Source organism: Mytilus californianus, unplaced genomic scaffold, assembly GCF_021869535.1.
Source record: "Mytilus californianus isolate M0D057914Y unplaced genomic scaffold, xbMytCali1.0.p SCAF_4, whole genome shotgun sequence".
NCBI classification, from domain to species: Eukaryota; Metazoa; Mollusca; class Bivalvia; order Mytilida; family Mytilidae; genus Mytilus; species Mytilus californianus.
The window spans coordinates 96,298,256-96,370,344 of NW_026262690.1; the positions used below are offsets into that span (position 1 = coordinate 96,298,256).

General features: G+C 31.4%; 1 protein-coding gene across 1 annotated transcript; it reads left to right on the forward strand.

Annotated features, from left to right (window-relative positions):
- Window positions 1–30,490: 30,490 nt before the first annotated feature.
- On the forward strand, window positions 30,491–49,836 carry LOC127698973 (melatonin receptor type 1A-like). Its single transcript, XM_052202760.1, has 2 exons — window positions 30,491–30,606; window positions 46,203–49,836. The coding sequence occupies exon 2, from the start codon at window positions 46,694–46,696 to the stop codon at window positions 47,789–47,791; it is 1,098 nt and encodes a 365-aa protein (XP_052058720.1). The 5' UTR covers window positions 30,491–30,606; window positions 46,203–46,693; the 3' UTR covers window positions 47,792–49,836.
- The last annotated feature ends 22,253 nt before the right edge of the window (window positions 49,837–72,089 follow it).

Below are 72,089 nucleotides of genomic sequence, written 5' to 3' on the forward strand. Positions count from 1 at the left end.
AAATTTACGAGTTTTTAAATTTGATATATTACTGCTACCGCTTATAGTCACTAAAACATGAAATCTCAAAGAAATCGGAGTAAAAAGAGATCCTACAAGTGTCTTTGGTTTAGAAAAAAAAAGGTAATTTCTGAGTAATGAAATATCTTTGTCATAGATCACTTGAAGTCGGAATCTCGGCCTATTTACTTATTAATGACATTGCCGAATGAGACTCAATTGATTTTTGTTTTACCCGAAACAAGTATATATGATGGGTGCTACTAGAGGAACAGGAACTGATTACTATTCCGGAGAACCCGTGGGTCATGTTATATCTTATTTTTTGTGTGACATGGTGTTATGTGACTAGACCTAGGAATTCAAGTCGTTTGATCTTGAGACATTTGGCATTGAACCTTAACATAACCTCATTATCATCATTATCAACCTGAATAACATAATGCTTTGGTTGATCGATATTGAGTATCTATGTCACAGATAACCACGGATATGTTCCATGTGCAGCCACAATACCGTTCTCTGTACTCGTTTATGACATCATCGAATGCGACCCATATTCATTTTAGTCATTCTTCCTTATATCCCTGCTGGATCTGTTCTACATTACAAAATAAAATTTCTCAATATAATATTAAAGTGTTAAATGTCCAATAATTCATCATTGTTTAGCTATATAAAACCATGAACTTCACTTCATTTTTTTTGTCATTCGTGTATTCCTACAGTATGATGTTAAAAGGACTCATTATCAGAGATGTTCAAAAAATTAACTTTTTAAATCTTATTCAATCTATAAACAATAACATATACAAGAACTAATTAATTTGTATGCATGATATGACTTGAATTTTTAGGGATTTGTATTAAACATAACAACTAAGGCAGTTGTAGCGATGAGGGTAAGCAAGTTCCGTCTTGAGTTAACAAAAGACATTCGAAAAAACTATTATAGGATCATTTTGAATATATTCTAAAAACTCGCATAATAGAAACCGACAGATTTCTGACTCCATACAACATTTTATATAGCAAATTACGATAACACGCTGTGACTTTCATTTGAAAATCGCAGACGACTTTTAAAGATGTCTATCATATGTCATAATTGATGTGCACGAAGAATACATTGTAAATGTCATTTGCATTCTATATGATTGTTACAATGAAAACTAATCTTGCATACTACCCGTACAGTCGTATAAAAAAGAACTTTCCCTGATCAAATTAGGATTTCTACAAATCAATGTTAAAGTAATATGTTTTTTCTATAAAACTCTAACACAATATTTAAAGTTTATTAATGATTTGATCATTGTTCATTTCCATATGACAAAATTATTAGAGCACACATGACTTAGCGGCAAGACTTTTTAGACCCCATCCCCATTTCGTCATCATAGGGGTTTCAAAAGGAAGTCTTCCTGACACCTTGATAAATGTGTTTCTGTTCTTTGGTCATGATTTACTATCATAAGAAGTATGTAAATATGCGAAAAAAAAAAGAATCAAGAGTTAGAGCATCTGATGTCCAACGGAAAGTTCGGTGTACCAAAATCGCCAAGCTACCAAAATCATCTACTTAAGGAAAATACACATATGATTGATTGAGTGTTGGTTGCTTAACGTCCAGTGACAAATGTTTCATTATCTACACAAATGAATTAAAGCGTTACTAATCAGATCAATTAAATTCTTTGTTGCAATTATTTGTTTATTAGTTTATTAGTTTATTGTTTATAAGTCTTGTTTACAGAAGGTTAGTGCCAAATAATATGCATGTTAATATTTGGTCATCCTCTGCAATAAGGCACAACTACGTTCCGATTTGCATATTAAACAACATGATGACAACGAATAAACAGTAAATTTCGGATGTTTAGATTCAAACAATTAGACTGTGCTAAACCGCATACTGTAAATTCAGAAATTATTGCTGCATTCATTATTGCGATTTTGTCATTTTAGACTAAAATGCGATTTTAATATTTGCGATATTGAGAAAAATCCTGTTTTATTCATATAAAAAATTTCAAAATGCGAGTTTTAATCATTGCGATAATAACCCTGTCGCATTTTTCGCAATAATAAAAACATCGCAATAATTTCTGAATTTACAGTATATAGTTTGATATTTGGTAAGCAATGTCATGTGTGAAACTAAAATAAATATTTTTATTCGTATGTCCGATTACAAACACGCACCGGTTTACCTTTTAATGTATATAACTGTATTCTGGGGCGTGGGGGGTGGGAGGTTAGCTTAATGATAGCTGCTGTATACGATGTAAATTTCCTAAATTTGAGTTCCCCCTTTTTTTTTAATTGAAACACTTTGTTTCAAATCTAAGTTCATTGATCATTTTGCTTCTTTGTGCTTTGAAACGTTTGAGTTAGGCATGCTTAAAATTGAGCACTTTTTGAAACAACAGCACCTTTGTAACTTTGAATTTACACCACACAATAAACTATTAAAAGGAGGTGAATGGAAATGGTTAATTGTGGTTAAAAATAGAAAACAAAACCCCCAAAAAGCATCAGTTCCATCCTAAGCTTTAAAATATTCGGCTTTGAGCGTTAAATTTGAAGGTAAATCCAGAAAAGCACTCGAACACATAAAATTTATAAAATCAAAATCACAAGTCGAAAACAAAGTGACAACGCCATGGTAAAAAAAGACTAAAAGACAAACAAAGTTTAAAGTATAAAGTGTTGTTTTCATTTTTACAGCATTGGGTCCTATGATATCTTGATGCAAGTCCCCGGGGGTATCACCAGCTCAGTAGTCAGTACTTCGGTACTGTCGTGATTTAGAACAAACAATTTATAAATTGTCCGTTAATAAATTAATAAATTATAAAGGAAATAAGTTTCGGACGCAAGAAATTATAAATGTTGTTTTGCATTTTTCCCAAATTGAAGTCAATGTGAAGATTATAAGCATAATTCCCAACACTGGTACACTGGATTCAATACGAATGCTATATTCAGTTTATTTCATTGCTTTACATTCAACTACCATCCTAACTACTCCGATCATCAATTAATTCAACACTTTGGTAAATGCATTCATTTCCCGCCATCGTTATTGGTAGATCTGTATGGTTAATCTAATTTATTAAATGTTAGTTATGAAATGTATGTTTCCGAATTTTAAACGTTCAACAACAGCACGCACACAAGTATTTTAAGTAATACATGAACGGAAAATGTTTCATTGATAACATGACCATTCCCCTTTACGTCATTGACACTCTAAAATAGTATTTGAAATTATAAATGGGAGATAATTGTTGTCACTAACCTCAATTAGTAAATGTTCACCCCATCATCCCTACAATAAAGGAAACCACGTCCAAATTCCTACCTCAACCCACAAAAAAAATAAATGTATTAATTTCAACTATATTAAATTTCCTCTTTAGTTAATATGAGTAGCAATCAGTCGCATTATAAAAGAGTCAGAATCTAAAGTATAAAATGTTGATAAATGAAGAGAAAAAAAATAATGAATTTCGTGCTTCCAAAGCGCTTTTCTGGACAAATCAATCTTTAATACGAAATTCTAAATGTATTTTGAGTATAAAGAATATTTAGAATTATGATAAAAATAACATTGTATAACACAAAAATTATACTTTTTAGATATCGTGCGTCAGAAGCGCTTTGTTGGATGTACCTTCATCATTAACGTCCAAATTTGAAAATCTGAAAACAAGGATGTAACTTTTATAGCTATATGACCAAAACAAGTTGCTTTCTTTAAAAAAAGAAAAGCAATACGTGAACACGAGACCGCTGACTGGTCAGCAAATATTTTTTTCTGAATTTATTTTTGCTTTTGATTTGATATAATTGACTGTTAATAGAATGAGGTAATGAATATATTAAAACACCTGTATTGAAAATATGTTATTGTGTTTAGATTCTTGAACAAGTCAATTAAAAGCTCTGTTGGATTTTGGTTGTAAATAGAAAATGTGCTACAATTTGAAGTTATATGTTAAGGCTTGACTATTTTATTTATTACTTGGGAGTGTACATCATTTTTTCTCCGTGTTTTATGTACAAAGACCTAATCCTATTGCAATTCTCAATTTCTGCAAACCGGATGTCTAAAGCAAATTGCACAGACCGATTAAGATATAAAGTTCAGCACTCAGTTTGCTTCATAACCTGGATGCGTTTATTTTATTTTTCATATCTTCATATTTTGTTTCCTGGATGCTTTAAATTATTCTTATACTCATTGAAGCTGTCTGTACTCATGGAAGAGGTTGTATAGAGAAATCGAAAGTCAAATTTCCATGTGAAGTGTGACAAAAATTTTAAGAATGTTTCGTATTTTGTTCTTGAGAGTAACACACCAGCTTTATTAGGACCTTGAATATACTGACAATTATTTGGTCAGATAAAACATTTCAAATTTTAAGGATTTCCTGAAGTAACTTCAATCTATTCAATAATCCGACAGGAAGACTTAGTTTTGAAAAATATCTTGTTTTCATAAGTCTTGTGAATACCCGAACATGCACTCAAAAGAACCAATTTATGTTTGGTAAAAGTCAATAAACTCATCATGGACACGTGGTCAGGATTAAAGTTGTGTACGCCAGACGCGTGTTACGACTACAAAACATTAGAATAGGCCAAATATAGAACAAAGTTTAGGAGCATTGAAGACCCAAATTCCGAAAGATTTTGCCAAATACAGACAAGGAAATCTATCCTTCGGGTTATCCTTAGTATTTCGAAAATTTCACAAAGTTTATAATAGGACAGTCACTCAAAAAGAAAAGAAAAAATTAGAAAAACAACTAGATGTTGGAGTACCTCAATGATGAGCATGCTTCAAAATCACGCCAAGCTCTTACTGCCGTATACTAGATTTAGATAACAAATGCAAAAAAAACCTACCACGAGTGAAATCAATGTTTACGCATGCACGTAGTTTTCATGCGCAAGAAATAGTAAATGGCAAGCATACGCACTGATATTCTGGATAAGAATATGCATTTGCGTCATCACGTATATTTATTCTAGGTTAAAATCTAATGTTAGTTGAATTCGGGTACCTCAAGTGGTTTGACTCCGGATTCTTTGCCATTAAATCCGGAATTTGTGTCAACGCAAACCAATATTGTTGTCAAAACAGATTTTAAATCCGATTTTATTGTGTCGTGTGAATAGGGTGTAATAATAAGTAATATTATGTAAATAAACGGCAAGACGTTTGTAGGTTAGCTGATCAACACAATGCATACAATTTTCAAAATCGCACAATCATTGCAAAGATTTAGATGCTATAAGTTTGAACTATCAAAAATAAAAAAAAGAATTAGAATTCCATTAACATACATTCTTAGCTGTTAATAAATCTTTTCCAGAAATTTCAAATATACTATCAATAAACACAAACGTCAAGTATTTACTAATGACAATTTTTTATCAAATCAATCTCTGCTTAATTCTAACTTTGTTTTTTATTTCTATACAAAATATAAGCAGAGACTTATCAAACCATACGTTAACGGTATAAAATTTGTAACGTATACGTAGTAATTATGATTATTGTAAAATATTAATTACGTTTATTGTGAAATGCAAGGATTCAAAATTCTTGTGAATTATAACCATGCACCTATTTTTTTTTCATTCCCTACAGTTTAAACATTAGATATTTATTTATTTGTGTTCATTCCTGATAATTGGTACTCATATGTTGCATATGATTTTCATAAATGTATTCATTGTTAAAACCCGCGGGATGATAATATAACATTAGTTATATTCTATTAATGATAAATTTAGTTTCATGTTACACTTTAATTATTCTAATGAATGTTCCCTTGGACTGTTAGTATCTATTAATGAAAATAACTATTTTAGACACAATACCGTTTTGTTTAATTATCTTTCTGCTTTCCGACATTTGCTCAGGCTATGTTGGAATTACAAATATGGCGTGTTAAACGTTCAGAAATAATCAGTTTATTCTTGGACATAATTTAATGTCAGTATATTATTCCCATGTGTATTGTCACAATGGACAATATCACGTTGTAATACTACACAAACAATGTGTACAGGGACCGTCTCAAAACAAGAATTATATACACTTTCAAATAAAAACGCATATGCAGTCAAAAGCAAATAGCATGTAATATGTAAATGGCTTTCTAACTGCGATCTATTCTTTATTTTTTTATTTTCCGATCTACAAATGAACTTTAATTTGGTTTAACGTGGTAACATATCAATAGAGGGATCGTATAAAAGACATAGATAACTTGTACCTGTGTAAATGATCGAAAATTTTCGAGACGTTCCGAGAATCTTGTTTCCGAGGATATCGAATGGCCCATAGAAGCTTCCTAAACTCGCCAATATATAAGCGTGAACCCCTCAGGGGGTTCACGCAATGAACCTTAAAAGAATGACAAAAATGTTCAACTTTGCATGAAAAAAGTAAAATAACAAAAATATCGAACTCCAAAAAAAACTCAAAAGGGAAAGTCCCTTATCAAATGACAAGGGAGTTGTAACGCTATAAAGACATGCAATGTATTATTCCTTTACCTTAATACACATGACAGTACAAAAAGAAGCTTTTGGCAATGAAATAAAAACTTTTATAAAAAGGGGCTTCTAGGGTTGTGAAAATATGTGTGCATTTACCTCAGCAATATTCAAATACCGTCCTCACTATCCCGGTCATCAATAAAAGGGGAAAAGAGTATTGGATTATCTGGGTATTAGGTTTGCATTGTGTGTACCCTACTCAAGTGAAGGAAATCAACATTTGATTGTTGTTAATGGATGATTGATAAATTGATAAATAACTCCAGTATGTACATTTATGTGTAAATTTTCAAACACATGCAAATACCTTTTTGCGAATAACTTGAAAAGGCTTCTTTCTGAATATACCGAAATTTAAGGTAAATCGACAGTTGCTTTAATTAAGCTCAATAGGAAGATGGTCATTCCACAAATTGACTTCAATCCAATTACGAATTGACACTCTAAAATAGTGTAAGAGGTCATTGATAGAAGATAATTGATGTCACAGACCTCTAGTAGTAAACCCCAAGATCAATCAACAACACATCAAATGATCATAACAATAAAATAAATCAAAAATAACCTTTCCCCCTCCAATAAACAAAAATACTAAAAAAAGACAAAAATGTAAATAATTAATGAAAAGAATCAAAGTTTTTTTTTCAACTATTTGAAATTTCCTCTTTATTTAAGATTATGAGTTATAATCGTTATATATGTATTATAAACAAATGCAGTTTTATATTCTTGTTTTCTCTAAATATAATTCAAAGTACACAAAACGGCTTTTTGCAGTGAAAAATACACAATTTTATAACCAAACAATTAGAAAAAGGTGCGTTTTAGATAAACATTTCCTCTTCGACTTAATCTAGGATTGTAAAATAGTACTAGTACATGATGCATGGTAGCATGTAGATAGAATACTTTGTATATTAGTTTGTTCGTCTTTAAAGGATGAAAACACTAACCTTGCAGTCACATAAATTACCTTTTTACCTTTATCGTCTTAATATGTTAATATACTAGTAGTGTAATTTTTGTGATTTAAAAATATATATTTTAAATGGAGATGAGATTGTTTTCGAGATTTTTTTGTAACTTTAAATATTTCAAAAACAAGTATATTTGTCGATAAGATAGCGAACTTGATTTTATTAAAAATCTGTGATAAAAGAGAGGCGAAAAATACCAAAGGGGACATTCAACCTTATAGTCGAAAATAAACTGACAAAAAAATGTGCATTAGGAAAAAAAGAAATAACATGGCAACACCCTTGTTTCATTTCAAAACTTGTTTGAATTTTCGTATTGTATGACAAAACATGTTGATTCGTAAACTGTTTGTTATAAATTAGGCCATTAGTTTCTCAATTGAATTGTTTCATATTTTTCATGTCAGAGCCTTTTATAGCCGACCGTACGGCATGGGTTTTTCTCATTGTTGAAGGCCGTACGGTTGCCTATAATTGCTTACATCCACTTCATTTGAACTTTGGTGGATAGTTGTCTCATTGGCAATCATACCACATCTCCTCAGTTTTATAACATGGGGAATTTGCCGATTTTCGTTGAGCATTTTTACAATATTCCATTATCTTTAAAAGAGTTGACTTTCATCGCGCATTTTAAAATAAATAATACAGGAAACTTCTAAAAATTTCACACCAAACTGTGTTTCCGAATCTGTTGTCTCACATTTTGAAAAAAAATACTACATTTAATTTTCGGTAAAATAGCTAATAGCACTGCAAAAAGGGTTCAGGCAAAAACAGACATTTCTGTGACGTTTATAAACCACAAAGGAAATTCCTGTGTTTATCATTCGTATGATAATTTTGCACAGTGTTTTATATTTGAGATTTTTAGTCTTGTGATTCGATTATTATACATAAAATAAAACATAAAACTATTAACAAATGGGAAAACAAACAGTCAATGTCGCGTTAACATGTAACTGTTCTGAAACTGAAATATGTTCTTTGTGATTTCTTACCCATTTGCAATAGAACTTTCTGGCATTTTTCTATATAGCACTCCTAACATCCATTTTATTGTGTTCTGTATATAAGGTCTTGCATTTTAAACTTTTTAGTAATGACAATAATTATTTAGCCGTTTTCTAATGTTGAACTAGCTCAAACGTCATAATTTGAACACAAGCTGTTATCTACATTAAATTAAGCAAGTTAAAATTCTCTTAAAATATTACGGTTGCTTTTCATCTTTTGTAAAAGCAATGTGTTGTGTGAATTATTTAGCCAGCAAAGTGGTTTAAAATAGGAAATCAGTATATATTAAGATATATAAAATGAATACACAAAAAACAAAATATCATCAGAATACGATGCTCCAGTATAAAGGCACAGTAAGATGTTATTGGATTTCCATTTTATCGTTTTCATGTAAGCATCATCACAATACCGTTTTTATTTTAATGCATATCAAGTGTCCTAGGATTTTCTAATGTCTTGGCGAAAAAAAATAAACCTGACATCTTATCTTCTTTCTTCATTTTGGGAGCTTTATAAAAGGATAAACAAACTTTTTCGCGGTCTTATATCTAAAGGATCTAAAATTGTATGTCCTATTTTAGATTGTGACATTTTGACTGAATGAAGATTCGTATGGCTGTCGATACAAGCATAGCAGAAGACTTTACCCTGTCGGTGGACTGGCTTATTTTGGAGTTCATGCGATTCCCTCAGTTTTAGTTTGTTTCCAGGATTTGTCTTTTCTTACTTGATTTACGAGATTTGAACATGGGTATACTACAGTTGCCCAAATTTATTACATGGTCAAAGAATCTTTAGTGTAGTATTTATCAAAATGAAGAATTATCGAGAACATTTTACACTCAATTACGCATAAATCCCATAAAATTCAAATCGATTTTTGGATTTACCGCAATCAGGAACGCCCACAGCCGAATATTTGAAAGCGAAGGATGTATAAGAACCAAAACAGTTGAAGGGCTATATGACAAAAGAGGACCTAAAAATATAGCCAAATCCATCTAAGGTCATATTGCCGGAGGCAGTTGAAAACTTATTTCCTTTACAATTTCTTAATTTATAAACGGACAATTTATAAATTGTTTGTTCTAAATCACGGCAGTACCGAAATACTGACTACTGAGCTGGTGATACCCACGGGGACTTGCATCAAGATATCATAGGATACCATCGTATCAAGGATGTCCTTACCACTTTCCTAAGTGTTGACATAAAATAAAAAAGAAATTAGAAATGAAGAATATATAAAACTGCATCGAATTTAACCAGTAATGATAATTTAAGATAAAATAATTAGAATTATTATAAGTATTATTATACAGAAAATAAATAATATCTATTTAATGATAGTACATTTAAACTTTAGGAAACAAAAAACAAAATCAAAATATAACTACGTTTTATAAAAAAAATTATTTGTAAAAGTGGCAACTAAATATAATCGGTAAAAATCACTACACATTTTTGGGTGAGTTTAATTGGAAGTGCCACGGTTTTATACCTAATGGAGTTCAAAGGATAATCTGGTGCATCTTTCAAATAAATATGGGTTATTTCAACTATTTTATTACGAACATGATAATCTGTTCTTACGCTTTAAAAACGTCCAGTTGATTATTATTGTCTCTTAGCAGTATATTTCTACGAACATTATTTGTCCATCTTCTTAAAATAAACGTGTAAAGGCGGTCGTCGTATTTGTTACAAATTAACCATCATAAAACATGTTCTAAAGTTAGGACCATCTTAAGACCGCTAAAAGACTCCTAAATTTGTGTCTTAAACTTTGTACAGTTCCAATGTCATTTCTTAAGTAACGACCTGTTGGATAAACTCACAGTTGACAAAGATATGTAATAAGATGGTATTAGGACATGTCCTAGTCCAAAGACCGCTTCGATAAGCAGTCATTTTGATAGCCTCTTGTTTATCTTGATTCGTATATTCTTGTGGGATTACGAGATTTGAACATCGGTAAACTACTTATTTACTAAGTAATGATTAATTGACACTTTACGCATGTGTTTTAGTTGTATATTGTACTAAAATATAAGGACCACTCAGTTTAAAAACTTACCAGTATATATGTTATTTTAATATTTGATGTGATTAATGTACTATTTTCGGGTTATGTATTTGACATTTTAGTATCATGCCTATTTTACATTTGTTGAATTGATATTCAATATTTATCATCATAACTGTTTCAATCACCAGCCCAGTAGTCAGCACGTCTGTGTTGACATAAATTATCATTGATATACTAAGATTAATTAAATAACTTGGTAATGTTAGAAATACAAAGGATAAGGATTTTCTTTCCCAGGAATTCATAACTTTAGCTGTATTTGGCAAAACTTTTCATAAATTTGGTCCTCAATGCTCTTCATCTTCACACTTTTTTGGCCTTTACACTTTTTTGATTCGAGAGTTACTGATGGGTCTTTTGTAGACGAAACGCGCATCTGGCGTACAAAATTATGCCTGATATCTTAAATGTTTTTTTTTTAAATCGGGAATTAATATCGCTATACATCTGCGGTGTATAAGTTGCGTTGCGTTTAAAGTGAGAATACAGTTTCATTCATACTAAATTTTATCTATCTCAAAGTTCAGTGTACAAATAACCGACTCATAAATAGACTCAATTGTTGAAGAGTATTCTAATGTTTGATACCTATATAACTGTCAATTTGATAAGACAGAGATAAATGTTAGCCATTACTTTTTTTAATTGAAAAAATATATTTTGAATTGTATATATATATTTTAGTGTTTGAACATTGGATTATATTATTACATTAGAAATAAACCAGATGTTCCTCTTATAGATAAATCAGATGTCAAACTAAGAAGAAAATTGTGCAAAAGCTATGGGATTTATAGACGACACAGCTTTGTATATTGCTTGAAATTAAAAAAAAAAATGTTGTTCTGCAGCTTACTGCTTCAAAAGTTTATCTTAAATATAAATTGTAGTAAGTGTTGATGAAAAGAATCCCTTCAGTCGTCTCGTCATTCCATGCCGAACTCGACAGTAGGGTGTTAACGGCATCACGGCATTTAGAAGTAAGAACAAAGACTAGTTGGCTAAGAATCAACAGAATATTTCTGGATTTACAAAATTGGTTAGCGTGCGTAATAAAGCAAAGTCAATGCTAAAGGCAAACAAACGGATATCAATAAGATACTTTGTTATTGTTAGTTGTATGCAACACTGCAGTCGTTGTGTCAAATGCATCTTTTATGAAAACATGTTTGATTGCAAATTCAGATGAGGAAAAATAAAATTGTCATCATTCTTGCATGTTAATTATTCATAAATCCAATTGCAATATTATTTTTAGTATGTTTTGGCTATTTGAATAGATGGCTATATGAATATAAACAAGAAATTGAGAAATGTACCATGAATGCAATCAATGCCAAAAATTCAATTTAAGACTGCCCCTTAGACCAAATCAGAGAGAAAGACGAAAAGACGAAAATCCGTCCACGAAACGCTTCATAGTGGATTTTAAAATACATGTACCAGCAAGATTCTATTATGATTCAAAAATACCACCAAATTGTGTATACTCAATTTGCCTTGAACATGAACATCGATAAACCTGCAGTTTATGAATCACTTTTAAATAACCGATTAAACATCGAACTGTTACGTATTGCTCTTGAATGCGAGAATGAGCTTTTTCGCGGTTTCTATGGTACACGAATGAACAGTTACGCATTAATCGAGGGTACGCAGATAAACTCTTATGTATGTCAACTAACACCTACACGTTACTCAGATGAACGTGTCAAATAATTGCACTGTGACCCGAGAGGTCACTTACTGAGGAGTAGCTTAATTTGATGAACAAATGTCTGGGTGTTTAGGGTGATTATAACGATTAAACATTCATTAATTTTTTTTATGCTTCGTTGTAATAGTACAAGAAGGAAACAAATTTTCCATTTTTAGATATTTCAATGGTCCATCAAAGTTAAACTACTCTGTTTATGTGATGATGCGACATTTGACCATTCTTATGATTTCTAAACCATTAACCAAATGGCGGTAAAAATATTCAAATCTGCCAAATTGAATACTAGTAGATGAATAATGTTTTCAAAGGTTTCCAACGTCATGATGTCTGCTTTGAATACAAATTGTCATTCTTGTCTGTTTAAAGCAGAACATTGTCAATGGTGGTGCGCAAACCATAATAGACTATTTTAAGGTCAATTAATCTTAATCGAACAGAAGAAGTAAAACTTTCGAAGGAAAGAGACGCTTCCAGATTCATCATAGAAAATGTAAGACAAGAAAAGAAATCTGTATGGAAAAAATAGTACAAATAACAAATACCTAAAATATAAGTTCTGTAAATTCGGCACTTTATGCGTGCATTTATAAATACGATTGTCGGACAACGGATACAAAAGTGAGATTGATTCTTGCGATTTCAGTAAATGCTAAATTTAAACAATGCTATCTACATTTAAATTGCGAGTTTTTATTTTTACGACAACCATCACTTCGAATTTTCCACAATAGTAAAAACATGGCAAAAATTCTGATTTTTCGGATTTATGTTTATCAACATAAAGTTGTGGCAAAAAAAAACCTAATCAGCCAAGGTTTTGTGACGTCTCGTCCACTTAATTTAGTCATCCGCAAAAGGTATCTATACCGTATGCTAAAGTAGCATGTTTTTTTCCATTACATATTACTGGTTGGTTATTTCGTGAAAAGGGTGTTACTACTACTTTTTTTCAATAAAGTGTTATATTGTCTGATGTCTAGAGGTTATATGATAAGATTTTATTCAGTACTTTGAAATTATGATATACAAATATTGGCACCGTTAAACACCAATTTTTAGAATGTAAATGTAAGTTACCTATTTCAGTAATCATAAAAAAGGAAAACAAATTGCATGCGTCCGAAGCGCTTTTCTGGATTTACCTTCATCATGAACGCTCAAAGCCGAATATTTGAAAGCCAATGATGTATAAGAACCGTAACAGTTGAAGAGCCATATAACACGTGTTTTTGACATAACCTTTATTAGACAGGGTCGTGACTTAAAGTTTCGGAAGTCAAATACATAAAACTTTTTTTGATCATATAATATTAAAAGGAGAAAAACAGAATATCAAAATCCGCCTGATATTTACCTTCCCTGACGGATGTTTGAATCTTAGTTTTTGAGCAATTCAAATGACATGAATATGACCATCGATTACCACTTGTTCAATAGACTCTTCTGTTGCATTTCCAGCTTTTGTCCGTTTAATGAGAATTTGAAGTACCTAAACAAATCTGGTAAGATTTGTTATTTCCTTTCAAAAGCTTCCTTATATTTAATAAACTGCTTGTTATCAGTTCACATGTTTTAGCTGTTATTGGAGTCGGTTTTAGTGACGACGAACACTTTTTCTATACATTGACACGCATGTATGTTCAAAATGTCGTAACTACAATCCCGTCTTCCTTTCCCCGAATGTGACCTACCAATTTAGACGTTTTACCGAGTTTATACTAACACGAGCAACACGACGGGTGCTACATGTGGAGCAGGATCTGCTTATCCTTCCGGAGCATCTGAGATCACCCCCAGTTTTTAGTGGGGTTCGTGTTGCTCAGTCTTTAGTTTTCTATGTTGTGTTTTATGTACTATTTTTTGTCTGTTGGTCTTTTTTCTTTTTATCTATGGCGTTGTCAGTTTATTTTCAACTTGAGAGTTTGAATGTCCCTTTGGTATCTTTCACCTCTCTTTTAATATCATAAAAACAAATTGGTTTATATAAGACCTAGACCAGTAGGACAATCTCACCAAGACTATTATTATATAACAAAAAAAATTACTATATGGAATAAAGATATACAGTATAGGAAATCAAAGTTGTCAAATTTCTGATTATCTCTTACTTATTTGCGACTAAAACGTATTCTTATAATTTGAATAATCCACAGAGGTAATAAAGTTATCACCGGAATGTATGTGATGATATTAATTTTAAAGAGCAGTTTGCTGTTTAATTGCCAGACTTTGGTCCAAGTATGATTGCCAATGCGACAAATATCAAACAGTGTCTAAATACAGCAATACTGTTAATTGCATGTAATTGGAAATATGCTCATTAACATATTCCTCTAATTACTTTCAAATTTGTAATTAATTTCATGTAATTACAATTAAATCTTATTGACCACAGGTCTGCTCTGTCCAATGACTCAAGTTTAATATCTTACGAAAATATCATTTCGTCGTACAAACCACTGTATATAAAGTTATATTGATGCTTTACATAAATATGTATTTAGTAAAATAATAATAATCCTGGAAAAACCGTTTTTTTTTTCGTCCGTCTTTTTATTTTCAAATTTAATTTCACAACTTGTTTACAGTAGATCGTTTTTAATGTGATTTTATGTTGGTATCTTCAAGTGTGCCAATATTGATGACACAATGATTTTAAGTGGAATTTTGATTTAAAAAAGCATGCTTAGTCAAAGTTTAATGATGTAAGTGTTCCGAAATGGCATGATTTATTGGAAATAATTTCATTTTGCTTTTCATAGTATTTTGTCCTGTCGTAGGTTATTCAAGAAAGAAGTGTCACGCAAACTGAAAGAGATTGGTGTCATATACTTATATCATGTGTACACTTATGAAGTTTTTCTTTCGAATGCAATACAAAAAATACATGGAGACCTATTATGATTGCACTATGAAAAACAAAAAAAACAAGGATGTGAAAACAACTATGGGTCACCGTACTGACTTCAACCTAGAACAAAACCAATACCGTATAGTTAGCTATAAAAACCCCGGGGAAATAAAATGTGAAATAATTAAGAAAATAACAGAACTGAATTAAGCTAATAACATTACACGAAAACATTTGTGGTAGAAGCCAAAAAATCAAGAAACCACTGGATTACAGGTTCCTGTCTGAGGACATTCACATAAAGAATATGACGGTGCTGGTGGTTGGTGGTAATCAGGTTGGTGCGTGCTCAACCCTCCCTTTATCCCCGACAGTGGTGTAAACGCAAATGTTATAGAAATCGTAGAAAGTATGTTGAAAAGTGATGTTTTTGTTATCAACTATATTTTTGGTCTGCTTGTTACTTGTCGGGTTTACTCATGTTTTCTCCTTAGCAGGTCAACTAATAAAAGAATATGAATAAAGGTATAAACTTAAACAAGATAATAAACTTCCTACATAGATAACAAAAGATATATAGAGGTCTTCAACAAAAGATAAGTGACTAGATTTTATCATATAAAATTCATTACAAAGGTCAATCGCAATTTCCCTTGAATTTATGAATGTAATGCATTTTTTATCTATCATATGGATACGAATTTTACTTTTTTCAGTATCTTAATATATACCTGTCTTGGAGATTTATTCCTATTTTCATTGAAAATTGAGAAATTAATTTATTTTTGCAGCCAAAGGGTTATTGTTTATTTGTATATAATTTGAAAGAATGTAGTTTTGTTGGGCTTGCCATGTCTTTTTTTTTTTGGCGAATAACAATACTTTTAAATTATAAAAAAACTGTCAAGTATAGACAGTTGTCTATAGTTGAAGACATGTGTTGACAATTTTTTATGTTGGATTTAATTATTTCTAACATGACAATTTCTACCTTTTGATTAAAAATAAAGGGAAAACACTAGTACGTTTTTCAATTGAAAATATCGATGCAAAAGTTTGATTGCTCTATTTTTGGCAAACGTCTTCATTTCTTGGAAAAGTGTGGCATTCATTAGGCATCTGTCGACTGTCCATACTATTGATTTATCACTTTTATGCTTCCATTACTTATAAGCATATCGCTCAGTAAGACAATGAGTTCAGGTGGCCATTATCACTCAATTCATACAGTTAATCGTAGATTGGATAAAAACATAAACATTAGATATTTTACAACGAAGATGATAATGTGTTTGTGAAAATCATTGATTTGCATATTGTCCTTATGCTTATTGCTTGAAAACATTAAGTTATTAGAATTTTATCTTGAAGGCATCCATCAGCAACACATCTAAGGTTGTTAGATTATTTACCGGAAAGACCGTTTTGGCCTCTTCCTTTCTTAATAAAATTATATCCATGTAAATGTCTATAATCCTCTCCAAATTTTGAGTCGTATGTTAACATACACCAATACAGTGCAGATCTCCACTCCCGCACATATAAAGTGCCTTCACAACCTTCTGTTTTTAACTTTTTAATGACCTTTGTATTTGGACTAGGAGGAGGCAATGACCAATTTGCCATTTCAGAATCTAATGCATTCTGGGTAATATTTTCAAAAGTGTACACCAAAACGCTGCGATTGGCTCATAACGTCCCAAACAATGTAAATTCAACCAATGACGTGACGTTGTTTTCATTTTGGGGTACGAACAATGAAATTACCCACGATCCTTTTGATTCTGAAACGGCGAATTATTTTCTTTTGTCCAATTCGGTTTGAAAGATTTATACTTGCAAATCCGTCACATGTGAATATCCACAAAAAAAAAACATTGAAATATTCAAAACAATTTGAACTGGGGAGTCATCACAATCTGGTTGTTTACCCAACGGTTTTGATTTAGTGTTTGATTCCCTAAGGATCCAGATTAACGACATGTACATTAAATCTTTACTACGTGTAGAGTGTACATAAATAGGTTTTTTTTTGGCTTCCGACTTTAATTATTAGTGTGGTACAAGGCAGTGCATTTTAACTGATTTCCCCTTTATCATTAACAGAGTTCTTCAAAACTGCTTCTACTTCTCTGAGTTAAAATCTGTTTCATTTCAGTATTTGACCACATACCAAAACACATTTGCCTCGTCTAAATCATCTATTGGATATAAAGTCATATGAAAATCGTACCCACATCCGGGACATCACAAAACATTTGTATATCTTCAGATGTAACATCTGTCGACTGAATCAGTTTTAATTTGCCTGTCTATATCTTAAGCCGAAATTTGAAATCACCAACTGCTTATCTGTTAAAGACACCAAAGAATTTCAATTTTCGTTGTTTTAAATGCAATCGTAAGAAACCCTAGTTCTCAAACAAACTGCATATCCCGAAACAACTTGCTGTACCAAATGCGCATTTCGACACTTGATGTCGCTTCAGTGATGCACGAGGCTGAGCTACTTGAAAATCCCAGACCTAATAAAACCGATGAAGAGCTTATCAAACCATTAAGATCTAGAGTATAGCCAAATCCTGACAAGGAATCAGAACTTTGTGAGTGGGAGATATATTTCTTAATTCAAAATGATTTTCAAAGTTTTATAAAAGCAAATTTCAATCAAACAATATCAGTATTTTCATACTAGTACCGAAGAAATTAACATATATTCTTCTCGTATAATTTATGATGGCATGATACTAAACCCCTGACGATAGGGATTGTGGTTGAATTTCATATGATGACGACATAATCTTTCAATCAGTTTAATTGAGATCTGGAGCTGGCATGTCAATAACTGCTAGTAGTCCTTTGTTAATTCGTGTTTATTTGTTAAAACCTCTAGCATTTGTTAGTTTTGTGTGTGTGTGTTTTTTTTAATTATGATTCATTTGTATGTTTCGGAGTTTACTAAGACGTCTATTTCGCTGAACTAATATACTTTGTTGTTTAGTGGGCAGCTGAAGCCTGCCGCCGGTCGTGGGATTTTCTCACTGCGTTGAAGACCCATTGGTGGCCTTGGACTGTTTTCTGCTCTTGGGTCGAGTTGTAGTCTCTTTGACACATTCCCCGTTTCAATTCTCTATTCTATACAATCTCTCTCGTGACTTCAGAAAGATGTACCCACTAGAAGAAATTTCAGATGGTAAAAAAATTATTACCCATTTTAAACCTAAATGAATGGTGTCAGTAAATTCCAACATAATGATAAGCACTCTTCAAATCATAAGAAAAGTAAAAAACCACTTTACTTCTATATTGTCTCTTTGTGTTAGCATCTTCATATTTATATTAAAATTTGAAAAGATGAGCCTCAATATATGTCTTGCACAAAAAACTTTTTTTTTAAATCTATGATATATAATTGGTGCCTGTTTATAACCATTTCGTGTGTTCTTAATACCTGCTGGGGATATAATATTTAGAACTGAACCCATGTCAATATCATTGTTTAGTTGTACAAGTTCCTCATAAAGTCTCAAAACATTTGTTTATCTGTTTCTACTATTACTATTTCTAAACAGAAAAATAGTACTAATCTTATCACTTTGTCGATTCTGACTTGAATCTCTTGTCACTTCTGGACATTTTCTTCTCCAGTGTCCCGTTTTAATATGAGTTGTACTTATGGGAATAGTGTATGCTCTATGGTCTAGGAGATGGTTTTCTTTTTGCTTTATCTTTCTTGACCTTCGTTTCAGTTCTAGTTTGTGCTTTATGAATCCGTTATTTGCCCAGAATCTGCCACAACTCTATAACCTGCTTATAACGAGTCCGCGTCTATATTTAATTATCTCCTCGCCTTTGGTAGGTTCATCCTTGACCGAATAGATTTTATCTTTTGTGAGATTTTTCTTGTCCAGCTAACTGTTCGCTTCCCTGAAATTCCCAAAATTTTGTTGTTTTGGATGTGTTGTTCTTAGTTCCCCGTTTTCTTGAACGAATAGTTATCGTGCAGTGTCTGGTCTATGTTTGCCATCTGGGACTCCGCCAACTATTTAAATAAACTGAAATGTCTTGTTAAACACGCATGACGGCTATCTAAATGTGCAGTCATACGTTTCAACAATGTTGTATACGAATTTCTAAATACAAGTTGAACTTTATTACTAAAGTTTAGTTTAAGTAGGTGTTCACTACTTGCACGACAGTTATAAAATGGCCCTATACTATATTACCAGAAAAAATACGCCTATTGGTCACGATAAGTGAACCTATGTTATCTTCATACGACCCGTACCCGTCAAGACAATATTTTCCGCTATACTTTTAGCGACAATAATATATTCACGGATATCGACAGTTGGAATACGTTTGTATCACAATGACTGGGACAGTACTGCTCTTTGTTGACAGTCAACCCTAATGTATCATTTTGTCCAGTACTAAATGAATCAGTATTTACAAGATTTATAAAGGTACTTTTGACGTTTAATTTAATTTTTACATATTCTGTAATAGAGGACAAAAAAATATCATCGAAATGAATTTGCTTATTTCAAACGTTGATGACAGCAAATTGCTTTCGTTTTACTCCCATCTTAATAATTAACTTTTCCATTAGCTGGAACGTTGTGGACAAAACAAATCGCACCACCCAACACTGGTATCAAGTTATTAGAAATTAACATGATTAATAGTACCAAGCACAATTAAACAAGTACGTGGATCAGGTCAAAGATTGCAGTTGTAAAATACAGTTATAACTGTCAAGAAATGTTCTGTACGTACATAAACCATAGACATCTGTATAATTTCAGATGTAAGAACTTAAGTTATGGATATACCAAAGTTTAAAGGAAAAAAAACCTTTGTAAAAATCGAAACAAACTCAACAATAAGATATGAAGACAGACATTGGTGAAATATTTAGATCTAAAAAGTTGAATCAACAATTAATTAATGTTGTTGACAGAAAATAAAATACAAATGTTCAGATTAAAACGGACAGAACTAAATAGTTAAACAGTTTATTTGTTTTATCCGAGCGAAGACACACAAAAAAGACAAAGGAAACAAGTGTTATCTTAGTCTTATTTAAATAGAAACTTTATATAGTATTTTAAATCCCGACGAAATACAAATGAACAGAGGTAGTATGATTTGTGTTATATATTTTTTTTTTTCAACCACGTGCATGTCACGATTTCCAGTGTGTTCGATAACTTTGTCGGTAAACTAATTAAGTAGGTTGTTAATTTGTATGACACTTTGGGTATTATGTTTTTCTGTCTGTGTGTCCATCCATTCATTTGCCTGTCCCGTATAAGATTTAAATTTAGTTTTAAGGTAGTTTATCGTGAAGTTATGGAATATTTGAAACTTAGTACAAATGTTCACTTTTATGGGACATTTTTGAAATATATGCCAAATTAGGGTAATGACCCAAATTAAGTTGTTCACTGACCATGGAAATATGATAGTATGAGCGGGTCATAGTGTCCAATGAGACTATGGTCTTGTTCGTAAATATGTATTTTACTTCGATAATCAGGTCTTACCAATAACTTTAAAATTTAAAATCATAGATTTAGATATGTTTCAAATTGTTGGAAAAAATCTTGGAATGAAATTCATTTTCCTTTTTTATTATTATATTATTTTTTTTTATTTTACGTTCCCTTGTATGCGCTATCTTTCATTCGATTTAGAAAGAGGAGGTGAAGAAGGTAGTTACAGAATCAAGTCATGTCATCCTTTGAATAACACAAAAACTATAAGATGTTTTTCTTTTTCTTTTATGTATCTCGTGAAGTGTGAGTCTGAGATAGTTTGTGATATTAGAATTTGTCATTCCTAATTATTTAGATTTATTTCAGTGACATACGTGGTGAAGATTATTAAGTCCTGGTGAGATCAATTTGAAAAATCAGACAATAACATATGAACATTTTGTGCTCGGGGAATATTTTTCATTCTGTGTAAGATCAAATTTCGTCGTTAGACAGCTTCGGTAATTTTTTGAAGCTTTAGATATATCCTTTAAGGCTTTCATTTTATTACTTTGATGGAGCTAATTTATCTAAAGGTTAATTTTCATACGAAGCAATTATAACTTTATATATATATTTACATTTTTATATCATATAGCTGCTGGGATCCTACATAAACTTTTTGTATAAATATAACAGATAGAAAATAACAAACTAATCATATAAACAGAAGGGGGTTCAAATTTAAAATTCCGTATGATACAAATAAAAGCTTCTAAAAGCCTCGAGACAGGTGCTTAGTTCAACATGAAAATCGTGAACGATACGAATATTTCAAATTTGACACAAATCCAGGAGTGAAGTCACGTGCTCCGGACAGGTAAGCATATCTTGATTAGCATGTGAAACCATAGATCCAGAATACTTTTATCACAACTATGAGTGGTAACACATGCTCCGGACAGGTAGCATATCTTGCTTCGCGTGTGAACAAAGGGTTGATTAAATGGAAATTAACAAAAGAATAGGCCTGACTTTTTGCTTTTTTAAAACTAAACGATAGCTTACGATTAAAGGTAGATATAAAGTTTCCAAAAAATAATACCAGATTCAATACTCCACGATATTCATTTATAGGTAGAAGTTAAAATAAAAAAAGTGTGTTTAAGAAAATTTAAACTCCATCTGCAGTTACTGCTTGAATGTGACTAGGTAAAAAGGTAAAAAATACCGGTATAATGAGAAATTAAAGTAATCTTTCTGTATCCGTCTACTTTTACTGTCAACCTTAAATCCTGGCTTTATTTTTTATATCATTTATTTCAAGTTAAATAGGACAGATGCGATCATCGTAGTCTTTCAATTTAAATTATTCAATAAAAGAAAGTCATTATACTGCAGACAAAAAGAGTTATGGTATAATGCTAGCTTCTTTCCACTCTTTACAGAAGTCTGTCTACGGTACAAGAATAAAGGACGATGTTGTCGTAGAGAACAATCGAGTGGGTTTGACCGTCAATATTTACATTAAAACAATGTTTCCGAAATAATTTGTAATTTATAACTTTCAATAAATACATGTACTTGTTAACTGGCAGCTGCAATACAATGATCATAAAATTGAGAATGGAAACGGGGATTGTGTCAGAGAGACAAAAACCCGACCAATCTCCTGTAATGGTATTAATATTGAATCCAAAACTTTTGTAAAATATTTGGGAATAATAATTGATCAGTTTTTAACTGGTGATTTTATTGTCAACTCTATAGTGAAAAAAGTCAATCAAAGGGTTAAATTTTTATATAGAAACAAAGAGTGTCTAAATTTTCAAACTAGGAAAACATTGTGCACTTCCCTAATTCAATGTCATTTTGACTATGCATGTGCATGCTGGTATGAAGGTTTATCAAAACAAATGAAGAATAAACTTCAAGTGGCACAAAATAAGATTGTGAGATTTATTCTGCAATTACATCCCAGAAAGAGTGTGACATATATTGAATTTAAGAAATTCGGCTTTTTAAATATTAGTAATAGAGTCAAACAACTAAGACTCAATCATGTTTTCAACATTTTTCACAATATATGCCCAAATTATTTACATACTAATTTTGTTAAAAATGAAACATCTTTCAATACAAGATCTAGTAGTAAAAACTTTTATATACCAGGAATTAAAGGGTGTGAATCCACCACTTTCTTTTATAATGGAATAAAAGACTGGAATTCGTTACTAGACATGATTAAAAGTTGCTCTAAAAAATATAATTTTAAAGTACAAGTGAAAAAGTTTTTGATGGATAAATTTAAATCCATCTTTAATAGTGAATTTATGTTTTATTAATTATACTGGGGCTTTGACCATATATCTGTGATAAATTCTAAATGATTTGTGCTTGTATTTTCTATGTGTCAACCCTTGGTGTAAACTGGAAGTCTCGTTATAAAAGGACCCCACTGAAAATAAGTTTTAATAACTTTTGTGAGTCATCCTAAGATATTAGGCTACAGTGAAAATCTAGTCAATTTAAATTTCACTCATTATTTAATCTAGTCAATTCATAGTATCAAAATATCATGAAAATTTTCATAATCTTATTTTTTAAATTAAAATTTTTAGTAAACATTTATATCATTTTAGTGTCTATAAACTATGTCTAGTGCTATATCTGTGTCTTTGTAATATTTTGTATCTGTCAAATTCATTCCTTTTTATCTTGAATAAATATATATATATAAGGAGCAGAAAACAGCCCAAGGCCACCAATGGGTATTCAACACCACGAGAAAATCCCGCACCTGGAGGCGGGCTTCAGCTGGCCTCGAAACTATAATTTATACTTGTCGTAATGTATACATGTAAATGTATACACTTCACCCGAACCCTGGCCTACGGTCTAATGAATAAAAATTTATTGCCGTTACTACTCAGCATGATGGTGTATATTTGTTTACTAATAGAAGTCCCAAAATCTCGGTAAAGGCGGATTTGACTTTCAAATTATTTGATACGATGGCGTATTTTTTCTAAACAATTTCCAAAGATTTGATGACGGGTTGCCATTGAATTTATTTTGCTGTATATCAAGCATTTGAAGGTTCTTTTCACAAATCCGTATATCACACGAAAAATTTATATTTGAGTTATACAGTGAAACGTCATTTTTCCAATAACATCGTTTAATGTTTAAAGGTTCGGTATCAATTTTACTGAACCAGATGTGTATTTCGACAAACAGTGTGTGTTAATATATTTTCATTTTGAATTTGTAAGACTTTTTTTTCGGAGGAGTCGGGTGTTGATGATGAAGATTTGGTCTGTTGTATTTTTGTTAATTCATGTTATCATTTTATGCATTATGTTAGTGTTGTATTTTTGCTAATTCCTGTTATCATTTTATGCATTATGTTAGATTATGAAATCTTGAATTTACACTGTTTTCTAAAAAAAAAATGAACAATGTAATGTTTCCAATGATTTCCACGCTTTTATATTACCATTCCTGGACCGATATATATGACACGAAATACATCAAATAAAGATATAACAAAGCCGAAGATATCGTTTTCTACATTTCTATGTCTTATCAGGCTGTGTTCGTCTCGTGTTTTACCGATTAGTTCATTTAATTACGGTAAATAAAGGATATATTAGAATCATATAAAGAAACATATGACAGTATAACCACGGGTTTCTTTTTTATCCTAATTGGAATATTAGTTATAAAGGAAACCATACTGGGATTTATAATGGAACATTTCTATAATTGTAGATGTCTCGAATGTTTTAATTGGTGTCAGAAGAAAATGAACATTCTGAATACGTATCTAATAGATCATATTCTCATTTTTTGAAACAGTGTAAAAAGGGTCATTCAGAGGCGAAACAAAAAATCTTGAAATAGTTGATTTCAAACAGGATGACGTAAAATTGATTGATATCTTTCAGTTAACGGGTGAAATTATTACAATGTATATTTATTCATGTTACAAAGTATAGTGTGTGTAACATGAAGGTAAGACATGTTGGTTTGTTTTCATTTGCCTATCATGCCATCTATTCCTTTTATCTTTTGAATATGTTTACTCCATTATTTTCATTATATCGTGATAAGATGAATTTCACCACAAATTTTCTAATTACGTGTCACTGGTGAACCAAGGTCGATACAAAAAAATTAACACCACTTAACACAAGTCAAGCTCTTTTTGTGATATTAAGAGCATAAGTAAAACAATAGTAGAGTTAGTTGGTATTTTAAATTCCGCATAAGATATTCGTTTCGCTGTCCGGCGATGTAATCCACTACGAGAACAGCTATGCATTATGCGAATTTCTGCGCATATGTATCGTTCTCAAGTTGGAATGGCACTATAGACTCTTACCCTTAGCAATATACCAACTATTGAAGGGCTTTGAAAAATAAAAAAAATAAAATAATAATTGAATTCTTGAAAAGAGATAGGATCATTATCAATTGACGAATTTTGCTTTAACGAGCAGTAATTTATGTGTGGCCTGAATCTTGAATCTCAGTTGATATGTTGTGTCCATTTTTGGAGAACATTTTTTTGTTATGACAGGTAGTCGTTGTATTTTGTTTTGTTTGTCTACTGGTTGGTTCTTTTCTTTGTTCTTTATTTTTGTTATAGCATAAAGTCTCCCACAAGGACTTCTGACTGTAAGATTTAAGAGTCTGCTTCCATCTCTGTATCTGGATTTTAACAATCAAAAGCATGTCATTTTTTTTTCTTTTATCCAGATTTTACCGTACGCATATCTTGCAGAATTATTTGAAAGTGATAACGGACAGAACAATTATATTTTCTGCAATGATATTGTCAGACTCTTCTCTTTCTATTTAAAGCCGTATTCTCTTTTTCTCATTTCACATGTCATTGAGAATATCCTGTTAAAACTGTATGACACCTGTACTACAAATATGTTCACTTACAACAAACAAAATGTCTGAAATTTGAAGTCTTGTTGTCGGATTTATTCCATCGTAAATGTAAAAAGTATAATTTGTTAAGTTTGGTGTAAACAATTTGAAGAAAAAAATGTGTAAACATTGAGCTCTTTAAAAAGTCTCGAAGGTGAAAATGTTAAAAGAAACACTTTATAGTTAATGCAGTCAAGAAACAACTTTGCCAATAAAGAATAATTACATTATAATCCAGGGTGAACTATACATCAAAGTTTAGCTATCAGCTTTTTTGTTAAAGCAATTACATAGACAAAGTATGAATGATGCAAGTTTTTTATAGCGTTAATGTAGTTCTGAAACACTTTATCTAATTTTTGTAGCAACAATGACGTCTTTCATGCGCTCAAAGAGTCTCATCATGCCTATCAGAAAGTCATTGTGATTTTGTTTCCCGCAAAACAACCTTCATTAATGAAAAGTTTATCTGAAAATATTTTCTGAAAATCGGAGTGTTGTCAACTATCAATCAGTGGGTTCTTCAGATGCATAATTATATTCTTACCAGTATAAGCAATCAAATGCAGAGTAGCATACCAAGAAAGGAACTTGAAAACGTTGTCATCGAGAAAGGAGAGAGTCAGAATTTTTTTTATTTTCGTTTAATGTGCATTTTGCTTGGTGTTTTATAATGCATTTAATCATAAAGTCGCTACTGTTTTTAATCTCCACATTTTGTTAAAAACTTGCTCTTAAATTTGCTGTACCATCGGTACAGTAGAATGAAAGATATACACACACAAACAAATATATATATAATACCAAAAACTTCTTTCGCAGGATTTCCATTTTTGGCCAAAACATCATCAGAAATTAACACCCTCCCAAATCCTTGGGCTTTGAGCATGATAAAAATGAAACTTTTACTAATATGGTTCCCCGTGGATCTACCTTGCAGACCCTCCCTAATTGTTGATTTTTTCTCGTCCTGAATATGCATGATATAACTGCAACTGGACGATAATCAAGCAGCAATCGATCATTCTATAAATAGTTATCACAAATCCATCATAAAAACTCTACACTGAACTAGGATTAACACATTTCTTATACGAGCCTCGTACATGGAATGTAGCTCACATTCAGAATTTGTAAGCACAAAATAAGACAAGTATTATTTTTTTTTACGCAACTATAAAAAACAGAAATATAACCTTCATTTTTGCGCAAATGAAATACAGCATTTTTTTGGCTCTTTGCATTCAACTTGTGCTATTCTTCATTTTTACGTTATGAAATATACAATATGTCATACGGAGTGAAGAACAAAATGTATTCGTACACGTGAGAGGAAAAGCAAATGAAGGTACAAAACATCAAGATAAATAAAACTTTAACTGATTAGAAGTACAAAACATGTATGATTTTTTCAGTATAAAATGGGGTAATAAAGTTCAATGCACTTTCGCTTGTTTACGTAAAGATTTAAGTTCTATAAATCATCAATATCTTATATGGTTTCCGTTTGATGGAATTATATCTCCATGCGATGCATAGATATCGCTAATATTAATTGCAATAAGATCTATTGCAATGTTAATCGGTTAAAGTAGGGTTAAGTGTTAGATTTTCCCACTGATTGTAGTTATCAATTGAACGATCGGTGATAAAGTACTAGACGTTATTTAACATGCAGCTCTATGGTATTTCTTGGATTAATGTCTCATCATCCATGTCATGTCACTGTACACGTTTCTTTTATAACCCATCATTCGATTGATTGCTATTCAGTGTTTTCCTATACTTGAATGAAATGTAAATGACTATGAATTTTGTTTGGTATAACATTTACTTTTTCTTTGAGCGTAACACATTCAAACACTCAGATAACCAAAATCAATAAAATTTTCGCCATGGAGCAGTTTGTTATTATTTGCCGTTTTTGACATTTTACTATTAGCACTGTAGATTTACATGCAGTTCATCTTATAATACTATATTAAATCGTTTCTTAAAAGATGGACAAGAGATGCTGCGCGTAATTAAATGTTGTTCAAACAGTCTTTTTACATTTTAAAATCACCTACATTTGTAATCATATTAATCACAAAAAACTGTTTTTAGTCAAATAAATGTATTGTTTTCGAACTTAATTTCTTTGGCATTTCAGCAAATCCTACAAAGAAAAAAAAACAATTTAACAAATATCTCTTTCTTGCTTTTAAACTGAATGAGAGTCGGGAAAAGTCTTGTATTGTACATTCAAATATTTCATTCAATTAAAGAACAATCATAAATCTAGAATACAAGGTTAGCAAGGGTATATTGTGTTTCATTTGAAGAACAATGAAGTAACGAAGAAATAACAAGCTGTGGAAACCTAAATACTGACTTGAATATTAATTTAGTGTCCAAGGTTTGATACATATGTTTGATTATAATTTGTCAAATATATGTTGACAGTTACGAATGATAAAATTTCAAACTTTATATTCTCCGTTAACCAAAGACTTGGTATATCCAAACCCTTTTATTGTGACGCATTCCTCTTATCATAATAAGTAATTTACTGATGTCGTTAATTTAAATTATGATAATATCAGATTTTATATATATTTTTTTTTAAATTCTGTACCTCGTACAATTAGGCTTAGTGCATGGATGTTAAGTATAAAACAAGACAATATTATTGGCAATCACTTTTTCTTAGAACATACTTAATGTTACTGGTCAAATTCACGAGTCCGTTTGTCTTACAGTTGTTATCTTCATGTTTCGTCTGTTTTTCGTTACATTGGTGGTATTTTTTTTAACAGGAGAACAATCAAAGTAAGTTAATGCCGGGAACAACTAACATCACCATGGGCAAAAACAAAACGACAAACAGTATAATAACATTCCACCAAACACTACACAGAAAACTAAAGATTAAGCTACACGATCCCCTAAAAAAACCTGGGAATGCAGGTGCACTAGATGTCAAGCAGTTAAATTGTTGTTTTAAAATTTGGTTTCCCCATATGAATTGTATGTGCTTTTTTACAGTATGAGTCTTTGCCTTTTTGCCTAGGCTATATTCATAGTGACCTGTAGGTGTATAGTTATTTAATGTCTCGTCCTTGTGGGCTTTTGTGGATATGTCTCCTTTATCATACGGCAAAGAAAACAAACAAAAAGGCTAATAACTTGTCCTTAATTTTCAATGTCATATGGAAGAAAGAATGTAATTACCGGTTTAAACTATACTCGAATAGCATCTGTAGCATTGTTCTTATTTTATTTACAATTTAAGGAAAGAAGCTCCTATATTGAATATGAAGGGATGTCTTTCTAATGGGAATTTTATGATTGCAAACTAGTTATCGGAAAACAATTCTTATCAAGATAATCAATAATTGAAGGTAAAGTAATTAAATCTTTTGTGTATTGATGAGTGAAATCTTAAAACGTTTCTCTACATGTAACTTCTGATGATTTTGGGGATAGCAGGATTACGATTACTTGCCATTAAGCAATATTCTTACACACATATCAAGCTGCGCCATTTTAATTCTTGTAACTATTGACAGATTCTCGGTTTAATAGGAATATTTCGACATTTAAAAATTAGAACATTAGGAATTAAATCTCGCTATCGTTTTAGATTTGATTTGAGGAAGATAGAATCCAATTTCAAACGCACTAAATCGTGATCAGAAATTGAACACAGGAATGTTATAAGATAGTATCGTGATTGGAGAATATATATATTTTTTTAATTTACTAAATAATTGGTCTAAGGAAAACGTTCACACATTCAAACAGTCACGAAATAAAAGTGCAATTCTGTTAAGTATAATGAGCAATGGTATTTGGTTATCTTTTTGTACTGGCAATAGCATATATGTGAAAACTTTTCGTACATTCAATCAAGTCATATAAAAGTGGAAATTTCGATTTTCATCAAGTTCCATATGTTATTATTAAATACTGTTTAATATGGTTCCGATAAACCACTTTTAATAGCTGAACATTTGAATAAATAAACCAAATTATAGCAACTTCATTTTGCAAAACAAAGACAAAACAATAAGAAAGCACAAAGTATCAATTTAAGAACTACATGACACCGAAGTCACTGCAAAAGATAAAAAAAATAATACATAATATACACTTTTAGGGGAGCATCATACTCAAGCATTTTAGGTTCTGTATTCTGATAATATAATGTCAACGAGGTTCTGTATTCTGATAATAAATGTCAACGAGGTTCTGTATTCTGATAATATAATGTCAACGAGGTTCTGTATTCTGATAATATAATGTCAACGAGGTTCTGTATTCTGATAATATAATGTCAACGGAAAAAAAAGTATCAACATGGTTGATGAATAAAATATCAACAGGTTATCCCGTCGACACATTCGATATCGCTTCTTCTGGAATTCATACGGTTTCCTCAGTTTTTGTTTTTTTACAAATTAATTTGTATCTTCTTAATGGATTTATGAGATTTGAACATCGATAAACCACTGTTGCCTATAATTCAATTTATTACAGTATCAATTCAAAGATAGAAAACGACGATTTTTAATATGTTAAGAAATGCACAGATTAACCAAACACCTACGGCTCAGTGTACTTACAACTTAGCTTACATTATGGAAATAAGACGTAGCGACGAGACAAATTCATCCAATTGGACTGGATAAATCAGTAACCTCTTCAGATCAAACAAAAACGACATGATTTTAACAAGTTGTTTATTTCGACTATGATTTAGATACAATCAGCATGTTGTTCCTCTAGCAGCTTTCATTAACTCGCAGCCTTAACAGTAATCATGAATAATCTGAAACGCTGAAGTTAAAATACGTAGTAATTACAGCTTTTACTGACAAGGCGTTCAATACCATTTTAAGATAGAAACAGTGAAGCACGCAAATTTGAGATATGGAATTAGTCTACTAGCTAAAGAAAAGGTAGGTTATTAACTTGTTTCATAAAACAATATGGAAAAATTTGAAATATTGACATTATGTCACCCAATCGGTAAAAAAAATTATCGTGCATGTCGGAATCTGTTTTGACAATGTATAGTCTCGAGGCGGCTGTTGACAGGTGTCGTTTTCATTTAATGTACAGATAATTACAACAAAATTTAATTAATTTATCAAATTTTGATTTAAATGATGAACACCAGACACTTTACACTTGTACACATTACATTTCTGTATGCACCTTTTTCTTTTTAATTTTTTGTTGTTGATAAATTGCATATTGAATTGGAAAAAAACTACAGTTTCATTTAAAAAACGAGAACAGTGAAATATTAATGCCCAAATGATTGTGTACAAGGAATTTCTTTTTAAATAAGAAGCAGAATAATGACAATTTAACACTTCAGAAATACGTTTGACAAATGATTATTACTACAAAAAACATCTGTGTGATATATAACATATGTTGGTTGTCTTTTTGTTATGTAATAATAAAACTGATCATTACTTAATCGCTCCAAAAATATTTAAACTTGTCATTTTTGTAAGATTTATCTATTTTCAATATGTTTTACTATCTCGTTTAGATCGATTATTTTTTACATTAACATTTTTAAGAGATAAACACGTTTTCAACATTGCATTATTTTCAAAGAGTATACAAGGTCCTTTTGTTTTCGTAGCCCTAATCACTGATTACTTTTTATACAATATGAAAGTTAAAAAACAAAATGGATATTAGTACAAACAAACAAATGCAGTCTACCCTTGGTCCTCATGGGTGTACGTGAAGTGGCACACTATGGGAATCGGAAAGCTTTAAAGGCCTTACATATATTGTATATTGACATTTTGGATGTCTGAAAGGTTAACTTATGTTGCGAAGTTGCTGTTTCATTTACCCAACGTCTCCTTATATTCATACTAACACAACAGTTGTTGTATCGGGAATATATCTTTATACGATACATAATTATGAAAAAAAAATTATTCTTCATGCATGCAATAAGCTCATGATGTTTCCAATACATACTGATTGATTGATCAATTGTTTTTTACTAGCGTCATGCGGAAAATATTTCATGCATACTCCAGGATCCAATAGACAATGAGTTATACAACAAAATTATGGAAAAGTAATGATACTATTAGGTTTGTGTGTTTGATTTTGAAATATAAGGAATAAGAAAAAAATCGACAGAACAAAATTTGTCTCTGGATTTTTCATATGAAATGTATGAGATGAAATGAATGTTTAAAAATTGTATGAAAAATATGTCAGAAAATGATAAGAATTTCTAAATATTGTACCATAATTGTTACTTGAGTTATCAACTTTAAAAGATATTAAAAAATAGAACATTATTAATGCACAATCTAGGAAAAAGACCGAAGTGTTAGATTCAGTACAAATAAGTATCAGCAATTTGGCTGTGAACGTAACAAACTCTGACCTCTCGATACTACTAGTCCCGAGTCTGATTTGAAGGATCTCCTGTTACCCCTCATTTCAAGTAGTTTTGCTGTAAGAAATATTCATTGACATTACAGAGGGGCCGTTTACTATCAAAGTTTGACAAGAGAAACAAATATAGTGTGTTAGGAATCTTGCGGAATCCAGTATCATAAGCAAAGATGAGTTAAGTCTTTCACGAAACTTCGCCACGACTTTTCTGTATTTCGTATGACTAAATTCTATCAAACTTTTGCTTTTAAATCTCTTGTTAAGTACTTAATTTGTATGGGGATCATCCATATTTGTTCTCCTTAGTGGATTGACATTTCAAGACGTTTGTAGTTCAAGGAATAATAACTTTCTCCTTCCTATTATGCAGACACTAACTTTTTGTATTTAAACAAAGTTGCGGTCTTTTATTTTTTAATGTTGTTTAATGCTACGTTGCTATCCATTAGCTGGGTTGCTATCTCATTTGCTGGATTGCTATTTAGTTTGTTTATTGTCGTCTAGTATTACAGCGAAATAAATATGTTGAAGCCAATTTTCTTTTAAATGGTCAGCTCATAGATTGTTTCATTTAAAAGTTATATGTAAATAAAATAGATGAAGAAATTGCTCATGAAGAACTAAACTATCGCCTAAATCAAGCAGTTGCAAAATGTCTTTTTAGCAGCAAACAATTCTTAATTTTTTTTGTAAAGATTACAGAAATAACCACACATATGTCACATATTGGACAATACAACAGACCATACTCACCAACAACACCCGACTACTCCCCAAAAAGACATACAACAAGGAACATAAAGATAGGCGAAAGATACCAATGGGGCATTCAAACTCATAAGTCGACAATAAACTGACATGGCAAAAAAGGGGGAAAAAGACCAAAAGACAAACAGCAGTACACAAAACACAACATAGAAAAACAACACATGCCAAGATATCCTAAAGTGGTACAGACATGGATTGTTATAATGAAAATAGGGTTGAATACACATACAAGAAAATTGATTAACACAAACAAAGGTTATATCGCAATGTTTCGAATCTTCTTTAAAACAGTAGTGCATTGTCCTTGAAATTTGATTTTGATGGAAGAATTCAATAGTCCGTTTAGGAAGGGAGGAAATTTCTTAGGCAAAATCACTGGAACTAACCAACATAACGTCATTTTCAACTTGGAAGACTTATTTACATGTCTTTCCAGGTCGTCAAACTAATAGAATAAAATAATTAGGCGAGTAACAAAATGATAAATATCTTTTGATTCAATGCTTTCCTTGAAATTTAGACCAATACACTCATTTTTCTTCTAATAAGTTGAAAATTTCAACAAAAGCAAAACAAGTATTTCCATGCATGATGTTAGATAAAGAAATTGCATATTTTTGCGAAGGTGATGAGATTTTTGGTCTAGTAAAGAATAAATCATATGAATATATTAATTTAATCATGCATACAATATATCTATTAATTTTATATGATGTATGTTTATGAAACGACATATAAAGAAAATAAAATGTTAATTTCCATTAAAAAAAGTTTTAATCTATGCATAATGTGAATGTGTCGGGGTAAAACATATTGATGAGCGCTGAATATACTGCTCCTAACTTGTGTCAGTAGTGTCTCACATAAATGCATATATATTCTCTGACTGTAAATGACGTCTTTACACCAAATCCATTGGATGTTGGATGAGTACTGATTGATATTCTGGTCTTCGAAATATGATTTTTTTATTATTTGTTATTGGCTTTGAACTAGTTTTCAGTAACTACGAGTAATCTCAGATCTATACTTTGTGTATTTTTTTTTTTTTTGGTAGGGTTTCAATGTGCTGTGTATCAATCTGATGAGTAAAGCCCTTTTCAACTGATATTTATAGTTTGTTCTTATGTTGTACTGTTACACCACTATCCCATGTTATAGGGAGGGTTTTGCGACAGCAAACATGTTTAACCCAGCCACATTCTGTATGTGCCTGTCCCAAGTTCAGTGGTTGTCGTGTGTTGCTGTTTATCATATTTGTTTTTCGTTTATTGTTTTGTACATAAATCAGGTTGTAAGTTTTCTCGTTTGAATTTTTTTACGTTTGTCATTTCTGGGCCTTTTATAGCTTACTATTCTGTATGGGTTTTGTTCATTGTTGAAGACCGTACAGTGACCTATATATGTTAACTTCTATGCCATTTAGTCTCTGGTGGAGAGTTATCTCATTGGTAATCATACCACATCTTTTTATATATATTGCATGATACTTATTCAATGACTATATAAGGTCTTTTCTGTTTGTATTGAGTTAAATAGGTGGTTAAAAAATGCACTGATTCGGTCAAATACCTAACAAAACAACAAAATTTGTTTAATTTTTAAAGATGCTGAATTTATGTTAAAGTACAAAACTAAATTATGATTACAGGATGATAGTTGGGAGTCAAAATTTTGCTTTGCACATATTCACATTACATATAATGCCACACAGAAAGAGGTTGATCGTTCTTTGGTCTTGATTATAAGTGTTTTAAACCCCGACAGCACAAAAAGCTAAAATTGGTATAATATCAGTAAATTAAAAAAATCAATTTGATATACTAGATGTATTTGATACATCCCACAAAACAACAAACGAACCTTGTGGGAGCAAGGAGGTCCTACTACTCAGCTGGAGAAGCTGGGTCCAATTTCTATACTTTCGGGTTCTCTCGTTAAAGTCGAATTAAATCGTAACCCGAATTGTTCTTTTACTAGTTTACACAATAGTAATTTCAAATAAATATATATTTGTTTTTTGCTGACAAACTTCCGATAAAATACTCTATAACCTTGAAAAGTAACAAAGTTATCATTTTTCTATGAAGATATAGAGCAACTGATAGCAATAAAGATTTTAGATGAAAGAAAGGTCTTGATACCTTAAACGAAATCAGAAATCTTACTTGTTGAAAATTGTGCTAAAATTTAATTCTTTTATTTTCATTTTTAGTTTTTTATTTTACGGACAATTTGAAAAGTCATTTGAGATTCAATTTCTGAAAATTGGAGATTCGATATCCAAACTTGCGTTTCAAAATTCTACCTTCAATATCAACACAATTCACTACCTAAGTAGGCGATAAAAAATATTATTTCAGTTCTGAAACAATTTTGGTATTTGAAATGAGTTTCAACAAATTCAGCACTTACAAAAATTATCAATGAGCAACTAACAGATATAACAATAACTAATAATAAAAACTATGATTAGTCGACGGTTTGATGACCGCTGTTGTGTTAATTCAGGGCGATGTTGGATACAGCAATGTTCAATGAAATAAAGGATCGTGGTTGGATTGAAATACCTTAGAAGAAGGTATCATTTTGCACATTATTGGTAACAAAATATTTATGACGAAGAGAAGGTTCAACCACCGCTTTTTTCAAATAACCAGGAGATATTTATAACTTCAAAGAATCAATAACAACGTCACACTTAGACGTACAAAATACTCATCACCGATATCAGGCTATAATTTTGTACGCTAGACTCACGTTTCAAAATGAAAGTATAAAACTAAAAAAAGAAAGGAGTAAAATGAATAAAAAAAATTAATTAAAGAGCTTTGACTTCTTGGTTTCGCTTTAGATGCAATACATACTATTATGAAGATACATATGGTTATATGATGAGAAAGTTTATTTGTATTTTTAAACAATGTTGATTTAACCAAACATCTAAAAATATCTCTTTTAACATCATTTAATTTATGATATTCAATTGTATCAATAAATTCCATTATGTGCTTTCCAAATAGAGGGAGACGTGGAAATTTTGTGCCAAAATTGGACAAAATACCATACTTCGTGGAAATCTAAAGTATATAATTCGAAGATAATTCACCTTAAAAACACTTGAAAGACGTGGAAAACTGATACTGTCATTCTGAAATCTTTTTACATAAATACATCAACAAAATTACAGAATAATGAAATTCAGTTCTATATTTTACAATTTGATAGGAAAGTGCAACAGAACAGATTATGTGCAGAAATGAAACAAGGGGATATAAATAAATGTGCGTTTCTTTCTGTCATCGTTACTTCAACTGGATCTTGAATTTAAATACATCGTCTGAACAGAAAGTTGATGAACCAGGGTTATGTCAAAGAAAGTCTCGTTCTTTTTCTAAAAAAAAATTCATCGGAAGATACCAAGACCTTTTTGATAAATTTTCCGTTTCAACTTCACAGATAATACATGATGGTCTTGAAGAATAGATTCTAGGTGCTGACGTTGTTTATCATCTTAATTACGTGTTATAGTGTTCTTTTTATTTGTCTTTGTATATTTTTAACCTTTACTGTTTAGTCAATTTTATGTAATATCCTTTTGGTGTGGCTCGGTCTTTATGCATTCCTCCATTGTGTTATTGTGCTATGTTCATTTTTGTATTCTTGTCTTTCATTTTTGATTATGTGCTTTGTCTATATAGTGTCTATGCGCCATTTTGTTTTTCTTTGTTGACATAGTTGTTTGTTTTTATAGTGATTAAGATTATAACACAATGTTGACTGCTGTAGTCCAACTTTGAACATTTGTACCTATTATGTCTGTTTGTTTTGCTCACACATTGTTGTCAATGCAATGGTATTCTATGCGACTGTCACACATCTGAGATGTTTAGCTAGCTATAAAACCAGGTTTAAACCATTTTCTGCAGAAGGAAATACCTGTACCAAGTCATGAATATGACAGTTGTTTTCCATTCGTTTTATGTGTTTGAGTATTTGATTTTGCTATTTGACAAGGGACTTTCCGTTTTTAATTTTCCTTTGAGTTCGGTATTTTTGTTATTTTACTTTTAACGTCACTTTTGTTATGTCAAAGTCTCTATCACATAGTTTAAGACATTTCACTTGTTCGTCAACTTCCTGCAGAAACAGAGAACGATATTTCAATAACTTTAATGTTTTTTTTGTCACTCATATTACTTGGTGATAGAATATAAGTTTCAGTAATATAATAAATGATTTTTTCTGGTATCCAATAGCTAACCTTACTAATCACTTATAGTACAGTTACACTTCCATATAGAATAAGAAGAATGGAGGTGACATTTTAATTGAAACATTATGATTATACAATGTAACTTGTGATTAAGAAAAATGGAAATTTTTACTGATCCGACATCTCTCCAAGGTTGATTATCGATTTTGTAAAGGAAAAATAGCATTAGCATTCTTTTGACTGTTGTTTGCATTATATGTTTTATATCAAACCATTTTGAAAATTTGATACCTCTTATATTTATATTGACCGTGAAAAAGTCAATTCAATTTCAATTTTTACAATCAATTGGCCAATTATAGCGGAATATGGGGCTGTTATAGTCTTAAAATGTCTGCAAATCTTATCAGTTTTCAATCAAATGTCTTTTCATCGTGAAATGTTAGCAAACTGAAGAGTTCTTTTCGACGCATTCTAATAAATTACATTATTCCACAATTTCTCTTTCTTGAATAAAACGGGTTAACAAGGTTTTTCTGAAAAGTTCAACAAGACTAGGAACTGTTCGACATAAAACGTTAAAAAAATCCATTAAAGATATTAACCAATTTCAAAAACTAGATATGTCTGCTATTTCAAATAAAATGTCAGACTCGAGAAGTTCAAGGACTACTTTTAATAAATTTTATTTCATTTAAATTTAAACCGAATTGCACCTCGGAACAAAACATAAAATGTCAGACATAAAAAGTTCTAAGAAATAATTTGAAAAAGACTATCGAGCTGGAAGTTGTTATACAATCATAATCTCTCACTAATTAAATTCAATGAACTATACAATGGTTTTACATTCTAAATACTTGATCCGTTTTCTTTATTGGAATTAATTTATAAGTTTGTCTACAAACATATATTTCGATATTTTTACTGTATTTACACTACATGTAATTTAAAAAAGAGGCAAGATACCAAAGGGACACTCAAACTCATAAGTCGATAATAAACGGACAACGCCATGGCTAAAAAAGACCAACAGACAAACAGACAAACAATAGTACACAAAACACAACATAGAAAGACTGAGTAACACGAACCCATGCGTTTGATGAACTTCAGTATTGTGAACAGATGGTCATTGACTTTTCAGGTTTGTCAGTTTTCCTGTCGACTATCGTTTGTCCCCTCCGGGTAGTCAGACTTCCTCCATCAAATTAAAGTGGCCGCCAAGATTTAGCAAGAGCAATGAAAATGGCATTAAACACCAACAACCAATCAATCAATCTTTTACTTTCCATTATTTTCAGAATAAGAAATCATAAAATTCATATACGGAAGATATGCAAGGAAAGTGGTTAAACAAGATGTTAGTTAACGATTGCTCGTACATCAGTTTCATGGGTGAATAAAAACCGTTTCTCGTAATCCTGATTGATGAATGCATACTCTGTCAACGTACCTTTTTTCATTCCGTTCTAGTGTTGATGCGATTCCGACTGTTGTCAGTTTCCCTGAATCTTTTTTTTTCCATGTTGTTTGGATATAGGTATGCTCCTTCTAACTCAGCATAGTAACTATACTTTTCACAAAAAATCTTACGATTAAAATTGATCGTAAGTTATACTGAAATGTGTATGACTTACGAGAATTTTTTACTCTTAAGATTTTTTGTGAAAAGAGCCGCAGGAACCTGGGGTTCAGTGGTTGTCGTTGGTTCATGTCTGTCATACTTGTTTTTCGTGAATCGTTTTAATATGGATTTCTCAATTGAATTGTTTCACATTTTTCATGTCGGGGCTTTTTATAGCCGACTATACGGTATGGATTTTTCGTATTGTTGAAGACCGCGTGCGTGCCTATACCTACTTACATCCACTTCATGTGAAATTTGGTGGATAGTTGTTGTCTCATCGGCAATCAAGCTAACATCTCCTTATTTTTATATAGTACAATGGCCAAACAGAATCGTCAGTAGTTGATTATGTGAGTCGTTGGTCTCATGGTAGCGCCCTTGCTCGAGTTCTGGAGGTCGTGGGCTTGATACCCGATCGGGTCAAACCAAAGACTTGAAAATTGATATTTACTGCTTCTCTTCTAAGCTGACGACATTTTGGAGCAAGATCAAAGACTGGTCGGTTCGGAGTCAAAATAATGGGTCCGGGAAGAGTGATAAGTCTTCCTGCAGACTGTGAACTATAGTACATTAAATATACAAAATAGCTAGCCGATTAAGACCTCTTAACATGCATGTTCTCGTCTTTATATGCATGTAATATGTGCCGCAGGACGTTGAATTCCAATTCCAACAGGGCATCATATATAATGATCGACATCCATTTCAAACAAAACCTTTTCGTGAGTGATTGATCTCAAGAATTTCTAAGAAAGTATATTTCACAGATCAAACTTCCTTAAGGCGGTTTCTGTTTCCAAATATTGATCATTGAACCGAAAAGTATGATGCAAGTAAAACATAAAAATGTAAATCCGTTGAAGCTACCTTTAAGACGATCTCTATATAGGAAAAACACTGCCGGACAGATTGGAAATACTTAAATACCCCAACCTTGAACACAACTTGAAGATTAAACATTTTTATAAGGGATAACTGAACATGTATGTCATACATTTACTTTTCTCTAAAGACTATTAAAAATCATAATTTTTGCAGAATCCATTATAGATAGTGAGAAACTGTAATAGCAAAAAGTATTATTTAATAAAAAAATGTTTTTAAGTTTGATCCCACCTTATAATTCTATTTGTTTTTATTTCAACTGAATTAATCCTTAGACAGTTCTCGGGTTAAGTAATGTTATAAATTGCGTTCAGCTCAGTGATACTTTTAATGCGTCGTGTGAAATAAAGCAATCTCATTCGTAGACAATAACTGAACATATGATATGACACTTATATCCTTTAACGGATATATTTAATATCATATTGCATAATTCTATAGACAAAAATCAATCTAAATCTTGGTTAAATGATTGATTAAATACAACACCTGTCATTTTCGTCAATATGCTGCCAATTCCACTGTTTTGGTTACGAACCATTTGTATAAATTATTCATGTTTTTAAAGACGAGACATTTTACATATTGTTGCTAAATTTTGTATATATTGTCACATTACTTCTAATGAAAGCGTTGCATAGTATCTTTACTGCAAGAAATATCTGTGTTCAAATGTCAAACATACAACATTGCTCTTCCAACAAACACTATTTGTCAAAAATGAATTATCGGTTTTGTTCGTAAAATGTAGTCGTTCAGACAAATATATCGCTTAAATACTTAGTAGGTTACATAAACGTCCAGAAAAACGAATTGGTCCTGTATTGTTATCGGGTTTTGATTTCCTTACTCTATGAATAATTGGAATTTGATTGCTTTTAGGAAAACGATTGACCCGACTTCTGAATATAAAACGGAGGTTGTTACCTTAGAGATAAACTGACTCGGGCGATTTATTGTCGCATCAAACTTTGGAAACCTCGCTATCCACCATCAACCAGAAAGGTTCCTTTAACATAACATATTCAAGTCCCATGGCTCAGTCTTGAAGTCTAATCAATTCAACAATCTTTTCCGAAGAAATAACCAAGTTTGCACAGTAATATGTTTTGTTCTGTATAACTGACACGAAAATATCTTAAGTACCGGTTATTAAATGCTTGCGTATTGAGAAAAGTTTACATCTTAATTTTTCTTCGTAAGAGTTCTGATAAGGAATATTAAGACAATATCAAAGAAAATATCTTACATTGAAAATGTCAATTGCCGATAAAGACTGAGTTTGCTAGGGTATTTAAGAAGTGTAAAATGGGATGTTTACCTCCTCAGAAATAAAAAAGAAAAGCCGAATATTTCTATTACTTAAATATCAAAAGAAATGATAACAATTTCTAAGTATATCTTTCTATTCATATCTAAATGAATTTTACATTTCTAATCTTCAACCATGCAAAAGAAAATGTGTGGTATGCCGTTTTAAATAAAATAACAAAAAGTATTTTTACCTTTTCGTTTTCTGGATTTTGAATTTTGTGTAATCGTGAACGAAACCAAAGTGTTGCTAGTGTAAACTTTGAGATTAAGGGGAAAACAGCCAAAGAGAGAAGTATCGACATGTATTAAAAGAACACTGGTTCTTGACCTTTTAACTTTATTTGATTTGTAAATTTTAAATATATTGCTTTCTTCTTTTGTTGACAAAAGAACATAAAAGAGTTTCGTGAATGAATATTAAAAATAAAATATAACCGATCTGATTTAAAAGTACTCAAAATTGCCTTGTATTTCATTTGAGTGCTGTCGATATAACTTCTGAACATTTGGTGTCTGCCATTTTTATTTCGACAAAGGAGGGGGGTTGAAGATTAAATACACAAAGAATTTTTAAAGTCCTATTAAAGGAAACAAGAAATGTGCATCATCCCTCATTTTGGCCCGCTATTAAAAAAGTGAATAGATAAATTTCAGCATTTTTAAGTGGATTGAATATGAAAATAAGATATGCATCATAAGTGTCTGCATGCTATGAAATCCAAATTAATTAAAACAGCCAAATTGTCAAAATCCGTTAAAATGATTTCCTTCAATAATAGAATTGTGAATTTGTTTGCGTAACAGTTGCTTTTGAAGTGTTAAAGTAAATTAGGCAGATCATAAATATCAATTATCCTTTTTGTAAAATGTTTGATGAAAAGCAGCTTTGAAATAAATCTGTGATCGCAAAAGCTTTTGAAAAATAAAACGAGGACCCTACTGTAAAATGCAACTGAAACCAAGCTTGTTGTTCCTTGGCCTTTTATTAGCTTACTATAACCGATTTTACTATATAATACGGAGTTGAAGGCCACATTGTGACATTTACATCCTTGTCTCACTGGCAATCATACTATATATCATTTTTTCTATATTGCTGTCAAAGTCCGGAATAGCTTGGATGCGAGTTTTTTTCTCCTTTATGATTATGTTGAAAATATTCATAATAAAAAGATAAGAAAGCTGGAAAGATTTCAATCGAAGGAAAATGCCTTTAATATTGATGCTCAACGTGTAACGTCATACCAACATGAATGCAATTATGCCTTTCAATAAATTTTTGTAATATCAGACAACTTGAACATAAGTTACAATCAGTCCTATATAAGTTTGATATAAACGATTTATCGGATGTATAAATAACTTTCAAGGCATTTTATTATTAATTTATTTCGTCTGTTTCGATCAAAAACTATTTCATCTAATTCCATTTATCTTTCAAAATTAGTATTGCATCACGGTTAACAATTAAATAATCAGCAAGAAATCCGGTGCAATGAGAACGATAAAAAATCCATACATTAATACATTAGTTGCCTGTTGTAATGCTTTAAAGTGCGCATATAAATGTCAAACTATCTCACTTTTAGACCACATTTAAGATAGGTTTCGAAGATTTACTACGTGGTTTAACACACGAAACGAGATTTATCCTATATGTTTGATTAATTTTGCCCTTCATTGTCTCACATGATTTGAGTTCATGACATTGGTACATTCTGTTCTTGTTGATCCCTGATATACGATCCTTGATATACCATAAAACACATGACTGGTAGTATTCTTTAGGGATTTACTTTTTGTTGTAGGCGGCATTGCTGTGACGGTCAATGATGTTGCGTGATTTCTAGATAAGAAGTCGCTTCGAAATGATATATCTGTATGAAGTTTCTGCTTGCCATGATTGTTCTTTATATTAAATTTGATTGCTTCTCAGAGTGTGTCATTTTAGATCTATGTTTAGACGGTATTTTGATATTGTGAGAACTCTCTTGACACTCTGTCAGGAAATGATTTGTAATTTGTCTAAAAATACTTCAATCAATGCTTTGTGGTGATCAAATGCGGATTCAATTAGAAAATATAAAACTGACAACTTTTGTTACCACTGAATATAAATTTTCAGACGAGAAGACATTGCATTATTTGGGAAAAAAACTGCCTTTTTATATTAACTTTTATATTAACATCAAATGCATTTATTTTTATCATCAAAGTGTAACATAACAGTTACATTTATATATGGCCTCAATATATAAATTCATAAAAGCAGGATCTGCTTACTCTCCCGGAGCACCTGAGATCACCCCCCCCCCCCCCCCCCAGTTTTTGGTGGGGTTCGTGTTGCTTAGTCTTTAGTTTTCTATGTTGTGTCTTGTGTACTATTATTTGTCTGTCTGTCTTTTTATTTTTTAGCCATGGCATTGTCAGTTTATTTTCGATCTATGAGTTTGACTGTCCCTCTGGTATCTTTCGCCCCTCTTTTAATATATGCAATCCGACCGTGCTTAAACAACAGAACCAATTTCAGTCTTTTGATGTGTTATGTTTGTAGCTAATAGACAACATCATGGCCAAAATAGAAACAACAAAAAGACGAACATTTATTTGTATCCATCTGATGAGTTAAGCCTTTTTAAACTAATTTTTATAGTTTGTTCTTGTGTTTTACTGTTACACCACTGTCCCATGTTAAGGGGAGGGTTGGTGCCTTCATACTAGCTAAACTGTATGTGCCTGTCCCAAGTCAGGAGCCTGTAATTCAGTGATTGTCGTTTGTTGCTGTGTAACATATTTGTTTATCGTTCATTATTTTGTACATAATTTAGGCCGTTAGTTTTCTCGTTTGAATTGTTTTACATTTGTCATTTCGGGGCCTTTTATGGCGGAGCAAGCGGTATGGGCTTTGCTCATTGACCTATAGTTGTCAATTTCTGTGTCATTTGGTCTGTTGTGGAGAGTTGTCTCATTGGCAATCATACCACATCTTCTTATTTTTATATACAACTGTCATTAAAAACACTGCACAGAAACAGTAAGTTTGAGCAACAAGAACATTGATTTAAATGGAAGATATAGCTTTAGGGTCTGCACATCCAAAATCATTTATGTCTGATAATATTCAAACCTAAACAACTTTATGGATAGTGGTAAATCGTTTAATTTTAAAAATTAAAAAAAAGACCTTTGTCTTCAAACCAATTCTTTAATTTATGTCTGCAAACCAATTCTTGCATATTTCATTATCCACTTAAGCACCAAATCCATAACAAACCAAAATTCAATAACACACTTGATAATTCACTTTTGCGCAATGGACTGATGTTTTCCATTTTAGGTTAATAGATTGGCATTTTGGTTTGTGACGAATTAGTAATATGGGATGGGACAAAATGGGGTTGTAGAGAATCCTTTTAAACAAACGGAGTTGTAGGTTATACGTCAATGTGACAACAACTCAACGACACAAAGAATAATGGACGTCTTTAGGTCAACGTACAGTCTTCAACAATAGACAGTTGACTGTACACTATATCAAGCTTTAAATCACCCTTGTAAGTTCATTAACGCCGATGTGGTTTGTCCGATGAAAGTACAGCTCAGATATCACAAGACATATCTACAAATAAAGATTTTGTTCTATTCTTATCACAGTATATGGTGAAACTGATGCTGATAATTTATAGGAATGGAAATATCCAAATGAATTTAAAAAAAAAAGATACTGAAATACATGCTTTGAAATAACAAAGCAAAACATAAGGAAAATAAAGAAGAAATATAATTTCTATTCCTTCAGGGATTTTAAAATGCAATTAAAACAGTTGGGTTTTTTTTAAATGCAATTCAAATGATATTTAAAACTTGAATAGAATAGCACAAATCTAGAATACCATGTGCGTTTTAAGTTAACAATAAAAGATTTCAAACAACGAAAATTAAACCAAAATTTTATGCTGCTGAAATGTGATTAATTAGCACATCCTTATATTATACGCTTGAACTTTAAAAAAAAAAAAGAGTATAAAAAAGATAAGGTAACGGATTGATAAATATTTCTTCCTCTGCATTGGTATCTCCACCAGTAGTCGATACTGGAGAAATCTTCTTTGCTTCAGTTGGCAGAACAGTGGCCATCGGTTAAAATGGTTTGAGGTTCGGATTCACAGGTAAAAGTAACAAGAGGAAAATGCTTTGTCGCGTATTAGATTGAAATTTACCGTGGAACATCTGCCAACATCTCAAATTTGAACCAAGCAGATGATATTAAATCGATATTCCAAATCGACTGAAGCGTTTTAAATTGCAAACAGGTGATGGATAAATGTATACAATACAATGCACCAATTAAAGGTGATAATGGGATTTCCAACGAACCCTTAGTAACTGTTCTATTGTGTAGCAAAATTCTGAAACTGGAATTAACAATTAGAAGCGCACAAACTATTCAATATTAAAGAGACTAAATTGTCAAGATATATGCACAGAATTAGAATATACTAAGGATAGTCACAAATTTTAATTCCAAGAATAAAGGACAAATAATCGTCATTAATCAGTAGAAAACTGACACATCAAATAATGTGCAACTTTAAATAACGAAAATTTTCTTTCTTTTGTTTTCGAGATATACGAATACTGGTCACATGTTGTTTCACCTTTGAGTGCAAAGGTCGACGGTAATTTAAAAAGCAGATTTCTCTTCAAATGTTAACAATAAAAAAGAGCACTGTGTTAATCTTTTTGAACTTGACTCAATCTGTCTTTTTGTGGACAATATAACTTTTGATTTAAAGCGATTTAATCAAAGTAATGCATTTTCCAGTTCTGTTACATGCGACCCGGTCTTGCAGTGATAACTTTCAAATTTGAACAATTACCTACCCACTGTTACTGCAATCAAAACTTGATTGAACATCCTGAAACTCAAAAGAGAAAAATTAACCGACCCAAAAAACAATAAATAAAAAACGATTATATATTATTGAACAAGCAGTCGTGAAAAAATAGATATATAAACAGAGAAGTGATAAATGTTAAGTCTTGAGTAATATGATGAAGAAAACAGAAAAAAGTAACCGTAAGATATTTAACTATTGAATTAGACTTCTATGATTAATGTTCTTTGAATACCCATTTGATTATAATTAGGAAACTGTTATAGTGTAAATAACATATTAACTCGGTAGAAAAATGTTTTGATATTGGTAGGAAGATGAAGCGATTTTTAGGTATTGATCAATGTAGTTTACTGCATCATCTATCTTGTCATAAAATTATGTTTCATTTTCTACCAACAGGTCAAAGCTGATGTATATATAGTGAGACAGGAGATAAGTGGCAGGAATCTGGCGGTGCAGACGACGGATTAAAGCACGTAAAGCAAGTTGAATATTACATAACAGTAATAACAACAGTGGACTTGGAGGACTTTGTAGTTTTTTCGTCTAGCAAGTAATATAATTTGCTACTAAATAATTGACCATTTAATTTGACCGAATGTGTCTGCATTGTAAAGCGTTGATAAATATAGTGAATAACCGTTCATAAAAAGACAGTTGGAACGCGGTTGATAACGATAGATGATTTAGAATAGGGAAAATAGATTTTTTTGTAATAATTACTGCTATATTACATTTTGTTACAAGCGATAATTGAAACACAAAGTTAAACAACGGGATATCGAAAGTTAATAGGATTATAACCTGGAATTATTGGAACATTTTATTAATATTGACCAAACTGTCATTTAGAGTTCATCTTATTAATTTAAAGGACATTCGTCAAAAACATGTCAACTATGGCTGCTATTTCATTGAACTCCAGACCAGAAGGATTTCCAAGTTACTTTACCAATAATTCTGTTGAATATGCAGTGAACACAACCAACATGACGAACCTAGAAAACAGAGGACCATCAGATACGGCGCTGTATATTGGTGGTATTATTATGTTGATTGCTCTACTTTGTGGTCTGTTCGGTAATTTTTTAGTCATGATAGTATGTTTCACCAAGCGGGACTTGAGTAATATTATCAACATCTTCATCATAAGTTTATGTATAAACGACATAATCAATCTTGGATTTAACAACAGTTTAGTACTGTTGTCATACTTCCTAGGAACCTTCCCGGCAGATATGTTAGTTTGTGAGCTTCTTCAGCATTTAACTGTTTTGCTGATGGGCTCGTCATTATGGCACACTGGCCTTATTGCCATACATCGTCTCATCGTAGTTGTATTTAATACATTCTACAAGAAAATATCAAAGAAGGCATACACCATTTTTGTCTTGATTTTTGCCAGAGTTGTACCGTTGTTGTTCATAATGCAACCTTCACTCGGTAGCATGGCTTACTATGAACCCAAACTAATACGCTGCGTTGTAAAGAAAGACTTTGGACCATTCACTCTGCTTGTTTCTGTATTTTTAATGATGTTACCATCGGTGATTCTGATTTTATGTTATATAGCTATATTCATCAAAGTTCATCAGTCATCGAGAGCTTTTAGAGGATCAAGACAGCGAGAATGGTTAAAGAGAGAAATCAAAATTACCAAAATGTTTGGAATGATTTTCTTGTTGATTCTGGTTGGCTACTTACCGTATGGAATCACAAGAGCAATTGATAAAAAACTACAATGGAATGGAGATTTTTATGTAGCTATTACTGTGTTTTTTGCTGTAGCGAATAGCTCGAATCCAATTGTATACGGCATCATGGATAAACAAATACGAAGTGCTTGTTTCCAGATTTTGGGGCTACGCCCAGTAGATGTTAATAAAAATGGTGGACCAATTACATTGCATTCAAAATTATCTCACGTTGATACTTGTGTTGATACTGAAGATTTACCCTTGAATTCTTCACCTGGAAAAGCGGTGTGAGAATCGTTTTGACTTGCTCATTTTCAATTGCCGAAAAAAACTGAAATCCTGTATTGACAATCAGTTTGTATATATTTGTAAATATTTAACAGCTTATGTTAATTTATTCTTTATTTATCAAAGAAGTTAAGATGTAAAGGTTATTAGTTTTTTAATCGATCAAAGTTGTTTTTTAAAATATTGAACATTCAAAACTATTTCCTTTGCTATGCTCTTATATTATGATTTATTCAAACAATGAATGTAGTAAAAATAGTAAAATCTATTTTATATTCGATTTTTAAAATACATATTTTCAGTCATCATGTAAAAGAATTTATTATATATTGTATAAAATCAAGTAGCCAAGCACAATAAAACTGAAGACAACGATTTTTTGCTTCATCATGGAAGTATTATATTACTTCCCTGGCTTCACAAACGTCTCCTTATTTCATTCAACTGAATTTCCAATGTAGTACATCTTATTTTATTATTTTGCTTTCGTGTAAAGCAATGCCATTTACTCCAAATGAGACTTCCATCATTGTCCATAAGGCTATTCCTATAAAGATAATAAATTGCTTCAGGTAAAATAGCAATATTACATATTATGATTTGTGAATATTATTGACCGATTGACCGTTGAAAGTCTGTATAGAGACCATGATATATATTAATTACAACATAAACATTACTGCATGCAATATAAAATAAAGCCTAAAGCATTCTTTGGTAATCATCAACAAATGTTTTTATTTATTAAAAAGAACGGTATGCAGCAGCTGTTAGTGTATTACAACATGCTTAGAAATACCATTGAAAGTTCATTACTTGATCATATATCAGCACTTGTAGTTTTATTTTCCGACTTCTTAAAGAGTAGTTGTCACTATCAAAGTCGAAGTTTTTGAAGGATTGTTGATTGTGACAACCGTCAAAGAAAACTTTGATCAAAAACTTTGTCGGGCTTTGATGGAATAGAATCTCATCCTATTTTCCTTGAAACTTGGATGGACTTTAATGGGAATTAGCCAATCAATTTGTAGTTTAAGAATGGTGCATTTTTTTTGTTTTGTTTAAAAAACAAAAACCTATGGCAAAATTTGAGGAAAAGTAGGCTGATTTCAAGTAAGAGTAAAAGAAATTGCTGCGGAGAAATGAAATGATCGATGAATTTATTTCAATCAGATGTTCAACTTTACAAAGTGTGAAACTGAATATCGCTTTGAACATTTAAAAGAAATCATAAATTCTATTTGTAAAGTTCTTAAATGAGAGTGTTTAAGGTACTTTTGTGTATTTTAAGCAGCTACTCTTGTACAATTTCTCATTCGTCTTCTGCAAATGGTAATACACAGTGAAAGTGCAATGCAGTCATTCTATGGGAAGTTTATTGGAGCCATTTGTCTCTTTTTAAACAGCGAACAACCGCCTTTTCTTTATCCAGGTTTTTGATGTAAAATTTTAACATTGACAACAGATGAATTTGACCAAGTTTTGTTGTTCAAAGTTTTACTTTGACCAAGTTCTTGATGGAAAACTTTGATAGTGACAACGGGCCTTATAATAAATTTAACAAGTTTATTGTACGTAACTGTTTGCGAGTATTTTATTTCACGTTGAACATCTGTTGAGAACAAAAAGTCTATTTTCAATGGTATTTTAAGTGTAGTGTAACTTACTTAACGCCAATGCTAATAGTGTTCTTGTATCGTTGAATTCATACTGTATTTAATTTCTGGTGGTCTAATAGCATAAATACATCACACAGAAACTTCATTAAAACAACAAATATCTCTCACTAAATTGTTTAACAGTCCACTGACAAACTGCACAGTACATTAGTTATTAATTTGAAATATTTGTGTTTGTCAATGTTCCGGCTGATATATAATAAATCATATAGAGTGTTACCTGAATAAACAGACATCAACGATTGTTTTCATTTATACAAATACAATACAATACATTCCATTAAGGGACACGCTAAACATGCATTTTTCTTAAAAATATCTGTTTTTATGAAACAGATAAAAATAAATTTATCTTTTCAATTGTGTTTTTTCTTTTTCTTAAAATGCAGAACAAACATTTTAGATTTATGTTAACATCAGAAGTTTTAAAAATGTTTAGAAAAAACAGTGTTTACTGAATTATTTTTAAAATTGCTTAAATATCTTCATCGATGAGCTTATTTCATCCTATCCTATAGGGAGATATATTTTTATTTATACTGTTGTTTAGATGCAGTGAAAAGAAACATATGTTGCTTTGCAAATGTCAGACAACATGCTGAATAAATCTTTATTGTCAAAATTTAGTACAGAAAAATTTGTTTTTTAAATATTGTGATATAAGGAAATCATTTATAAACTAAAAATCTTCAACAAAATAGTTTCATTTTAGTAATGCCAGTATACTGAACGAATGGTAACCTTGGAATGTCAATCCACCAGCAGCAGCAACTGCAACGATTCAGTGGTAGTAATATAAACCTAAGAACAATGATCAAAGAGACGAAGGTTACACTGTACTCTTCTTGTCTTAATAACAATACTAACAAACATAACATAAAAGTATAGAAAAATCAACAAACAAACGAACAAACAGACAGACAAACAAATAAATAAACTGCCACCAATTATCAATACTGAGATAAGGGAATATTAACGAATGATGCCAATGTGAGTGTGCAAGACACATGTATCTGGAATAAGCTTCATCAGGTCAATAGAGACCATATTCCCGAGACATTAATCGGAGAATTTCTGCCATCGGATCCTATAAAAATAACCCCTTACTAAAATTGATGCATCTATATGTACAACTACCTATCCCTAAGTAAATTAGAGAAAAGTGTAATGATTGATTTATAACCTTAAAAGTGCTTACATTATCTATAGTAAAATATCTTTAAGACAGCAAACCATCAAAACAGTACTTAAAAGGTCAACATATGATTTTCAACATAAGAAAATTATAAAACTGTATGTCCAGCCCAAATTGTCCCCCCCCTCTACACCCGGTAAATGACTTAAGAAACTAACGCATCCTGCCATCAATGCCAAATTGCTTAAAACAAATTATTAAGATACAAACAAAGCCGTCATTATTTTCACTTCATTAAAGATACCGTGCTATTTCCGACGATATTTCAAGAAAGACTATCTACTATTTCCTTTGTAAATAATTTTGTCGTTTGATGGCAGCTTATTTCCAATTATCATTATTTCTTGTCTAGAAAACGAGCTCTATCTCTCCGTGTACCCTTTGCCTTCTCTGTACCCATGGATACTGTAATAACATTTGTGTCGACTGTTTATTGAGTTTTAACATTGGTATAAATCAGTTATTGTATTAATGTACTTTTATTAATTGTTCATGCATGTGATTTTATGTTCCAATGAAAAATCTCAAAATCTTATTAGTAAATAGACTAACAAACATAAATCATAATTAGATATCTAAAATGAACTTTACAAAAATTGTAAAATTACCAAGAACTAGTACTGTTATGTTGTTCTTTAGATTTTAACTTGATTTAAAAAAAATAATAAATTTACTTACTGATGAGAAAATAAAATGTTTTCTTAACTGACATAATAAAACCATACATCTCAAACACACAGCAACTGCAAAAGCATTCATAAATTTTGATATTTGCTATTAATTCCAAATGCTAAAAGTAATGTAATGAAACAAAAAAAATTCTACAAATTTGTCATTTTAAAACCAATATTGTTTGCCAGCTTTATTAGATTTGTAGTGATAAAACTTGGGAAATAGTTTGAAATTAAGGAACATATCTCCCTCATGCATATAGCTTTGTCCGGATTTAGCTATACTTTTGTCTTGTTTTCGTTATATCAGCTGTTTAACCGTTTGTTTTAGGCTTTAGATATCCAAATATATTGGTCTCGGTGGTCACCGAAAATACATTATTGCTCGAAATGCGAGTCCGGGACGGTAAAATTGGTACCGTTACATGTTGTTATTACTGTGTTTAAATTTGCACCAAGATGTCGTTAAATAAAATTGGATACCCTGCATTTATTATGCTTTTCAATAGCATATGATCACATTGCCGAAAGACCCCTGCTAATTTATTGAAAACTATCATTCTGCATTGACAATAATATCTTAGTGTTAATTAGATACACCAATTCGGGCTAACGCCCTCAAGGTTTACCTAATACATACCACTGAAAGTTCGTTTAAGAATTGAATGCGTACTTTTGCAATTCTATTTGACGTAAAAGCGTTAACCGAAGCACATTTTGTATGAAGCGCGAGAGCCTCATACTAGAGATGTGCGCACGTTTATCGCTTTTACAACCCAATAAAGTTACAAAAGAAGCATTCAATTCTGTTAATTATATATCCATGCTACAAACATGAAATAACGAGTTAAATCAAGCCTTTTGCTTGCTCATCTATGGATAGTTGTATCGTTGTCACGGAGAGCACGTGCTTTCATAGATGCATTTTGTATACGGAAATAAAAATTAACTTTTGGAACGCTTCGACCAATTAAAATTATGGAATCGTATGAAATTTCTATGCAATGTAATAATTATCTGATAAAGGATCAGCAGAACTATTCTGTTTTTTTTTTGCCACCCGTACTCAAGCTCAAATTGGACGATTTCATTGTTCGTTATTTACTTACAGATGTTCTTCGTACAATAGAGCTGGACATAAAAGCTGTCAAACAATAGCGGTCAAGCTTTCCGTTTATTTAGGCAAATAAAGAAAATACAAATAAGTGAACTGATCAATATATAGGTAACTATATATATACTGTGTTTCTGTAGAGTTGATTTATATCAAGAAATTACAAATCCTCGCATTTTATCTGTTTATAAGCCTTGTACAAATAAATTTTACTTTTTGAGACAATATATACTTATTCTCTTCATACTACAGCTTTTAAAAAAAATTAAAACTGTTCCAAAATGACATATTTTAGGGGACTTTAAATGTCGGAGGTCGTCATATCAATAAAAAATTATCACATCTATACTACTAAAATAACGAGGTCCAATTTGTTAGCCGGCATGACGTAAACACGAAGAATAAAAGAATTCAACTATATATATAACGTATATAGGACAATGGTGTTGATTAAAAATTACACCATTCCAGGGCCCTTTGTTTGCCACATAATCAATAATACCAATAATTAACAAGTCCAGGGTCGAATCCGATACCGATACCAATAGTATATTTCACTTCTTCTCTTAGTTAATTCCTACGTTATCGGAACAACCGTGTCACATGGTATTAATCTCGGTATTAATAGCCCTTGATTTTAATAATACTTATTTAAAAAATAAAAAGGGTTTCTTACACTCCTTCATAAAATATTGAATATAATACGGCGATATATCTATCTATACTACTAAAATAACGAGGTCCACACCCAATTTGTCAGCCGGCATGAAGTAACAATGACAGCTGAATTCAACTTTATATATAACTTATACAGGACAATGGTGTTGATTAAAAGTTACACCATTCCAAGCCCTTTTGTTTTCCACATAATTCATATTACCAATAATTAACAAGTTCCGGGTCGACGGGTTCAAACAGAAAGATTTTGAAAGCAGAGAAAACTGTGCACCTTATAATCAGCATAACTTTATCAGATGACAATACGAATACTAAAAATAAAGCGTAGGTACTTTAATTCAGTCACGGTCCCGCGATATCGCGGATGTGTTCTAGTTGTCATTAAAATGACGACACTTTTAAAGTTAAGATGCGAAATAAACGTACATACCACAGTGAAAGGCAGTGATTTGTTGTCTGATGCAGAGAATTTCGGATCTGTCTCTATCAGTGGGCCCAAAATTAAAGGTAAGTTGCAAGGTATTATTGGATCTCTATTTCAATCCTCAAAATCGTTTTATGCATTCAGCATCAAAACTATCGGTTTGATGAAAGTTATTTTAGAAACACAGACCATGTGCTTTCAGGTCGACATCAAGCGTTTTCAAACCATCGTGTATAAAGGAAACATACGGTTAGCCGTAAGAAACAAAACAAAAAAGAAATTAGCAATTTTATCAGTGATACTGCGGGTTTCAAGAACAACCAAATACATTTCTTCATAACAAGAAAGTGTTTTTACTGACGCAGTCAGTAATAATTTCGGTTTGTGACCTATTTAAAAAGGATGTAAGAAATTACGGAATAGAACAAAACCAACGAAAAAAGATCTACGCTATAATAAAGGAAAACATTACGGACATAAAATCAAACTTAAAAATGAAATTATCCAGATAAATAAAAATGAATTCAGATAAAGAAAGTGTCATTATCACCACTGTCAAACTGTTTGGATTTTGTAGACTTAGCCTATAATACATGAGTATGTAAATATCACTGACGGGTTCATTAGATATGCCATGTCAATTAGACTATTAATAGCTCGAGTGCTATAAATATATCTTATCGATTTTGTGTACTTACAAGTGCATTCTAAAGCTTCAAAGGCGTAATAATAATAAATATCAATATTAATTTCTTGTCAAAAGCTGCATTATATAGATCATCTCCCTTTGGCGTCCGTCCGTCCGAAATAGGTGGTATCTCTAATTGTTAAAGTTGTGCTTGACATATAGTCAAATTGTGCGCAATTTTTTTTAACTATGATAAAGATTCATGGTTTTATTTAAACTCTATGCTCACATCTGAATGCGTCAGATATCTTTTTTTAAAGATGGTACTTGTTTATAATATCTTTCTTCATTATAAGCACATTCAAAATAATGTTTACTGATTGTCACAAAGAAAAGGCTTGAATAAATGTTCATTTGTTAAACATAATTCTGGTACGTTAATTCATTCGTGTTTCTACTTTGATTGTGTTAGGAATTTGCCTTCAGAATCAAGCTCTGCTTAATTATTTTAAATGGAAAGACGATAATTTTACTGTCTACTGACAAACTAAATAAAACAATTTCAGTACCGTAATTTAAATTAATTACACAACTCTGAGGAAATCCTTTTCGAGAGAGCGATAAACATATCGGATATGCGATAAACCGACTTCGATTGGCGGAAGTGAGTTAAAAGGTTTGGACTTTGTTTCAAAAGTAAAACCACATAACTGATTCTGTGTCAGACTTGCATTTTCAGTTAAGATGCACTTTGAATACTTTTTGCAATTAGCGACAGAACCTGAAATTTTGATTCAATGAGATGTTTCAAGCTACAATATCAAGTGAACAAAATTAAATAGACGAAGTCCTCAACAAAACAATAAGCTCGAAGCTTACTTCCAATATATGCGAGCATTCTTTAACTATATCTTTCGCTTCTATACACAATAAGCAGATATTTGCACATACAAAATTGATATTATCAATTGACAAAAAACGAACTAAACAAACAAACAAACAAAATAATAACAGAAATCAATTCTTTATTCCTATTTTTTATTTCATAATTAGTGTATGACAATTAAAAGACACGTAGTATAAGCGAGTGCATTTTTAACCTGCTTTCCAATTAATATGTGCAGCCTTCAATTTCTTTGTTCTAGTTAGGGACCATCTTGTTGGTAGCTGCATTGTATAGGTTTTGAGATTGTGTATTTGTATTTTACGATCTATGGTATAGATAGTCAAAGAGGAAAGTTTTTACAACTAGTTTAATAAAAATGTCACAAGTCAGGAGCCTGTAATTCAATGGTTCTCGTTGGTTGCCGTCTTATATATTTGTTTTTCGTTTATTGTTTTGTACATGCATCAGGTCGTTAGTTTTTTTGTTTGAATTGTTCACATTTTGTTATATAGATTACTATACTGCATGAGTTTTGCTTATTGCTGAAGGGTGACCTATAATTTGAACCTCGAATCTACGTCATTTTCTCTTTGGTGGATAGTTGCATGTCTAATTGCCAATCATACTACATCTTCTTACTTTTATATTTATCACACCATATAGAGCCTATCTTGACCATGTGTTTTTTAATAGTTTTTGTCCATGTTTGTACGTATTTTTATTTAAAGTAGTCAGGTGGTGATTGGTATGGTATGTTGTACTGCCCAATATTTCAAGTAATACATGTTATCCTTTTTTGATATATACACAATGTAGCCCTTTAAAATGGTGAAATTAGAAAGAAATGAATGTGACCTATTCTCAGACATACCTCACAATAAAAAGTGACTATGTCAACAATATACAGCATTAATATGCCAGTTCAGGCCAATATCAACCACATACAATCACAACCTTTGCTTTAATATCATACTTACAGTAGATTTTAAACTTGCATATACCGTAACAGATTTTTATTATTTTTGAAAGAAATCTTGAATTTTATAAGACTAAAATAGTACTGTAAAAATTACACCTGTGTATGTATGACAAAACAAACACACATTCACACAAAGTGATCATTAAAACAAAGAGAAACAAGGAAAGAACAAAAACCACAACAAAAGCAAAACGCTTAAAGAACAAAAGGAAACTCTGTTCCAAAATATGCAGAATAATGCACTGCTTGAACTGATTAAACTTGTGAAAGTACTTCAACCCAAACCACAGTAAGCATTAGAAGAAACACCCCAAGGGGTTTAGATAATCACTTATACTTGTGTTCACAATATAACATTGAATGCTGGTTTATACGAAAGGGTAGCAAGTGACTTTCACATTTTGCAATTAGCACGGAACCTGAAATTGTAATTATGAAAAGTAGATAGCTCGTAAAATATTTATCAATTTTCAGTAATCATTATACATGTATAGTCATAGGATAATACTTGTTTGTCATATATTTGTATCAATTATCCATATGTAATTTCATTACATGTATGTTTCATAATAATTCTTTGATTGGCAGAAAACGATCGCAAGGCATTCCAAAATTAGATTCTTTTTCTCAATAAAACGCAACCGATTCATGACTGCACGTGCATCCCATAACAATGTAACAAAAATGCATGGGAAAACAAATAGAAAGATTGATTTAACTCGTTATTTCATGGCTGTAGTATATAAATATAATTATAAGAATTGAATGATTCTTTTTGTACTTTTTTCATGTTTATAGGGTTGTGAAAGCGTTGATAGCGCGCACATTTTTAGTATGAAGCACTTCCGATATATATTGGTATAAAACTTTTAAAAAGACGAATGAAACCGTTTGAGGCAGAAATGTCAAACAAATGGTTTTATATTTCAAATAAAATAATAACTTTTATATAAAAACCAGAGAAATTTTGAAAGTTAACTAGCTATAAATATCTATATTTCTTGTCCACGACAGGGAAAATTTCCGTCTTGAAAACATTATAGGACTTTAGCGAACAATGAACCTAACCAAACTTTTTACTGCTCTGAATTGGAAAAATACTTTTTGGAAGATATTCATAACGTCCCTAATACCAGCAGTTTAAGAAAACAAATCCAACACAGAGAATGTTCAAGATGTTGCCTCTCATCAAGGAAAACATGGTTTAATGTCTTAATCTTTTCCGTCTCACCCCCCACCCCCCCCCCCCCCCTATTTTTGGAAAATGACGCTATCAGCGGCTTGTTTCCGATACCATTGACCAGAACTTACGGAAGTCGATTATTGCCTCCGCCTACCGCACTCGGTTTCATATTTACTATTTTACATACTAACTGGAATCTGCTGTATTACGCTACAGTACACTCGAACAAAGTGTTGTAGTCGGACGGGAACCAATTTACATACTTTATTTTATTTACCAAAAAGATATCTTGACCTGTCCATATGTTTTTTGTTATTAAATGGTATTTGGAGCTATCCCTTTGTTATATTTTTCATATTTATTCGAGCTTTCACTTTTATGCACATGTCTTACAATCGTAAACAATCGGTATGTATACATGATAAATAGATCCGTTTTGTTATGGTGTTGGACTTTTTACCCTCCAATGATCAGCAATCGCTAGACAAAATAATTCTCCTAAATAATGTCAGCCTTTCATACCATTTCAACTTTACAATCATTAAAAAAAGTGAAAATCGGAATCATTTTGATATCCATTGGATAGAAATTGGTCTTTATCCAGATTTACGAAGATTTTAAAAATCGGAAATTAGTGATACGGTTATACCCACGCGGTGCGTATGAATCTTTGTTTACAAAACAGGATTTCAGAACGTCTCTAGTTTTTAGATCGTAAGTCACGATAAACTGAAACTGAAAGTAAACAGTTGTTTGTAAGACGCAGGTTTACTCACCATAAACAAGCTGAAACGTTCAGTATGGCATATATTTTAGGTTAAAGACGGTCCCATTCATTTAAAAAGCATTTTGAAAGTAGACGATGGGATTATTTCAGGTTTGGGGAACGAGTAAATTATCACAAAGTTCATTTCTTGACGACCTCATAATTTCATCATGTCGATGGTACAAATCGATTTTTACTGTTTACTGTCGCTTCTCATGTTTTGTATTTAAACGGTCGTTTATTTTTAAACCCGAACCAGGCATATGCATTCTGTAATTGTGCAAATCTTCGTTCTTTGGTCAATTGGCTTATGGATAGTTGTATCAATTTCAACTCTTACATTATTTTTTTTTAAATATATTTGCATTACACATGCAATGGCAGTACCTTTCCAATTACTATTTATGTGTTGTGTCTAAATTAAAGTTGTAACACTTTATAGTGACTGGAAAGGGTAGAAAAATTCATCAGACGAGAAAAGGCTGAAGATACTTCAAACGGCACCGAATCATTAGATATTGCATCTTATAAAAAGAAACTGAGATTTGGATAGTTCCACTTCAAGGTAAAAATGTTTATCTCTTGTGAAATGAAATAAAAAAAATATTGTAACACTGTAGTTAATTAATAAAGATACTATTACGTGTATTTCTGTATTGGCCTTATTATTGGTTCTCGGCCAGCAGTCAAACGGCACCGAATCATTAGATATTGCATCTTATAAAAAGAAAACTGAGATTTGGATACTTCCACTTCAAGGTAAAAATGTTTATCTCTTGTGAAATGAAATAAAAAAAATATTGTAACACTGTAGTTAATTAATAAAGATACTATTACGTGTATTTCTGTATTGGCCTTATTCATGGTATTATTGGTCCTCGGCCAGCAGTATTGGCCTTCCGCTTCGCTTCAGACCAATACACCCAAGACATGGACCAATAACAAGGCCAATACAGAAATACTTACACAATGATATTATAGAATGACAGTATGGTTCAATAGCGGGAATCAGCCCCTCAACTACTTTTTACATAAATATTAACTTCTGGCTTCAACGCTTTGTTCGTCTTGTCTGGAGATCTTGCTGTAGTTCCAGTTCAGCAAGCATTTTAGAGACGTATCCCGTCCATCCTCTTTTGACTTGTAATCTCTGGTGATAGATTTTGCCGCTTGACATTGTATCCTTTCAAGCTTGTTTTTTTTTACCGTGTAGGGGTCCCATACTATGGCTTAATATTAAATTATAAGATCCATTCCTAAAGATCTAGATCATTGTTCTAATCTGACACAAATTTCAATAACTGGAATGCTACCCAAGTTGAATATATGGTGACCCACGAGAACAGCATTATCACTATTGAAATTGTGTTTAATACCATGATTATTCAATGTCATTAACTTAAATGGAGACAGACATTTGACCTGAAAGACATGAAAGGTGGTGTGGGAGTGCAAAGTCAAAAACTAACTGACTATGATATATGGTTAAAGAATGAATATCAATTACATGGGTCAACATGGTCAAGGGCAGAGTTGATATAAAATAACAATATGGCAGAGAAGTGGTTTCAAGTTTCATATAAAGCGACCTGACTGACATGAAATAAAAAATCGAAGGAGTATCCCTATTTGTCTAATCTTCAAGGTGAAATAAAACTAGTAAACAATATTATACTATTGTCTAAATATACAGAAATTTAATTTGCTTCAAGTAACAGAAATAACTAGGTCACTAGTAACTTATTTAATGAGTATGTGGGGTATAAGAGCTTGCTAACAACAGGCTCTTCATAATCATTTGGTTTGAAAAGGATACTAGTAGTCTATATTCTTGATTTAGAAAAAATGTAATTGCAAGAAAAAAATCACATTACTTAGAATACTTTAGATCATTCAGGTAGTCTTTATTTATATGTACAAAAGAACAGCCAGTAGTCATTGGATATTGTAGATCATTCAAGTAGTCTTGACCTTTTTATTAGTGCAAAAGAACAGCCAGTAGTCATTGGATATTGTAGATCATTCCGGTAGTCTTGACCTATTTATTTATACAAAAAAAACAACCAGTTGTAATTGGATACTATAGATCATTCAGGTAGTCTTGACCTATTCATTTGTACTGAAAAAACAGACACATATACGAATATCAATTATATGCTTACGAGACATGTTGCAATGTTAAACTTATTACGGTATGTGAAAATCAAGACTTGCATAAAAAATATCACAATATTAGAGACAGTGGCGTCATTTTTCCTCAGAGCTTTCAGCTCTTTGATAATTTTCAAATTTGAACCATTAATTTGAAAATACATTTTAGGTAAAGCTCCTTCTTTTTTCCAGCTTTATTTATGAAGACTAAGTTTTTAAGAGAAACACGTGTAGTTTATCATATGTGACTTGGTTAATTTGGTTGTTGTTGTTGAAGCATCTTAGTAAAAGGTTTCTATATGTGATTAACTGTCACACGGTGTCGCAATAATCTCATTTTGTATGGAATATCTGTATTCCCAAGATAAATTGTAATGACTAAATTATCTTTTCTAATAAGTATAGAACCCATTATGTTCAGTGATTAAAACGTATCAACGAGGCATTACTTTGTAGATTTATAGAGGAATGAATTCCAGAGAAGGAGTAGTGATCCGACTTTATGAAAGAAATGACGATTTAATGACAATGTTTAAAGTTTTTCTGGATGAATTTATGGATAAATCCTAAGAATTATTACTGTATCAAATTAATCATATTTTTTTTACGTACCGATTTTTTTGGTTTAGAAGGACATCATAGTAGCAAAAAACAGGATAAATAATCGTGGAAGATATTTCTTGATCGAAAGGAAAATGTTTATGATAAGGCCACTGTTTTGGCCACTTGAAACCTGAAATATATAACAAAAAAATAGTCTCATTTTGAGATCTTGTCAATAACACTTAGATATGAACCAAGGCTTTACCAAAAATATGTTTTCCTACAAGATGTATTTTACAAAGATGTCTTTTTGTGCTTTGGTTCATATCTATTTTGTCCAAAACCTATCTGTAAAATGACCATTTTAGATCAAATATGTCAATTTCGACATGTTTATGAAACCACAAAAGATCTACTTGCAGTAATGTTTCCAGAATATCAAGTTGTTCATTTATCAATAAAATTAACATAATTTTGAAATGCTTGAATAGTTTTACTAGTTATGCAATGTCAGGCCTCTTAAATGACTCTTCTTATACTATAGCAAGTGCTTATGAAATAACTTTTCTCAAGATCAACAGTTTGTGAAACTAAATATATGAAAAATTAATGACAAAAAATCGTCTGACATCAACTTTACCAGAGGGAGAATTTACCATAATAAGTTATCAATTAAATAATTCATGCCAGTGCCAAAAACAATGGCTGCTAGATATGTACTAGTCAATAAAAGAAATGAACCACGAATTTAGAAATCAATATTGTTTTCAATACTACAAGTAAAATAACAAAACATATCCCCAACAATATTGTATACATAATAAAATATGTTTACCTTAAAATGTGTTAAAACCTGAGGGATGAAAGTTCCAATGCGTAATGTCATTCCGCAGGATTTAACATTGTTTATGATCTTCTATTGACTCAATTCAAATAAGCCTATTGATAAAGCATTTAGGTATGATGTACCATTCCTCCAAAAAACGACGTTTCCGGCTCGTTCAGGCGAAGGTGGTCTGGTCTTCCAATACTAAAATAATGTATGATTGCTAACTATCCACCATAGGAGATGTGGTATGATTGCTAACTATCCACCATAGGAGATGTGGTATGATTGCTAACTATCCACCATAGGAGATGTGGTATGATTGCTAACTATCCACCATAGGCCAAAGAACGTGAATATAAACACCAACCCTCTCTATAACCTTGTACAGTTTTGTAAGAAAGAAAACAAACTTGAAGAATCAGTTGGAAAGGGATTGACTTTTCAGATTTCAATCACTGAGGCGGAGATAAAACCATGATTTGTCGCCGAATACAGCGTGTTGCCATGAGTGGTGTAGAGCAAATGCATGTACTAGTCTGTCAGTTCTTTGGTGATCGGTAATCATTGGTCCTTTCCATAGTTGTCTGCTATGGAGTCTAGATTCAGGTTAACGTCGTTTGACAGTTTGGTCAGATATGTGGATGTTGATTCGTCCAGGTTAACTGCCTTAGAAGATTCATCAGTGTATAAAGCGTCAACCTTGGTGCGTTAAACTGTTACCGAACGTCTTCATTGTCCATACCAGCCGTCGCCATATCTGCTGCGCGTATTCTAATCCTTTCACTAGATTTGTTTTCAAACAACATTTGTGACAAACGAAACATGATTTAATTAAGGTTGGAACGTTTGGATGTTTTTAAAATGTTGACATGATAGTGCGTTCATGAAAAGTACACTTTCTGGCGTCCTTCATTAACTAGACATATTTGGGAGTTCAGTGATGTCATATGGACACTTTTGGGGGATTGGACACGTTTGAAGGGATGGACACGAATGATAATAATAATAATAATAATATTAATAATAATAATAAATTCTTTATTTAAAGAGGGTAACTCAATTAGAACCAGTCTAATTTTCATTGAGGCCCCCCAAACAAAATACATGTACAAATGTATACAGTTTATATTCATACATCAAATTATATAAAATATAAATCATTCATACATTTAATTGACAACAATCAATAAAGTTTTCATATTCTAACCATAAAAGAAAAATTATTTAACGTGCATAGAATTTTTAAGAAAATGATTGTAAATGATTTCGAAGTGTTACATTTATAATAGTAACCATGACATCCCATCATATGAGACTTTCAAATGTTTCTAAATGGAAACGTATTTCTTATTGACGACAGCACAAATCATTACCATATGTGGTTTTTTAAAAACGACGTAATGGACATTACAATATTACTTTCATTTGCATTCCATGTTTAGTTATGCATTTTGGTGTTTTAAAATCACAAACTAATTTTATTCAATCTAATTCAAAGTTTGTGTTTTACCGATTAACCAAATTCTTTTACTAGCATTTATTTCAGTATGTATATTGCTATCATAAATCTTTGTTCATGTCGTCAAACAGCAAGACGTATTCAACTTAAAGATGCAATTTTATTAGAAAATGGAAGCGTATCCAATTCTGGATTTATTGTCGCCATCATAGCTCGTGAAAATAAGCCGGAAAATAAATAAAACAGATGTCAATTTCGTTTCGTTTTGTTACTGTTTTTAGTGTGAAACGACAACTTTCTTGTTTCAGTTTAAACCTAAATATTGTGCCCTTGTTGATACTAATATCCTAATAACAAGTTTCAGGGCGTAAAATTATCTTTTTAATGTCTACTTTTTCTAATTCTCATTCATTCTTGCAATGTAGTCTCTAAATAAAGCCTCGTATTTTAACTTTCGGAGCAATATCAGCTAACTTTTTAAGCTGACAAAGGCAGTTGAATGTTATTAATTTTACTGAGTTATGGGCTAATTTTAAGCGTGAAATCCATATGGAGAGAAGGATTTATATGTCATTCTATTAGCAAGCTGATTAAGGAATTTTAAAATATGCAGATATTTTCAAATCGTTTATTAATGATAGCTGATACCCTCTCTTTATGTTCCTACAAGATTGACATTATGATAAATATTTCACAGCTAGAATTACAAAAAAAATACGAAAAGATACCATAGAGGTCAACTAAAATTCGTATGACAAAACCATAGCCAAGAGAAACAACCGTTATTGCGAGCTGAGGTCTCAAAATGATACCCCGCTAATATAGCTTTATATGGTTAAGATTCCGAGAAAGTTTCAATACATTCTAATAAGTTATTTAAGAGAAGTTGCGATTACAAATGTGTACAATAAAAAAAAAACGAGGATAAAATGAGTTACCCGAAATGATAAGCAGTTTCTGCTTCACTGGTGTTACCCGTCGTGTTGTTTGTGACTAAAGGATAAATATAGATATAGAGAATATTGTGATGTTTATTTGAATAATATTTCATTCAAAACGATCAGAGATATTTGGAATTCAGATTCCTATATTTTTTTGAAGGGAATCTACAGAAAGATTAATGAAGTGAAAAGTTTTATTTCTCAATTCTTAATCATTTTGCTCAAATTCTAATATTAAATGAAAACCGGAAATATTTAATAAAATCAAATTGAAATATGTATACATATATATATATGGATAGAATGACATAAAGAAAATATACAAAGCTTTAAACGCAAACATATTCTTTTCACATTTAAATAATAATGAATTTTCAAAATGTCAACTAAGGTGGGAGGAAATTTTTGGTAACCATTTAAATTAGAATGAGTTGTGGTTGGTCGTCCGTAAAGAGAAGTGATATCAATAATAAGATAACAGAATTCAAAATGAAATTCGTGCTCAATACTTTGTATACTGTAAGAAGTACAACACAAAAATTATATTAAATTTAAAATGCTGTGTTAAAGTGGTGATAAAATAGAAAAACACAAACATGATTTTTAGTTTCAGTACACACAAATTTAAGTAATAAAAATCCTTGAAACTCTGAAATTCTGAAACGGACAATATTGCTGTCATTAAAAAAGTTGAACTTTAAACGGTTTTTTTTAATTATGTACTGATGGTGTACTAGATGTTAAACATTCTTTCTCAGTTAAGATGGTTCAATTTTGTGGACAAGGCGGTTAGAGGCATTTATCTAAAATTGTGATATCAAGATTTACGACTACGTTTAAATTCCCCATGTTTTAAGATAGTCGGTAAGATAAATTTGTTACACAGTGTGCTAGAGACCTAATATAATATATACGGGGTCAGTAAATTCCAAATGGGGATCGAACTTCGCTCTTTTTCGCCATATATGGAATCACTAGCCCACATATATAGTATTAGGTCATTAGCACACTCTGCAAATAATATTATTTGGGATAAAATGTTATCACCTCAACAATACGATAGGAAATGACAATTTGCAAATTGCTTATAATATAGATGATAGCCTCTTAATTTACTTTTTTCTGTCTATACGCAATTAATCAGAATTTTATCTATTAGTTTACAATATTTATTGGTTGATGATATTTTAACCGCTTTTATGTGTTTTTTTAATGAAATTTTCGAGGAAAATGCCAAATATTTCTTGCCATGTAGCATTAGCTTTCTGATATCCTATTATTTCTGTTTCATTACATGTTATGTTAGACCCCGTTCACACTAGCATTTTTTTTATCGATCTGATTTGAATCGATCTAAATAAAACCAGTTAGCGTTCACAATTATCTTTAACCATAACGATCTCTATCGGTCTAATCTGAACCACTACGTTCACACTACAATCAAAAATGCAATCGATCTGACCTAATTACCCGTTAAACTGTAAACATTGTGTATAAATAGAAATAATTAATCAAATTTATGTGTTGGTACACTGAAACACACAAAAAAATGGATGAAGTTATTGTTTCTCTTGAATCACAAGTTCAAATTTTGATACCTGTGTTCTTGTAGTTTTCATTAATTTTGAAACCAAAAACTGTAGCAAGGAAGAAATGCTCCGGTTCTGTAAAAAAAAACACCAAAAAAACAACAAAAATAACAGAAGAAAAGAAGATACACAAATTTATGGTACGGCGAAGACAACTTTTTTTCCGTTTGTTTTTACTTGCATGTACACAAAGGTCTGTTTTTAAACAGAGAAATATTGGTTAAACAACGAACCACCGATATATATTGGGGTGTTATGTTATTACACTTGTAGTTTTGTCGCTATACATGCGCATAGATTATTTTCGATTCGATCGTACTAGTTTAAACCGATCTTTGCGGTCACATTTAAAGTTAGATCGGTTCACTTTAGATCGATTCAAACTAAACTACCTCTTTTGGTGTTTTAGTTTAGACCGATTGAAGATCGATTCAAAGCGTTCACATTAGCCCTTAAACCGATCTAAAGTGAACCGATCTAGTTTAAATCGATATAAATGTCCTAGTGTGAACGGGGTCTTAGAAATTTATAATTTACATGTTTATATAACTACTGTTACACTTCAGTCGAGGTCATATACAATGCTTATACTTTGTTACATGATTTTCAGCGATCGTCAATGTTCCCAATACAGGATTACATGACACGACTTAGTGATCGATTCTTCAATAAATGAACTTTCGATTTAGATTGATTGATTAGCTATTTTTACTTTGCTTTACATCCAGTGGCAAATATTTCATGCTTATTCAGACAAGAGTAACTTAGCAAGTTTTACTTTAGGTGGGTTATTTAATTTAAGTAGGAAGGACGGAAACTTAAAGAACGCCACTGGAAAACATGATATGTTGGATTGGATAGAAACGTAAAATGTTTCCTTGCATCAGGCCACCTACGAACCGCTCAACATGTTGTTGCAAGGGTTCTTTAACGTGTATAGAGCATGGCACACTCAGTGTTCCCTACACGGCGCTTCGGATTTAACATCCCAATTCAAACCGGGCGTATCTACGTACTTTAGCATTCCTTATAGCCAAACGGAAGCCCCTCTTTAGCTTGGGTTTTACTGCGGATAGGAGAATCCATGAATGGTCTTCAACCCTTGGAGTTTTCGATTTAGATCATCTATAGACAAATATAGACATGTATCTCGCTATTTAAAATAATTATCTTTAAGTTATTAAAGAATATATGATAACTCTAAATTACCAAAAAAATCCACTAATACGATTAAGTAGATAATGAATTTATGTGACAAATATTCAAAAATTTCAATTATAATCCAAATGTATCATTTTATACATAAACGAACAGACTTATCGAGAAAACCCCTGACGTCTCACGAAAGTAATTTAGCATTTGACAGGGCCGAACAAGTTTACATATAGGCATCTTAATGATTTCTTAATAGAGAAGTCTATTTCAATTAGAAGACTAACCAATGATAGTTATTTTCTTTCAGTTCAAGGATAGATCATGTTCTGAAATAATTTTACATGTCTTCGTGTACTCATGCGCTGGACATTTTGCTTTTCAAGCAGAAATGATATAGCTTTATCATGAAGGTGAGCGATATTACGGGTTTACATGTTATATGATGTAAGACTAGAAAATAAAACAAGATAAACAATGAGGCAATGAAAAATGATTTTGAGAGAAAAAACTAAGTGGTTCAGGAAAAATAAACTGTTTTAAAATAGTAAACTAATTTTAATCTTCAAGGTCATCAACGGAAGACTAATATATGTCACAAGCAGGACAGAACTACAATGGTAATATTTAAGTGTAGCCAAAAAAAAAATACAAAAATAATATAACACGCAACAACAACAACAACAACAACAACAACAACAATAATGAAACTAATGGTAAAACATGTTTTTTAAACTTTATGTATTACTTACTGTTAACTAACATTGTGGTGTACTCGCACTGTTATATGCAATAAATCTAATAAATGAATTGATTCGTTTTCATATTTAAGTAAAAGTAAATGTAGGAGATCAAAATAGCGATTTCATATCTATTATGGTACAATAAGTCGACTCCGCTTACTTTAGATTATACTCCAAGTTCATTAATACTATGGTAATTGTTTCTGTGTGTCATGTGTTTTCATGCACGATGAAATCTCGGAAATACACATGTTGAGCTACTGAAATGATAATTGTATTTATGCATATGAGATTAAAAGTTTATGAAATCATGCTATGATTGTATTATACATGAAAAAATACGAGATGATGTCAAATTGAATGCATATCTAGGAAGAGAACGTGTTAATGCAAATATGAATTATGCTCTCTAAAAACCACAAAAACACAAAAAAAAAAGATGAGGTAAATGTATGGTATTGCTAAGAAATCCATACCTTTATGGAAATGTTAAACTTGTTATTAAGTTATATTACGATTTGGTTATTCCGTTCGACTCTTGGTAGTGTCGATAGCAAAACTAGTCATACTGATTAAATGCAATTACTTACTGTTAACTAACATAATTTGTGGTGTACTCACACTGTTATATGCAATAAATCTAATAAATGAATTGATTCGTTTTCATATTAAAGTAAAAGTGAATGTAGGAGATCAAAATAGCGATTTCATATCTATTATGGTATGTGGTGTAGACTGCGATAAAGGTATGCAAATAATTCATGTCTGCAACAGGTACAGACCTTCTAAAATTCAAATTGACCACACGCACGATACACGCACGCACGATACACGCACGGTGAATGCACGATACACGCACGGTGAATGCACGATACACGATACACGCACGATGAGCGATGAGCGTTACACGGAGGATTAACGAAAAATGAATGATGAATGATGAACGCACGATACACGCACGATGCACGATGAATGATGAACACACGATACACGCACGATACACGCACGGTGAATGATTCATTGACGAATGAACGATAAGCATGATAAGCGCTTAATACACGGTTCTCAGAGCCATTTTATTTTGGAATTGCATTTAAAATTGATGTATGATAATGAAAATCTATAAGGGTATACAAATTTTAAATATCTCGCTTTCTGTGTTGATTGGTCGACAGTTTTACTAAACACTCCATGTATTAAATAAATTAATTGTAGTATAGTATTTCCAATATCAATGAGTGTTGTCAAATTATAAAACTCATCGATTTTATAAGCATTCTACTTAATATAAATCATTTATAAATTGCTACGTTTTAAAGAGTGGCGATTCCAGCCATTTTTAAAAAGAGGGTTCTCAACCCAGGATAAAAGGGATGGTTTTAACCATATGTCCTCATTCAAATGCATTGACCCCCCCCCCCCCCCCCTCCCTTCTTTTTATCTGCCTAAATTTGTAACCTTAACTAATTAATTATCATATGTTTACGTTCCGAAATTTAGGAAATATTTGTATGTTTCGAAGATTAGTATGATGTCCATTATCACTGAACTAAAATTCATTTTTGTTTAGGGACCAGCTGAAAAACGCCTTCGGTGCGGGATTTTCTACCCATTGGTGGCCTTCGACTGTTTTCTGCCTGTACGTCTAAACACTGCTAAGGACTTATAATATGCCACTAAGGACTAGAAAGGACGTGTTACTTGTACTCTGTTATGACTCTTACTATGGTAGAGATAGATAGATTTTTATTACATAAATTCCAATTTTTAAAGAAAAAGAATCACCATTGACTGAGTAGTTGAACAATATTTGGAACGTGCCGGTTTTTCCTTGATATTGCCGAAAATCAGTGATCCGACTGACACGAGCGAATTACATAACAACTGATTAAACAATCATAATCTCTTTTTTTTTACTTAAGTTACAATGTTCCTTATATTATCAGAATCGTATGAGTTAATTTAGAGCAAAATATATAATTTGTCAGAAAAATCTGATTCGTACAAATTAATTAGAAATAGCTAAGAAAATGAAATTTACCAAATAATGAGAAAATTTAAACATTTGTAATACCAAATACTTCATAATATATTTCTGAAACGACTTTTCGCCCTGAATATGCATGAAATTTTTGCCACTGGACGTTTAAACAACCACTGAATAATCAATCAATCAAATTTTGCTCTCAGTAAAAATGAATTAAACAATATAAGCCACAATTGTATCCATCACTTGGTGTCTGTTGTTTGTTTGTACAGTAAACATACTGAATCTTTTTATATTTCTTATACAATTTCAAGTATGTACTAAATTCATACATATTTTCAAACATCTTGGCACTTCAAATTTCTAGGAGGTGAGATTCTCGGGGTTTTACCTGAAACTCTTTGGGAAATGCAATTTTTAATTCCAATTCCAATTCAAAACTGTAAAAGATATCCCAAGGTTTTTTAAAATGCATTTCTAATTTGATAAGCAGATTTGAAAAAAAAACGATCTCAATGGTAGTTGAAATTATTCAGTGCAATCATTTTGTGTCCCCCGTTGTCTTTCATACATATCAATTGGTGTATCCACTGTTTGCTGTTCGTTATCTGTTGTTTATGGCAGTCAGGCCTCGCGATCGGTCTCCAAATTTAAGCCCCCACTTAGGTAAATTAATGATCATTTAGAGGGGGGGGGGGGGGCTTTTTTCTCGGGACAAACATTATTTTCCTTCCTTAAAAACAACTTAACAATTTTCTATATTTTTTATTTAATCATAAACCGATGAATATTAAATGATTTTTAAAAAATAAGAAAAATATTTTTATTCTAATCTGAGACTACTATGTGTTATAGTAGTCTCAGTTCTAATATATCTAAATATCTGGGTTATTTTCTTATCCAAATAATTATTTTTTTCATTTTTTTAAGGAAAAAGTGTTATCCGTTATGGCCCCCTCATTTTAGACATGACATTTTGCTTGATACTGTATGAAGATTATTCGTTGCAACTTTTATGAAGAAATTACCGACTTTTTTTTAACTAGATAAATCTGAGACTACTATAACACATGTGTTATAGTAGTCTCAGGATAAATATACAACAAAAATACCGTTTTTCTTCTTGTATCAATTTCTTTTTACAAAAATTAAATATTAACAAAGAATTGTTACACAAATGAAGAGCCCAATTTTATAACGAAGATATTCCTAATCTCTTTACCGAAATCCGCATATCTTTATCTTTTGAAACAAAAAAGTTGAGGATGTCTGTTCATTGGACAAAAATGTCCAAGAAACCGAAATGTTATAATTAAAATTTTTAATGTCGAATAATTCAAACCCATTTGTCTTTTAAATTTAGCACATGAAGATATAGTTTTTATTACATATACAAATTGATTTTGTAAAAATTAGCTTGTATATATTTGAACTTTTGTAAAAAAAAATCACTGTGGTTCTAAAACTGTATCACATGCCCATAATTGTCCTAAAGCTAAATGTCATCGTCAGATTATGAGGGTCTGAATAGGGATTCATTATTTCTGTATTCTATCAGATTCATTATTTTTTGTATTCTATCATTTTAGGCAATTTTTTTCTAATCGTTATACCTTTTGTCGATCATTCTTTATTCCATATATTCTAGTACCTCATAATTTTCTTTTCTATATATTTGTCTGGTTATTTTTTGTATTCTTTATTTTTTGGTCAATAATTTTCTATTCTATAAACCCCTATCCACACCCTCATGTATAATGGAAGACGATAAACATTTTAGTATACATACCACCCGTTGTCACTTTCACCTGACATACAAACCACAAATTGTTATTTTTACCTGGACACGGGACTTATATAATTACGTAATAATAACGGATATAGTAAATTCAGTAGAATATAACCTGTATCAACGCACTGGCTTGTTAAATGAATATTGATCTGACAACTGTTTATCATATTTTTAGTTATTTTAAAATTGAGAATGGAAATGATGAATATGTCAAAGAGACAACAACCCGAAAAGAGCAGATGACAGCCGAAGGCCACCATATTTGATAAGGTTTTAGTTTCTAATGAGACAGTAACCATCGTATTTTCAGAAAATCTCTAAACGGATAATGAGAGTTTAGCAACCTTGACTGGCTATACAGCCCAAGCACGGTCGGTCTCTAAAAGTTGCCGAATTTAAGAGCCTATATCAAGAGATAGGCTTTACCTAGCTTTAGGTGTTTAAAAAATATCCATTTAAGAACCAAATGTGGCTTCTTTATATTTATACCAAAATTGAGTTCAAGGCAGTATTTTGTCGAAGAGAACAATTACACAAAGTGCAACATGCGAGAAGAGGTTTCATTTCCCTTATTTATTTTTTATTGAAGTGAGTAATCTTTTGAGATTACTTCACGGAAATATATTTTAAATGAAAAGGTGCAACTGAATGCATCCCTAAAAAAACAAATTTAAATATATATATTACCTGAAGATCTGTAAAAGCAGTGAAAACGCTAGTAAAAGTGATGAATTGAAACCGTTATTATCTTTTATTAATTTTCTTATATGTTACCAGCATACGGATTCTACTTAACTTTTCTTTATATATATATATATATATATATATATATAATTTAAATTTGTTTGTTATATATATATATATTATGACGGATATTCGTCAATCAGACAGCAATCCAACATAAACACGAGT

Bases quoted from the DNA above. Each gene is read 5' to 3' on its own strand.
- LOC127698973 (XM_052202760.1), top strand. From the start codon at position 46,694: ATGTCAACTATGGCTGCTATTTCATTGAACTCCAGACCAGAAGGATTT.